Raw genomic sequence first — 69125 nt, forward strand, 5'->3', positions numbered from 1 at the left:
CGTCAGGGCAGTGCTCAGTGAGAAGAGAGCAAGAAGTACCAGAGCCCTACTTCCTTCCTTAGCTAGGTCACTGCAGTGCAGACCGCACAACCATACACGCCCGTCCTACCAGCTATGGGGAGACAAGCCCCCCTAATGTCAGGCCCAGCCTGAGAGATCCCCTCTGGTCACTGCACTTGGAGCAGATGTCCTGCCCTTCACCCCTCCAGGGCCTTTGTCAGATAGGGCTCTCTGCGAAGCAGCGTTGGTTCAGTGTGAATTACCTCCTCCCGGAGGAAGGTCTGGGCCTGGCCCTTGCTGTTGGGCTTGATGCAGCGAATGTAGTGGGGCGTGGTGCTGTGCAGAACCTGCAGAAGTTGCTCCAGGGAGGCCTGCAGAGGGGAGAGAGCAGGTCAGGCAGAGGTTGGAGCTGCCTGGGGGCATCAGCTGGGCCCTGGTTAGAGACTGCATCAGACACCTCCAGCCCCAAGACCAGGATCTTCATGTGCCCTGGGATGGCTATTGGAGGCTCTTACTGTGTCCAAGCACACCCATCCCTTGACGTCCCACTGCTCCTCCAGGGACCTTTCTTGAACTGTGACCCTCCAACTGGTTGGTCTCTGCATCTGGTCTCAGGGTTCCCCACTCCCCACAATCTTCCTAGAAGAGAGCAATCTCAGAACCCCCAGCCATTCATTCAGGAAATAGCTGTTATTAAACCAAAGCCTGTCCTGTGTGCAGGAAACTGAAGGGCTATGACCGGGGCAGTCTACTGCTGTCCCAGAGCCGGGTCTAACGAGCCACACAGACACTGGACGGGCATCCTCAGTAGTGTCTGAGGCTGGACAGGAAAGTGCTCTTCAAACCTGGGCTTCCCAAGGAGGTGGTGATAATGCAGAACTTTGAAGGATGAGAAGGAATAAACTAAAAAGAGACGTGGAGGGTGGAGCTGGGGGGGCCCGGGTGAGGAGCAGAGTGTGCTGAGAGACAGTAGAAAGTGTAAGATACGGGAGGAGTCAAACCTGCTCTGGCCAAGGACAAAGTCTGAGCAGGAAGCTGGAGAACTGGGAATGGGCCAGGTCACGGGTGCATGTAACTATTGTTCTTCCACAGTCCCCCATAAGCAGTGGGTGACAGACCCCTGTGCCACCCACAGGCCCCTAGGCTTCCCATCATGGCAGTTATGCAAAGTCTATGTGTCTGTTTCCTGTCTCTGTCTTTCACACAGGACTGTCAACTCGGTGTGAACCTAGACCATGTCTTGACTCATCAATGCTCTCCAGTAAATAGCACCAATCCTGAAAAGTGCTCGGTAAACATTTGAGACTGAGGAGTGACCCAAACATGTCACGTCAGCACTACCAGACCCACCTTGAACCTGGACACCACGGTCAACACTGGGGTCCTGCTCTTGCCAGAAGGCTCCTCCTGGGACTTCTCTTCTGGGTCAGTAGGAAATAACACCTTGAGCAGGGGGTCCTGGGATTGCTGCAGGAGCCTGGTCAGCTCAGGGGGCACAGGGTCCTATTGGGAGAAGACGAGAGCAGTGGGTGAGGGCAGGTGGTGTGCTACTCAGGGCTGTCCACAGGCCTGCCAGCCTGCTCACCCAGGCCCCAGAGGAGGGAGTTCCAGGGTAGGACAGGCACTGATTCCGGGAGACAAGCTGGTCGCCTATGAACCAGCAACCCAGTGTGACATGGGTCATTTCTGGGCAGGTCATGCCTGATTAGTAGACCTCAGGCAGATGGCCCAAGAGGTGACCCTGGGTTCTGGGAAGATATTCAGGAGGGAGATGCACCATAGGCAGCTGTGTGTATGGGCAGCAATGACTCAGCGTGCCGTTTTACCCCGGTCCCCAGGGGCCATGGCCCAGCCTCACCTTGTTCTTCTCCACCAGGCCTGCGGTGTGGTACCGCACAGGCCCCGCATAATGCACCACAATGAAGCTGGGCTCCCGGCTGAGCTTGTCATGGCCTAGGCAGGGGCTGCCTGCCAGGGCACTTTCAATGCGTGTCTGGAGCTGGGCTGCACTGCTTGGCCGATTAAGGCGGCATTCCTATGTGGGGCGGGATAGACAGTCGGCCACAAAAGTGAGAGGGCTCCCCACACCCTCACAGTCTCCATCCCATCGCCCCCACGGTAGCAGAGTTGTCACATAGACAGTACAGTGACCCTGAGTGAAGGAGTATGGGAATTAGGAAACCCATTGGGCAGATGGGGAGACAGAGGCACAGAAAGGCATTGACGAGGCTTCAAGGCCCCAGAAAAGCCCAAAGCCCACCTTTGGTGCTCAGCACCCTACTGACGCTCCCACCTCGTTTAAGAGGGAGCAGATGCTGATGGGGCTCCCCTCGATGAGGTCCAAACAGGTCTGGTTGTCCTGGTAGTTGACAAATGACCACTCCAGGCCCTCCAGTGCGTACTCCTCCTAGAGGGCAAGGTGAGGGGGCAGGAGGCAGCTAAGGGCTGAGGCCCAGAAGGCCATCCTATGGCTGGCCTCAGCAACACCAGCTATTCCAGAATGGCTTCAAGGAAGGAACTAAAGGCTAGGTCCTGGGGGCCAGGAAGAGATAGAGGATCCAGAAGGACGGCCCCACCCTGCCACACGCTCACCTGCTGAGACCTTAGGTAGTGAGCCACAAAGTGCTGTTGCAGCTTCTCATTGGCATAGTTGATGCACAGCTGTTCCAGACTGTTGTCAGGAAATGACTCAAAGCCGTACACATCCAGCAGGCCTGGGGGGGCGGGGAGGGCGCGGGTGAGAGGAGAACTCACGGGCCACTGCAGAGGCAGGGGGACTGTAGGGGCCCAGGGTGAAGCTTCATCCTTGGCAGCCTGGGGATGAGGCTGAGTGAGCATGACACCCACAGTGGGCAGAGCACCGTACCCCACCCCAGGGTGCCTCTCTACCTCATGCCCCGTCAGAATTCACAGCAGGAAGAAAGACTGAATGTGTGTGAGGGGCAACCCGGGGCACCAGGTCCCAGGGAACATTTTCTGCATCCAGCCCAGTTTGGAGGGCCTGGGTCTCACCAGCCCTGTTGGTGTCTAGAATTCCACATTCTGTGAACAGACTCACTGGTGCCTCTGAGATTTACTGCCTCCCCTACCTGACATTCTCTACCCAGGTTCCAACAAGGTTATCTTTCACTCATCCCCACTACGCTCACAGACAAGTGCCATCTGAGTCTGCCTGGTGAGCTTTGGACGAGTCAGATGTGAGCACCCGGGAGTACAGAGATGTCCTTGCCCAAACACTGGTGGACAGACGAGGAGAGGGGGATGCAGGGGAGGAAAAGGAGCTGCCCTGGTCTTTTTTAGAAGGGGTGTTCCCGGCGGGGGCCCCTGCTACCGATGAAAGTGGTCCAGGAGTCGGGGGCTGCATAGATGCTGCTGTTGATCACCGATACCAGCCAGTCGAACAGCCTATTGGGGTTGGGGAAGAGGAGACTCTGGTGAGAGAGGGTCAAGCTGAGTTTGAGGGGTGGCAGAGCTGCTGCTCCAGCCAGGGTGCCACACCCAGGAGGGCCCAAGTTCCCCTAAGCACATGCACACGTACATACACGTGTTCCGGCCCCTAATTTCAAAGGTGCCACTTGACACCCTTACATGGCATCATGAAGGTTCTCAGAACCCAGGGTGAGAAAGCACCCATAACCACATGGCCAGAGGGTGGACATGCCCATATAACCCACTAGGAAAGGCCAGGACCTCACCCTACCCTGTTCTGGGCTCCCACTTGCTGCTTGCTGGGTTGCCCTGCACTTTGGTCTGAGGTTCTGGCCCTACCACCATCTATCACATTCCCCAGGTGCCTAACAAAGAGCTGAAGCACAAGGACACATGGGTCTGCACCTGGAACTCTGAGGACCCCAGATCACCGTGGCGGCCTGCATTGCCAGCGGAGAGCTAGGCAGGCTCTCCTCACCAATCACCAAGGCCAACCCATGAGCTGAATATAGGCCAGGCTGTGCCAATTTCCCCATGCAGAGTACCCAGGGCCTTGCTTGGGGAAATCCCAGGAGCTACTCCCTGCTGTCGCCAAGGATCTGGGGAGCGGGGAGGGAAACCATCTGCTGTGTCTGGCAGCCCTCACCCTGGGCCTGGGCCTATTGCATGGCAGTGTCTGGTTCAACTCCAAAGAGGGGAGAACTTGGAGGCAGCAGGGGCCCAGAGTACTCACCGTGCATAGATCAGTTTGGCCAGACAGTCTCTGCGGGTGTCGCACTCGGCTAGGGAGCAGGGCTTCCGGAACACCTGCTGCTGCCTGCCCGCCCTGATGGTCCTGATCCTCAGTGTCTCCAGCAGTGGGTCCTCTGGGAGCCAGAGCAGCGAGGCCGATGTTCTGACAAAGCCTGGGAGGGACAAACCTTCCATCCAAACAGCCCCCTTCACAAGGCAGTGAAGTCATTGTCGTGGAACCATCACCCACCCAAATGAACGGAGGAAACCTTGCTGGTAGGCGAAGGACCTGCCGAAGGCAGAGGCAGGACATGAACCCAGGACTTCTGTGTCCCAGTCCACATTGCCACGTGAGGGACAAATTATAAACCCTCTGACTCTTGTTTGACTCATCTGTAAAATGGGGACAATGCTGCCTGCTTCAGAGATGGGGTAAGGAGTAACTTATCCAGGGCAGGACGCTACAGCTGATGTTTAATCAAGGGCATCGATTCCAAATTTCACCCTCTGGCCTCCTACCCAATCCCACCGATGCTGGCTCTTTTCTGGGCAGGACCAGCCCTGCTCCCTGGGTCTGTGACCAAAGCCTGAGGCCCAGCCCCCTGCCACCCTTGCTCTCACCCTTGGCATCGTCCATCAGCTGGCAGGGCTGGGCTTCATCCTCACAGTCAGCAAACCGGACGTTCCCGAGGTGCAGCAGTCCAGCCAGGACCTGAGGGGCAGGAGAAAGGAGACACGCAGTGGGCACCTTGTAAGGGCTGGAGTCCAGCTTGGAAGGCTTCTCTTCCGCTAAATATAATCACAACAGAAGAATAGCAGCTCCCAGCTACTGCCCATTTGCTGCAGGACTCTATGAGACACGATTCCATGCACGTTACATGCATCATCTTGGTTAATCTTTTTTTAAAAAATATACTTTTATTGATTTCAGAGAGGAAGGTAAAGGGAGAGATAGAAACTTCAATGATAAGAGAGAATCACTGATTGGCTCCTGCACGCCCCCTACTGGGGATCGAGCCCACAACCCTGGGCATGTGCCTTTGACTGGACTCGAACCTGGAACCCTTTGGTCCGCAGGCCAACACTCTGTCCACTGAGCCAAACCAGCTAGGGCTTGGGTAATCTTTTCAACATCAGTGAGGCGAGTGCTGCAATGATGTCCATGACACAGATGAGAAGGGGACAGGTTAAATGAGACCCGGGCAGTCTGACTACAGAAGCCTCCCAGGGTAGCCGGTGGGCCCCCAGGTCACCGTGGTCTGTCCCTCTGCCTTCCCCTCTGGAGCAGACGGTAGGACACGGCTCCTGTTCCTCGTGAGCAGGCTTACTCCTGTGGAGCTGGGCTTGGACCTCCTTTGGCTCTTTCTCAGCCCAGTTGGGCTCTGTTGGCCCAGCCTAGGGGAGGATCTGTGACCTCCTGTCTGGACACCCTACTGTTGTCCACTCCCGCTGTCCCTCTGGCCAAGCGCTTGCCTGGCAGTGCCCACACTGGCTGTGATCCCCTCCCTGCCTGAGGAGCCCCACCTGGAGATGGAGGTCACTTTCCACTGCACTGCCACCTCCCTGCAGTGGCTCCCGTCTCTGCTGCCAGCCTATCCTATCTACTCCCTCCCGTTGCTCTGGTGGGTGAGGAGGTGGGGGAGCAGGAGGTAGTCAGTCGGCAAAGACAGATGGGAGGAGAGAGGCCACTAATGGGGATGAGAGGAGCCCAGGTCACCCGGGTCAGCATGTCCGGAGAGGAGGGGAAAGAAGGTGGGAATTGGATTTACTCCACCTGGTGCAAGTCTATCTGTATCAGTGGTGTCTGACCTTGGGCAGGTCACTTTACCTCTCTAGTCTTCTCAAGCATAAAGAAGGAATAACTCCCTACACACAGGCCTGTTGAAAAACCCAGTGAGCTAAAGGGTGTAAACATGATTTTAAAATTCCTGCACACCAGAGCCCATTAGCTGCCCTGGGCAAACGTGGCAGCGTTATTTCCCTCCTCTGACTACTGCAGCAAAAGCTGACCCAGGCTCCTGGCCCTCTGAGCCCTGGCGCTCACAGTGCTGTTTTATATACAGAACTATGTGCTCCGCGCCCCTCGCACCGACACCGGGCCCGGGTTCAGTGGCACAGAGGAGCGGTCCACTTCTTGGAGACTGCAAGGCGGGGCCCAAAGTCTCAGATTCTCAGGAAGACTCCGGTTCAGAGGAGGGGCTTCCTGAGACCTCAGTCAAATGTAAGTGCCATGGCTTTCCTTCTGACCTTAAAGATGTTGTTCTGGGTTGGGGTGTCGATGCCAAGATGAAGCATGGCCTCTCTGGTCACCTCAAAACAATCCTCTGAAAAGAAATCCAAGTCACAGCCCAGTGTCAGGACCAGAGGTCAGCGGGGCAGTGAGGGGTGAGGGAGGCAGGCTGTGAGCAGAGGGGGTGGGTGCTGGGTAAGGCTCCCCCTACCTTCCAAGGTCCTCTCTGGGTTGGGCAGCCAGGAGAAGGCGGCTCCCTCGGGGAGGTGCCACCGGAGCCTCTCGTCTGCACTGGCTCCTTTGCAGATCTGTGGGAGGGGGACAGGTTGCTGAGCTGGGGGTGCGAGGGAAGCCCAGGCTTGTGTAGGCCTGCGGTCGAGATAAAAGGACTGAGAAATGGCAGTGACATCACAAGTCTGTAGAGCACCCAGGATAGGCACGGGGCAAAAGCAGCAGCAACCAGTCCTCATGTCTGCAACCCGGTGCCAAACACCATCTGAGGCCTGTGTCTGAGGAAAGCACAACTCCTCTCTGGGGAGGCCCCAGGCCCAACCTGAGAGCCGGGGTCACACTATCCATGCTTTGGGGGACCACCCGTCTGATGAAAGAGGCAAAGCTCTGGGGAAGTCCTCGTTCTGTTTGGAGGAAACAGTTGCCATTCTAAGGAGAGCCTCAGCACCGTCTGGTTTGACAGAGGAGGTAATACACATCCCCATGCCAAACCATCCCAGAAGCCTAGGTCCAGTGTGAGGCAGTGCTGCATAAAGCTTGCTGGAATAAGTGGTGGCACCACTGGAAGCCAATTAAAGAGGCAGGCATGGGGCAGAAGGAGGGGTTGAGTCACAGGCTATCTCCACCCTGCATCTGGGCAGCTGTGGGCCCCACCTGGCACAGACCTGGTAGAAGATGTGGAAGTTCCTCTCACTGGAGGCCTGGCAGGCCACGCGAGTTTTCTCTAGGAGGTAGGTCTGGACTGCAGCTCCAGTCATCTGATGGGCCCTGGCACAAGCAGGCCAGAGCCCATTAGTTACCCATTCATTCCACAGGTATTTACTGTGTGCCAGACTGCAACCCCCACATCCCCACCAGGCTCTTCCACTTAGCCAACGGGGGTCATGAAGACGAGGGACTACTCAGCAGGCCCTGGAGTGGTACCGGACATTCCCCTGCAACCAGCTCAGGTGGGCGGAGCCAAGGCCTCTGTAAGTCATTATGCACCATCCCAAGGCAGGAGCAGAAGCCCTGCCAGGTTCAAGCTCTGGGTTGTGGCTCATGTGACAAGCATGCTGCCCAGGTTCCCCAAGGCTGGAGCAGCTATAGTTCTCTAGATTCAAAGATCACCCTCAGGGTTCACTGATCCTAATAAATCCCATAAACATGCATGCCAGGAGGAGCAGGGTTCTGCCCACAGGGGTGGCCCAGGCTAGAGACTACTCCAGCCACTTGCAGACTCCCTGCCCCCGTCCTCCCATCAGCCAGGCCAGTGGCGGCAGCAGCAATTACCTGTTCATTTGGAGCTGGATGAACTTCCCAAAGCGACTGCTGTTGTTATTCCTCAGCGTGCACGCATTCCCTACAGATCACACCTCTGTTTATACCGCTCCCCTATGTTTACAGAGTCCTCATGGGCCATGTGGCTGCAGGTCTGCAGAGGCTATGTCTCTATAAAGTCACCTAAAAGCCCCTTTTTGGTTTCTATGTCACAGGGGACAGGACTAAGGAAAGAACACTTGGGCTTCATCAAGTGTGGCTGAGGAGTTAGAAGAACTTCCTGGCAATGAACTGAAATGAGCAAGCCTAGGCAGCCAGGGACTGTCTTCTTTGAAGGGAAAGAATAAAAAACAACAAGCTGTCACTATTGAGTTAGACAGTAGGCACAACATCTAGAGTCCCACCATGGACACTAACTGTTGTACATCCTTAGACAAGTTCCCCTCTCCTCTGAACCATCAGGGTTTAGACCAGAGAAGCCACAAGATCCTCTCCAGCACCACTGTTACATCTGCGTAGGCTAGAGGGAGGAGATGGCTGGATGACAGCATCTCTACTGGAAAGAGGCTCAGGGTACCTGGAGGAGATTGGGAGCCCAAGGCAGTGGATGATACACTCATCCTCCAACCCCTAAAGAGAGGGTTTTACTCTCCTCTCTCTGGAAGGTGGCAAATCCCAGAGGACATGGGACAGAGGACACCGAGCTTACCAAAAGCTTCCATGACAGGGTTGGAGTTCAAGATGCGCTGCTCGATCCTCTCTGCAATCTTGTGGCTCTCCCAGGATGTAGGTGAGGCAGCCACCACAGCGTAGAACTTCATCAGGCAACGGGACGTCCATGTCTGCGGCAGAAACAGCCCTGCGGGAGCCCTGCCCAAGCTCCCTCTCACCTCTGAGCCTGCCTGAGGGAACGGTGCCCACTAGCACAATCTCCACCAAGCGAGGTGCTAACCAAATGGGTGAATGCTGAATTCAACTGTGTCCTTGGGCAAAGAAAGCACTCGCCCACCCCCCTACCCCCCCACCCCCGCCCCCGCTCTGTGAAATGGGGAGTGCTTACTTCTAGCTCCAGAGGATGCATTTAAGAAAAAGAAAGAAGGGGGCCTGGGGCAGAGATGGGACAACACACCCTGATCTGAGCAGGCTACTGTGTCTTAAGTATGAACAGATATTTGAGGATCAATAACTATTCGGTAAACTTCCTTTACATGAATGACAAATATAAAAACAAATGGAGGAAAAGGAACTAGAAGGAAACAGTCAATGCAAGGAGCAAAATACAAGTAAAATTATGAGATATTCTCAACAATAGGAAAAGATATTGAATCTATGAAATAAGACCAAGATACTAGGGGAAAATAATAGAGAACAAGAAAGTGTTCTTAGACTTAAAATTTTGAACAAAAATTAAAAATTAAAAAGAATTGAAAGTTATTAAAAAAAGAGAAAAACATTTTTTTTTGAAAGATAAAGTAGGAAATATCTTTCAGAAGACAGAACAAAATGTTAAGAGATGGAAGACTAGGTGAAAAAAAAAAAAAAAGACTATTAAACAATTAATCAAACTTACTAATAGGAGCTCCAGAAAGAGAAAATGGAGGGGAGTGAATTATTAAATATACACAAAAATATTTCCCTAAACAAAAAACATGAGTTTCCAAGTTAAAAAGACCCACACAAAGTATCCAGCATAGAAAGTAAACAAAAAAAAACAAACAAAAAAAGACCATGAGTTTTAATACCTACGGCTTTTGGAAAGTAAAATCACAATTTATGGACTAGGACTTTCAAAAGCAACACTCAAAAGAATATATAAGAAAAAACTTCTATCCCTAACCGGTTTGGCTCAATGGATAGAGCGTCGGCATGCAGACTGAAAGGTCCCAGGTTCGATTCTGGTCAAGGGCATGTACCTTGGTTGCAGGCACATCCCCAGTGGGAGGTGTGCAGGAGGCAGCTGATCGATGTTTCTCTCTCATCGATGTTTCTAACTCTCTATCCCTCTCCCTTCCTCTCTGTAAAAAATCAATAAAATATATTTTTTAAAAAAAGAAAAAAACTTCTAAATTTGGAAAGAAAATTATTTCTAACCTGAAATTATAAAACCCAGCCAACATATCCAATTTAACCCTTTGCACTCGCTTGCTTTTTTCTCGATTCCTTTATTCTACTCGGGATTTAATTTTTTAAATACCCCAGATTTTACAAAGCGCGGCAGTAGAATAAAAAACTGGAGTTTCTTTTCATACAAACTTATTTATTTGGATTTTTTTATATTTCAAATTATTGAGACATTCAATAACCGTCACACTCGACATCCGAGTGCAAAAGGTTAAGGCAGAATAAACATTTTCAGAGGCGCAACTCAAAAATTTGCCCTTCATTTACTACCTTTTCCAGGAAGCTACTAAGAACGTGCTTCATAAATACAAAGCAGTAGGGGAAGAAGGGAACCATGGATTCCAGCAAGGGGGGTTTATCATGGACACAGCAATCTGACCCCAGAGTGAGGCAGAGAGCTCCCAGGTAACAGCTGCATGGCAGTAGCCCCAGGCAGCCTCCAGGCCAGATGGGAGCAGATCTAAGAGCTCTGGGAAGGGCACCTCGAAGAAAAAAAAAGAACCAGATGTACTTGCCACAGGTGAACAAGCTGGAAAAGTTTTGGTGATAAGTTTGGTAATAATTTAATAGGCATGTAGAAACTAAACAAGTAGAAAACTGGGGTAATTAATTATATGAGGGCAAGTAAAAACTAGACAAGGAAATATAATCATAGATTACATGGTTATAATATAAATACTGCCTATTAACTTAATTAGAAATCATGATAAAGTTACATATATGTTTGGGGGCAGGGAAATAAGACTAAATCCTTATCAAAGTAGGAAATGAAAAGATTAGGTCCAAAACTGAAAAAAATCAGTCACAATATCATGCTGGTTAGAAACATGATAAAAACACCCAAATACACTGCTATAAGATGTGAAAGTAGCCAGGGGGTTGAGAAATATGGGGCAGGGTTGTTGTTTTTCTTTGTAAGCCTTGCAGTATTGCCTGATTTTTGAACTATGCAACTATGGTATTTAAAAATAAATCTACCAGGCCCAGCCCATGACCACAGCAGCTGCTCAGTAATGGGTTACTGAGCTCTGGTTGCATGAGTCTCCAGCCAGGTCCAGCTGCAGCTCCAGAGGGACAGTGGGCTTTGTTCAGGAGCTGGACAACTGTCATTGCACTGGCCACCTTGATATAACTTTCAAAGATCTCCTCCCCACCCAAGTCCAAGTCCTCATCCCTGCAGCTTACTGCCTTCATCTGTTTCCTTGTCTATCTTTCCCAGTGGACTAAGAGCCCCCTGAAAGCCAGTTGTATCTCTGTTCCTCCCCCTGCCACTCCTCAGTGGCGAGCCCAGGGCCTAGAATCTGGCAGGTACTCAATACTCAGCGATTCCCTCATATGTGAGTGTAGACAGAGGGGTTTTATGGTCCAAAGAATCCCTTGAGAAGGTAAGTTTGGTGGAAAGGGAGGGGTGGTTGCATGAGGCTTGCCAGGAGGGTGAGGCCTGGACCAGTAGCCTCCTCTGACCAGCTATGCAACTCCTCTCCCATTCTTGTGCAACATTTGGTCTCACCTAGTGTGGTTCTGCTCCCGAGAGCCACATGACTCACCAGGAGCTTCTGGCCCAAGGAACTGCCCTTGCCATCATGGACAACCCAGAGGATGCAAGTGAGCTACTTCAATAACCCCTTTCCCATAAGTAACCCCAGCTACCTTCAGTGTCGATTGCACTGGTTCATTTAACTCTCACAGAAGTCCCATAAGTGAGGTGTCGGTCCTCCTTTCCTTGCTATTTTATAGGTGAAAGAACAGGTTTGCAGAATTGAAATATCTTTCTGATGTGCTCTGAACCACTATGCTGGAATCCCCAGTAGCTATCTTTTGTTTCCATCGGTGTCAGAGCTGGGAGAGACTTATGATGGGGAAATGAAGGCCTAGGAGGAAAGTATCTCACCTAGAGTTACATCAGAGCTAGTGGAAGAGCCTAGACTAGAATCCTGTCTCTTGATTTCCTTTCCTGCCCAGCACTACACACTGACTCCCTGCTAAAGCCAGCCTGTCCGGGAATGACTAGGTAGCAAACGGCTCCACGAGGAATGTCCCCCTCCCTCTCTGCCCACCCAGCCAGTCATGAAGTGGACAGGATGGGAAAGAGGCCCTCCTACCTTTCCAGCACCACTCTCTCCACTGACAACGATGGACTGGTTGACTGGCTCAATCAGGCTCTTGACATTCCTGTAGGTCTGTTCACCCACAGTGAAGATGTGGGGTTTCAGTTTCTGAAACATCCAGGGGTGAAAGGTCATGTGAGGGAATGCACGTCTTCAAGGAATGCTGATCCAGTGATGGCTGAGATGAGGAGCCTGCCAACAGCAGTGCCAGGAGGCTTCCTCTAGAAAAATGTCCTGGAGGTAACAGTGTTAGGCCCAACTGTGGGCCCCCTGGGGGCTTTGCCACTCATCTCTCAGTCTGGAAGCAGAGCTAGCCTTGAATACTTCATCCTCCCATTTTATCTTAATAGTCTTATTCTGCTCTGTATTATTTTGTTATTGTACTTTGCAGTTTGCAAAGAATTTTCTCTTTCAAGTTACTGCCTAAGACGTCTGTATTAGATGGATAGCTAATCCCATTTTATAGATGAGAAATCTGAGGTTCGGAGGGGTTAAATAACCTTCCCAAGGCCACTCAGCAAGTAAGTGAAACCGTCCGACTTGCACTCCAAGGCCACTGTTCTCCTTTCCATCACCAAATAGAAATTGTCCTCCATGTGCTAGGTATCAAGGTGGGCACTGGGAAAGCAGAGGGGGTCATGACATGACTTTTGCCCTTGAGGAGGCAGATGGTCAGTGAGATATGGGCTCTCAGGACAGACTTCACATGATTCCACCCAATGATTGCTTACCCACGGCTTCCTGAAGGAGAAGGCACAGTTCTGGATGGTGTCAGAGCTGCCCCTCTCTCCATCAGCTTCTGCCACAGTCACTTCTCACCTGGACTATTACAAAGTCTTCAACTGTTCTCCCGCCTCCTGTCTCACCTTCCTCAGCGCAACTCCCCCAGCTTCCAGGGTAATTCTCCCCCCAGTGAGCTCCATTCAGTCCACCTCCACTCCTGGAAGCAGCTCTGTGGACTCTCTGCCTGCTGTGATGACTCAGACCCTTCCTATTTACCTCAGCCTCTCTTCCTACCTCATCTACTGCCTCTCTCCCCAAGAGCCCCTTCCTGCCAGCAAGTCTGCTCTTGCCTTTCCCTGAACACATGATGCACTTTAACACCAGCGAGTCTATTCCCTGCCTGCATGCCCCCATCCCCATAAGAATTTATTCCTCTCATTAGAGATGAGCATGCGCTGAGTTTTCTAGGGTAATCCTTAGCGCATTAATTTTATCTTTTCCCCAAACGGTGGTTTGTTAAATACACAAACATATCTTTGTAAATCCTTTCCTATTAAACTCATAAATAAGAAAAAAATACTTTGCCCTATGTCCCTATTTTATGATCCAAACTCAGTTAAACAAATATTTACCTCTCACTTTGCACCACTGTCGTGTGCCCAAAATTCCTCGAGCTCCTGATGGACAGGGCTGTGGCACCAGCATGGCCGATGCATAGATGGATAAGGACAGGGACGCTGCGAGGAGGCCTAAGGGGAGGTAGGGGAGTCCTGAGGCCCAGGAAGTAGCTGAGTCTTACCTGGGGCTGAGGAGCAGCATGGTACTCTTTCATCAGATCTGGCGAGTAGAGCTGAGGGACAGGCTTGAAGGGGTTCAGAGCCACCAGGGTGCAGCCAGCATTGGTGTAGAATGTGTCTGCCATGTACCGGGCCTGCAAACACCTCAGGACTGAGGCAAAGGTCCTTTTAGCAAACTCTGGCTTAAATGTAGACATGAGCACACACAAACATCTGCCTAACAGCACTTGCTCTGCAATCAGCCAAGAGCCATTAGATTCCAGCAGCTCCCTGATGAATAGGTACAAGATCTAATTAAGATGAATGCCAAATCTGGAGCAAAGTCGGGGTTGGGGAGCCCAGATGCAATTGCCAGGCAGGTCTGACGCAGTGTATCTGGCTCCAGGTCAGGAGTCCTGCCTGCCTTGGTCTGGTCAGGGGAAGCTGTGCTGAATACCGACACCAAAGTGCTACCCTCTTGGAGAGGACACTCTTGAGGAGAGGGAGGCCCATACCTGTCTCCAGCGTCACAGGATTCACCTTGGTGAGGTCATCCAGCAGGTGCAACGGGGCCTCCTGGCCTAGGAATTCCTGCAGGTCTTCTCTGAGGGCTTTCCCACCATGGGCATCAGGGCCTGAACTATGGCCATTCACCTGGGAGGGTATAACAGGGCCAGGAGAGCTGGGACTCAGACCAGCTGGCAGCTGTGTAGGGGTGGAGGCCTGTGCAGTGGAGAGAGACTTGGCTTCCAGTATCATAGTCTGGTTGGGTTCAAATTTCAGTTCTGCCCCTTATTAAGCATGTAAGCCTGGGAAAGTGACTTAACCTCTCTGAGACACAGTTTTTTTTTTGTAAATAAAAGAAAATAAAGCCTGTTCACAGGGCTATTGGGAAGAAAAACAAGAAGCAATATAAAAAGCATAGTCCTTGGCACATAGTGAATACTGGATAAATCAATAAATGCTATCACATCTCCTATGCCATGAGCTCCGGCTTCCAGGCTGGCCAGCTACTAGCCTTCCTGGGCCTGGCAGGGTTGGGGGCCATGGTGGGGGGCTGCTATAGGAGTACACAAAGGAAAAGAACCATGCTTTGGGCCTTTTTTTTTTTTTTAAAGAAACCATTCAATTTGAGATGAAAAATCAGCTGTGAGGTAGCTCCATGCCTTCATCACCTGCCTCTTGGGGCTTAATTAATCTGGTTCATTACACAACTAGTTTCCTCTGCCCTGGGTCTACTTAAGAGGCTCAGAAGTCAAGAGAACAGGCCTTTCACCTTCTCCCTTTCCCATGCGTGATGCCAACACTTTCCACGTTTCTTCTCCCCATTTCTCCTCTTTTCTCTCTGGGGGTTGTAGGGAAGATGGGATGGGGAGTAGAAGACAGTAACCTGGATGAAACTGCTTTTGGAGGAAAGGGTCTAGGATATGACCTGTGTGGGTTTCCATGAGACTAGTGGACTCTACAAATTCAAATCCCTCAAGCCCAGGTGGCGGGTGTCATTTGAGAGGCCCAATGACAAGTTTCTTTTTTTTAAAGATACTTTTTATTGATTTCAGAGAGGAAGGGAGAGGGAGAGAGAGATAGAAACATCAGTGATGAGAGGTTATTGATCGGCTGCCTCCTACACGCCCGCCCCACACTGGGGATGGAGCCTGCAACCCTTGACTGGAATTGAACCCAGGACCCTTCAGTCCACAGGCTGACGCTCTATTCTCTGAGCCAAACCTGCTAGGGCAACAAAGATGTTGCCTCTTCTCTGAACTTGGGCCCACCATGATGCACAAAGCGGAGTCTTGGCCTACAGAATAAGTGCTGAGATCAGAGCATGGCTAGATCCCTGGAAATCCCTCTGCTTTGGGGGCCATAGTAGCCTTTCCCGAGTGGCAGAGATCCAATAGCAACCCCCCCCCCCCATATACCCTGTGATCCATTCATCAGGATCCTTCTCTATTTTCACATGGGTCATCTTCTCCCACACTTTTGCGCAGACTGACCTCTTTGTCTGGACTGCTTACTTTCCTTCTCTACTTGGCTGATTCTTACTTATTCTTTCAGAGAGGAAGGGAGAGGGAGAGAGAGCTAGAAACATCAATGATGAGAATCATTGATCAGCTGCCTCCAGCACACACCACACTAGAGATTGAGCCCGCATCCTGAGCGTGTGCCCTGACCAGGAATTGAACTGTGACTTCCTGGTTCATAGGTCAATGCTCAACCACTTAGCCACACTCGCCAGGCCCTACTTATTCTTTAAGGCCCAGCTTCAAGGAGACATCTTCAGGGACATCTCTCAGCTTCACCATCTTTTGGAAGCCCCAGGCTTCCACTGTGCTTCAACAATTCCGGCAGGCAGTGACATCTCTCAGGAATTCCTCACTGGTTCAGGCTTAAAGGTCACCAAAGTGCCCTCAGGATTCCCTTAACCACCCCAGGAAAAGAGCTATCAACTACAACAGGAGAGATTCAAATTAGGTGTCAGGAAGAACTTAACAACAGGTGAAAGGCACGGGATAACTACCTGAAGTGAGAAAAGAAGACCTTTAAGGGGCCGTTTTCTTCCTTCCCGGACAGGGTAGTGAAACCACATTCAGACAAGTCAAAGATGCAAAGGTGCTTCAGGTGCTTTGGGAGCTGGGTTATCTGAGGGTGAGGTTTTACCTGCTGGAGCATCCTGCTTCAGTGTGGTCAGCCAGAGTTCTGGGTTGCAGGCACAAGGAGTGCAATCCACCTAGTCATGAGGACACATGCTCGGGCATGGGTCCAGCCAAGAGCTCAGTTCTGGAAGAATCTGAGATGAGTCATTCCAGAGCCTATGGCACGAGAGAGAAGACAAGGGCCACACACATGTGAAGGCTTCTTTAGGGTGACTCACTCCTGCGCCCCGCACTGAGCAGAGGAACCGAAATGAGAACCAGAGCGAGCCTGGGCAGAAAGGAAGTCTCTTCTGTCCCTGCCAAGTAGGGAACAGGGGACACTTTTACAAGAGCTTCTGGAGGCTCCCTGGGCTCCTCTGGGGCCAGTTTTACTACAGGGTTAGGGGTGGGGCTGCAAATCTGGGTCAGTGTGATGTGGAGGGTGAAGACACTTGGAGACAGAGACAGAGACGTCTCCTGCTCTACCCTCTCCACTAGACAGAAATATCCTGTTTTAGCATAGCCAGTAGTTGGTGGGGTGGGAGGCTAAAGTCAACCAGATACTCCAGGGAAGAGAAATCAGAGCTCAGTCATTGACTGGTAAGTCACAGCACCTTCCTGGTCCACTTTGATTCCTCATCTTGCAAATGGAGATAGTAAAATCTACCTCACAAGGAGTGGCTGTGAAGGTCAATGAGGTCATGGATTGAAAGCACCCCACAAAACACAAATCTGAATATGCACTCTGAGGGGAAATATTGTTAGTACAATTAACAATATTTGGGGGCACTAGTCAGGTGGAATACTCCAGTGTCAACTTTAAAATGAGAATTTCAGAGGAAGGGAATCCACCCAAGAGAGGGTTGTTGTGAGATTGGGCTTAGGCCAATTTCTGTAAAACTGTAAGTGACCCTCAGACTCAGAATTTCCCAGGCCACACACTGCCCCAGCAAAGCGCGGCAGTGGATGAGGGGTGCCTGAAATGGATTAACCTTGGTGGAGACTTTCTTTTTTAAAGAAAAAGAAAAAAAAATTGATTTCAGAGGGGAAGGGAGAGGGAGAGAGCGATAGAAACATCAATGAGAGAACTATTGATTGGCTGCCTCCTGCATGTGCCACAATGGGGATGGAGCCCACAACCCAACCCGGGCATGTGCCCTGACCAGGAATTGAACCGTGACCTCTTGGTTCATAGGTTGATGCTCAACTACTGAGGCATGCCGGCCAGGAGGGGGAGACTTTTTTCTTTCTTGTTTGCTTGTTTTTTTAATTGGGTGGAGACTTTCTTAAGGTTCTGAATACATCTGGCCTTTGAAAGAACAGGAATAGGAACTTCCCTGGGAACTGGAAAATGAACAATTCAGGCAGAGAAGAGCATCAGGCCTGTTAGACACATTCCACATTCACCTGGACACTGACTGTATCCCATCCGAAGGACAGCTCTGCAGAGGGCTCCAGAAACTCAAGAACAAAACTCCCTCAATTGGAAGTTCATCTTAGAGGACCAGAGGTGGAGCACAGGAGGTTGTGGGGTTAGAACCCAAAGCCCCTCAGATGCATATCACTAGAGCTCTCTGAGCTTTATTTCCTCCACAGCCACTCCTTGTGAGGTAGATTTTACTATCTCCATTTGCAAGATGAGGAATCAAAGCGGACCAGGAAGGTGCTGTGACTTACCAGTCAATGACTGAGCTGATTTATCTTCCTGGAGTATCTGGTTGACTTTAGCCTCCCACCCCACCAACTACTGGGCTAGGCTAAAACAGGATATTTCTGTCTAGTGGAGAGGGTAGAGCAGGAGTGTCTTCACCCTCCACATCACAGTGACCCAGATTTGCAGCCCCACCCCTAACCCCTGTCGTTTGCAAAAAGGAATACTAACACCCAGACCTCACAGTGTGGAGTTCAGGATCAGATGGGCTAGTGGAATCCGGGAGAGCTCTTTGCAAATGTTGGTTAGTATGTGCAGTGTCAGCTCTCAGCCAGAGTTAAGTCAGGTTAGAGCGGTTTTCTCCAGTCCTCCCCGCTCTTGCTCCCACTCGGCTTCGTGGTTACCAGCCAAGTAGTTCTGGAAAGGGTGTGACCACTGTGGGCAGGAGGGAGCCGGTAATGAATAGATGAAACACCAAGTCAAGGCAAGGCAAGCGGCGACCTGATCACCAGCTCCCCCTCCTCCCCAGCCTCAGGTTCTCCTCGGCTCGGAGGACAGAATAGAAAAGCCGGGTGAGGGTCCCGGTCGCCTAGCCAGCCCCGCCCTGAGGTTCCCGGTGCGAACCGGGGACTCCCGATCCTGGCAAAGGGCCTGCCGGGCCCAGGGCTGGGATGCCGCTCCTTAAGCACCTGGCACGGGGAGAGCATGTCCTTCCCGGGAAGGTGGACGTGACCCCAGCCAAGGGCGCGGCTGCCCTGACGCCTCCCGGGGCCAGCGCCCCCTCCCAGGTCCCTCTGGAGAGGAGCAGGGGCGGGGACCCACCCTGCCAACCGGGACCTCCCCCCCCCCCCCCGCCCTTATTGAGGGTCGCCCGCTGCTGGCAAGGTGGAAGGTGACCATGAAAGGTCCTGGTTCGTAAAAGTTCCTGCTAAGGGCCAGGATCCAGGCTACCTTCCCTTGGGATACGAGAGGGTCAAAAGGAAAAGGGAAAGGCAGGGAAAAGGCGCCTAGGGAAAGGGGAGATGTCCACTTCTTCCTCAGCGCTCCGGGGGCAAACCGGCCTCCCCGCCCCTTAGGGGTCACGGAAGGGCTTCAGACCGGGGCTGGGGTGGCACTCACCGATCCCACGGCCTGAGCGTGCGGCCCCGCCGGCCCGGCTGGAAAAGCGGGCGGGCCGGGTGGGGCGGCGGGAAGAGCCCGAGGAGCGGAGGGAAGAGGAGGGGCGGGGGCGAACCGGAGAGAAAGGCGAGACCGGCTCGCACCCGCCGCAGCCGCTCCGCTCAGTGGCTGGCCGGCCGGCTGGCTCCGCCCCCGGGGCGGGGCGCGCACACGCGGCGCGGGGCGCACGTGGCCTGCTCGCGATGCGGGGACCCGGAGTTGGGGGCTCCACCGGGGACGGGACGTTTTGAGAGTCTGGGGTAAGGCGGGAGTGAAAGGGAGGCTCGGGTCCTGGCGGGAGCGGCGCGGGAGGCAGGGCGTCCTGGCCTCGGGGCCCTCGCAGGGCTGGGAGGGGACGCCACGGCCTAAAGTTCGCCGGGGCCTCCGGCCCATCAACCCTGACCGGCCTCGCCGGGTCTGAGCGGTGGTGCGGCGCCTGGAGCGCCTTTTCCGCTCCGGCTCCTCCGACGGGCCGGCTACGGCCACGACCTGGGCGCCCCTGGGCCGGGCACCCCATGCTGCAGCTGGCGAGGAGACCAGCACCACCCAGGGCCGGATGCGCGCGGAATTCGCCGGACCGGAAGCGCAGACCTCCCCCGCACACCGTCGGCCGGAAGCGCGCCTCGGGAGGCGGAAGCTGCCTGCTCCGCCGCGCAGCCCCGCGGGGCCGGCGGAAGCGGGCGGCCTGGCCCACGTAGACAGCCTCCGTCCGGGGAGCGCCGAGACCAACCGGAGCACGGAGCACGGGAGGTATACGGGCCCGACGCGGTGGTGGAAAAGGACTTTTATTTTCAAGCCAGCCGATCGGTTTGTTACCGGCTTAGGCCATCATGAATTCATTTATTCTCCATCGTTCTTGTGTGACCAACAAAGGTGTTCGTATGTGCCACTTTTCAGACATTGCTCTGTGGCCGAGAGGCGTTTTATAAAACAACCCTGGCATGTGCTATACACCCCTCCCCCCATTAGCATCCATTCTACCTAAGCTATACCTAACGTGAAACTTGGCACTCTGTAAATGTAGGGAGCAGTCTGGGGCTCAGGAGGCCGCTGCAGGACTCAGAGGTGTCCTGGAGGCAATACTTTCAGAGAGGCTCTGAACAAAAACCAAGGCCCCAACTCCCAAGTGTACTTGAATGCCTTCTCTGCCCCCGTCCTTCCACTCCGTCTGATCTAACTTATAGCCATTGGTGATGTGTATTCAGTTTTCATTACATAATCTTCATGACATGTTTTGTAATAGGAATTTCCATCCGACTGTGAGTTCTTTTTTTTTATCCCAAATGTACTTTTTTGTGAGTCTGCCTTATACTGAAAATAGCTAAAGCTTTTTAACCAATAATTTCATGCTATTAGTGTAACATTCGTATCCTAATGTATTAGTGTTAGGCTTCTTCCCACAATCCTTGGGAGAGGAGGTCACAAGACCTAGGTTCTACTCTGGAATTTAAGATAAGAGCAAGTCAGGTACATATATATGCCAATTCCACAAGAACACTGCTTTCCACAAATGCATTCCTTTGCTCTTTGTGAAAACAGGAAGAAGAAAAAATGTCTCAAAAGCAGATGAAGGAAGCTTTTGTTAGTAACCACAATGGAACCAGCGTGCTGGAAGTTACCCAGGGCTTGTGCTTGCCTGTGCTCTGCATCCTGTGCAGAGGACTCCTGATCATTCTCTCACAGCACTTGTGGTCTTCACATTCCTGGAGAACTCGATTCTTCATTGACTTTGTTTTCCTAATAGTTCCCGTGGTGACCACTTTGACCATTTTGTCTTCCTTTGTATACCTTGAGCACCTCACTGTAATTCTCTTTGGGGCAGGGCTCTTCTATCAAATATACTGCCGGAGAACTTGCTATGCCAAAATGCCCGGCCAGAAAATCCTTGAAAAATTCTTAAAAATTAGTCTAGAATCAGAATACATTCCAGCCATCTCCTGTTTCCGTGTAATTAACAGTGCATTTACTGCTGTTGCCATTTTGGCTGTGGACTTCCCACTTTTCCCCAGAAGATTTGCCAAAACTGAGCTCTATGGGACAGGAGCAATGGATTTTGGAGTAGGAGGCTTTGTTTTTGGAACTGCAATGGTTTGTCCAGAGATTAGGAGAAAATGTATGGAAGGGTCCAGATTTGATCGTTTTACAAAGTCATTGTACTCTGTTTGGCCATTAGTCCTTCTAGGAGTAGGACGATTAATCATTATAAAATCCATAGGCTATCAGGAACATGTAACTGAGTATGGAGTTCACTGGAACTTTTTCTTTACCTTAATAGTTGTGAAATTGATAACATCACTGCTTTTGATGTTTTTTCCCCCCAATAAGTCCTGGATTGTGGCCATTGCCATTACTGTATTATACCAGCTAGCCCTTGACTTGACCCCATTGAAAAGGTTAATTTTGTATGGCACTGATGGCAGTGGCACAAGGGTTGGTTTATTAAATGCCAACCGAGAAGGAATAATGTCTACCTTGGGGTATGTGGCAATACATATGGCTGGTGTGCAAACAGGGTCATATGTGCTTAAAAAAAGGTCACATATCAAAGACTGGATAAAAGTAGCATATTGTATTCTACTGTTAGCTATTAGCCTCTTTGTATCTCTTTACATAGTCCAGGTAAATGTAGAAGCAGCATCTAGAAGAATGGCCAATTTAGCCTTTTGTATTTGGATAGTTGCTTCTAGCTTGATCCTCCTTAGTAGCTTATTACTGGGTGATATAATTTTGAGTTTTGCAAAATTTCTAATTCAAGGGGCTCTAGTACCATGTTCTTGGAAACTTATCCAGTCTCCTGCTACAAGTAAAAAGCGTTCAGAATCTCTAGTCTCTGAAGCTGAAAGAAAGAAACCCAGTCTTTGTTTAATCACAGCTATAAACAGAAACCAGTTGATTTTTTTCTTGCTGTCAAATATAACAACTGGCCTAATCAACCTGTTGGTAGATACATTGCACAGCAGTACCCTGTGGGCCTTCTTTGTGCTCAATCTTTATATGATTACCAACTGTTTAATTATATATATACTACACTTGCAAGATAAGACTATAAAATTTTGGTGATCAATAGGGGTTGGATGTGTGTGTTTGATGAGGAATTAATGAGGAATAAATAGTAAATGTGAAGAAAAAGCTTTTGGCAATCCAGTGTTAACTACATTTTATTATAAAATTAAGAGTTTCAGTCCTCTGTAAGAGTAGTGAGGCTTAATATTTTAATGTATTTCTACACTATGTAAAACAAACCAGTGGAGAAGAAATGAAACCTTATGACTCGTTAGAATATTAAATTTCAGTATTTTAAAGAAACTATTGTATTTATAGTTGTGACACTGGAAGATTGGAGGATGGGGAGGAAGGTTTTTACTTTAGCTTGTATCACCTTATATCATCTGTATTTTTTATTGTATGTATTTTGTAATCTTTACATTAAAACAGAGTTAACTGTGGAATTGTCAACACTTCTTTACTGCTCAATTTTAATCTATATATATAAAAGGCTAAGTGTCTGTCTGTTCGACTGGTAGCTATGATGTGACTGACTCCCAGGGGGCAGATGCTCCAACCAGTAAGTTAGCTTGCTGCTGGGGTCTGGCTGATTGGGACTGGGCAAGACGGTCCAGACACGCCCTGGAGCCAACCTCCCATGGTCCCTCCCTGGCCTCTAAAATATTTCTTCTAATTAATGTCTTTTCCATGTGCACAAATTTGTGCACTGGGCCTCTAGTTTAAAAATAAACAGCACCACGGACCAGGCGCTGACGAACCAACACTCGGCTTCCCCCAAGTGGGACACAGGCCTCGCCACCACCCCAGGAATGACACCCCACCAATCGCAGCCAACGCTTGCACCCATGGCACAAAATGCGGCCCACAGCCCAGCCCCAAAACAGTGGCTGTGAGTGCCAGGTAATGACATCACGTAGCAACACCTGGCTTCCTCTCCCTAGCGACTAGCATCCTTGTAGTTTCTTCAGCCCAGGAACCCGACTTGCTTTATAGCCAGGTGCAAACATTTTACAGTTGAACCAAATGTTTGTAAAGTGTTTTCCTGTGCCTCATCTTATTTGATCCTCACAGAAGTTCTGGAATAGGTAAATAGGAGACTTGATAGAATCCTATTTTCATTAGCAAGACGTGAATAGCGATATTAAAATATTTCTTTTAGCCCTGGCCGGTTTGGCTCGGTGGATGGAGCGTCGGCCTGCGGACTGAAGGGTCCCGGGTTCGATTCCGGTCAAGGGCATGTACCTGGGTTACGGGCACATCCCCAGTGGGGGGTGTGCAGGAGGCAGCTGATCGATGTTACTCCCTCATTGATGTTTCTAACTCTCTCCCTTCCTCTCTGTAAAAAAATCAATACAATATATTTTTAAAAATATATTTCTTTTAATTAATTTCCTTTCAATGTTCATGAATCCGTGCACCGGGACACTAGTTTTTTATAAAAGCCTAAATACGAGAAAGCAAGTGTTTAAAATCAAATACTGTACTAATCTATCTAATAAAAGGGTAATACGCAAATTAACCGTCACTCTATCACAAATATGGTGGCGCCCAGTCCTCGGCTTCACCGGAGTTCCCTCGTCCCAGGCATGGGAGGGAGGGAGCTGCTGAGAGCGGGCAGCGTGAGCAGCCTGGTGGAATGCTCGCTTTGTTGCCGCCGTGACAAGGCAAGCGTTCCACTCCAGCCACAGAGGGCCTCTGGGCAGCGGGCACGGAGCGGCCAGGGTGGGGGAGGAATGCTTGCGTCATCGCCCCGGTGATGAGGCAAGCATTCTGCACCCGGCCACAGATGGACCTCTGGGCCGCGGAGAGCCTCTGGGCAGTGGGCGTGGAGCAGCCAGGCCCTGCAGAGAGCTATTGGCGCATGGATTTGTGCGCAGGGATACTAGTAAATAATAGAAGTATAATATGCTAATTAGATCGGACATCCTTCTGGACAACCTTCCAGACAAAGCTGGGGCTGTGAGGGAAGCCTGGGTCCCGGGTGCCAGAGGGAAGCTGGGCCAGCAGCCAGGGGAAGACTTACTCTTGCATGAATTTTGTGTATCAGGCCTCTAGTCTATATATATAAAAGGCTAACATGCAAATTGTTCCCTCAGGAGTTTGACCGAGAGTTCGCTCACTCGCTATGATGTGTGCTGACCACCAGAGGGTGGTGTGTAACAAAGGAAGGCCCCAGCCAGCAGCTGGCAGCCAAGGAAGGAAGGCCGGGATTGGCTCTGATCACCGGCCAGGCCTAGGGACCCTACCCATGCACCGGGCCTCTAGTATACTATAAAGTCAGAAAGCAGTTAAATGCTCCTAAGAATAGACAGAATTGTTTGATGTAATTAGCACAGACTGCGGATGGAACCTGCAAATTGGGTATGTGCCCTGACCAGGAATTGAACCTTTGACCTTTCCATGCATGGGAGGACGTTCTAACCACTGCACCACACCAGCCAGGGTGAGAGCTTGTCTTTTAAAAACTCTAAGCAGACCTTTGAAGTTGCTGTTTGAAATCTAAGATTAAAAAAAATCACTTTCCAATTCTAAATTAGTTCAAAATTAATTTTGTTCCATGATTTGTTAGCTATGACTACTATACTAATTACTTTAGTATGTTACATTGATGATGGCTAATTTAGTATTTATGTGCCATTTTACATTTGCTAACTATAATACATTACATTTGGAAGTAATCTATTACTGAAAGGACTTTCCCCCTTAAATCAGTATGTTGGTTAAATAGTAATAAAAACAAAAATTAGATTTTATTTTCAAAGAAAAAGACTTGAAATTTAATATTATAAACTAAGCATGACTGGGAAAGGTGATTGGTTTTCCTGCTATGTCAGTCACAGGACTAATCCCCCACAATTTATATGTTGAAAGCCTTCAGAAGAGGGCTAAGAGGCCCTCCAAATTCTCTCATTTCAAAAAGGGTAATTTAATGCCTGGCTGGTGTGGCTCAGAGGTTGTCAGTTGACCCAGGAACCAAGAAGTTGCCTATTTGATTTCCAGGTTGGGCATAGTGGTGGGCTCGATCCTCAGTAGGGGGCGTGCAGGAGGCAGCTGATCTGGGATGTTTTTCTCTATTCCTTTCCCTTCTCTCTAAAAATAAATACACACACACAGAGTAATTTACGTTATTTGATGACTTAATGAGCATGTGGTCTAACTGGTCTGTTGCTGCTTGTAACTGCCCCTTCACTCTTTTCTAGGTCGTAAATAACTTTTAGTTTATGTCTCACAATTACAGATACGGAATCATAACTTAAAACTACAAAGTGTACCATGTGTGTTTTCCACCTCCAATTATGATATTCATGTAAGAGAAAACTAATGAAATAGCATTCATAACAAGATTTAGTAAAAAATGACCATTCTGACTTTACAGAAGAGAGAGCAAAAGACCGTTCAACAAAGATTTTATTGAGCTCCAAAGTAACAGGTACAGGTAAGTGCCAGGAAAGAACAGAAAATAAGACAAAGTCCCTGCCTTCAAGGGTTTTACATTTTAACTTGTGGACATTTTTCCTTTAAAAAAACATAAGTGGGGAAAATAGTATGTCTCTTACTTTTGATAGACAACAGAATTTACCAGTTAGCTCATTAAAAAGAAAACCCAGCCGAAACCGGTTTGGCTCAGTGGATAGAGCGTTGGCCTGCGGACTCAAGGGTCCCAGGTTCGACTCCGGTCAAGGGCATGTACCTTGGTTGCGGGCACATCCCCAGTGGGGGGTGTGCAAGAGGCAGCTGATCGATGTTTCTCTCTCATCGATGTTTCTAACTCTCTATCCCTCTCCCTTCCTCTCTGTAAAAAATCAATAAAATATATTTAAAAAAAAAAGAAAACCCAATTTACAGATTTGGACAACCATGGTAATTTAAATAATAACATTCTGCTATTGATTTTACCACATAAAACAACATGTTTAATATAGTGACAATTATGATTAACTCAATTTTCTTTTCAACTATCAATATTTGAGGCCAGAGAAGGAAGAGGGAAAGAAAAAAAGCATAAAATCTGGTCTAAGATTTCAGAAAGTGAGTCATTCCCATGACTTTAATTTTACACAATTATAAAGAGGATATATATCATATATGTATCAGTAGCTTTGTGTTTAGATGACACCGTTTTATTTTTATTAAACATCAATGTTGTACATGTATACATCATACAAAAAATACTTTGTTCTTTAGTTTATGAAGGTAAATAATAAGGAATAAATCTGTAGTCTTTTAAACCCAGATAGCTTGGAGAATAGTCATATCTCATTTATGCCCGATTTTTATAACTGGCTCTCACACATTAGGGACCTAAGAAGAAAAATGGCATTTTGCTGATAATTTATCACATCTCTTTCATTCTAAGTGTTCTTTATTAGGTACCAGCAATAATTGTTGATTGCTTTCTCCTTCTTGGTATTTCAAATCCTTCGACCTTGCCCTTCACAATGCCAATATTGAAATTTAAAAGTAGGCAATGATAGGTTTTTTAATATAGTAATCACTGATTTTGCCAATTAGAGATAAGCTCTGTAAAGGCAGATATTTAGTCATGAAATATTTGCTGAAGATAGACTAACTGAAAAATAAAAATGAGTGCCTACTCTAAAACTAAGAAGATACATAGTTAAAACTTCTAGAAGTTGTTCTGCAATGAAATAACTTTCTAAACATTTTCCTTCAATATGATTTTATAATATGATTTTGATATTTGTAGCATCCAGGCTATCTCCTTACTTCTTTAAGAAAGCAACTTAGGTAGCAAATTATCCACCTTTTTAGCCTTATAAGTATTGAGTACCTATAGTATGTGAAACATTGTCCAAAGGTAGTAAGCATGTGTTGAGTAGATCTACATGACAATCAAAAGACAAATCCAAACCAGGTAATCTCAGATGGAAAGAGATTGTTGTGGTTTCCTTATGTTTTATATTTGGATTTTAAATCCTTTTCTTATATTTAAATCCCCATTTAAATTCTCTGTTCTTTATTAGTTACCAGTGTGTACTCAGTTACAAAAGTTATTAAAATTAGCACCTATTATCTTGAGCTTGTTATTTTCAATGTTCTTTACTAACCATAATTCAAAGAAAGATTAAAAGGTATACAGTTCTTATATGAATTGATAGTCTTTATAGGAGCAGCTTTAGATCTTAAAAGCCACGGTATTCTTTTTTCCTTAGGATTGTTTTGACATAAAACAGAAGATTCTCTAAAAATGCCCTAATTTTGGCTATTGGTCTAACCTATCAGAAGCTGCATGCATATCCTAGTTACCTACTGGATTTAGCTAGCCACCACACTGTTTTGCTCTCCTGACGGCCAAAAGACATAAATAATTAATGGAAAAACACACTTTTGGGACTGAACAATGGTTCTTCCGGTTTATTATGTCACCTGCACTAACAGTGACCACACAATGTCATTAGTCAACATGGCTAAGGATGCACTATGGGGTTTTGTTGTGAATCTCTAAGACTGCATGTAATGACCAAAATATTTTTTAAAGGTCAGTATCACAGCTCTAGCCTATTCTCCCAGGAAATACAGATGTTATCAGGATTAGTTGTTAAGAGCAGCAACTAGATTTAACCTTAAAATCGGCAAGACTTTCCCTAGGCAAAATACTTCCCAGCAATTATTTTGGCTTTGTAAGAGGCCTTCAAAGCCCTCGGGGTGGGCAGTGACTACCCGGTGGCACCATGAGTGTAGATGCACTGTCCTTCCGGCAGCTCCGCTCCTCCGGAGAGGGCGAGAAGGGAGCGCCTTTGGCCAGGACCAGTACTTTGCCCAAGGGGACCGGTGTCCTGTCTGCGTCCCTGAGTTAATATTAACCCAACCCTAGAAGTTCCTCTGGCCCGGACACAAGCCACTCTCACAGAGTCGTCTATTTGCCTCTTAAGTGGAACAACGACAACGAAAAACTCAGCGCTTAAGAACCGGCGGCCGGCTCGGCGGGATCTCGGCGCAGTCTTTGGGGAGCAGTGAGGCGGCTGGCTCCTGGTCAATCGGGGTGTCTGGGAGAGCGACGTCAAGTACCTGGGAGCCCAGCCCAGCGTGTGTGTCTCTCAGCCCGCAGACGCTCGTCTCTCCGGCCCTTATTCCCGCCTTTCGGGTTTCGGAAGCCTCGGCTCCTCCCCACGTACCCAGGTCCTCACGGGGCCCGACCCTCGGTGGGCCCTGAGTCGGCTCCGCTCGGCTCCCTCCGCCCCTCGGTCCTCGGGAGAGCGGCTCCCAGCCGGCGCGGCAGGGGCCAGAGGCTGAGGCCCATCCACTCACTCACCCCTGGCAGTCCCGTTTCGGATTTATTTGAGTAGCTAGACGAGGGGGAGGGCGCCGGCCACCCGGCCCCAGACTGCCTGGGGGGCACCCCAACCCCGCCACTGGGGTTTTGAAATTGCAGAGCCGGCAGCGCCGTGTCCAGTCTCGCGAGAGGAGGAGGAGCCCCGCCCGGCGTTCTCCGCCCCTCCTGGCCCCACCCTCCTCCAGTCCCCCGCCCTCCCTCCCCCACTCCCCGTGGCGCGAGCGGCGGATACCGGAGGGGAAACGGCATTCGGCGCCGCACTCCCCGCCCAGGCTGGTCCTGACGCGGGCCTCGTCAGCCGGTAACGGGGAGCAAAGGTGGGGGTCAGGGAGGCGACCACGGAAACGGTGAAGGTCAGAGCCCAGAGGCCTTTTCCGAGAACGGTGAGGAAAGGGTCTGAACCTTCCTCCTCGGACTCCGCAGAGCCGAGGCGGGGTCTACCCCTCCCAGGGGCGGGGTCGCACTGGGCAACTGCAGCCCAGGGGACTGGCTGGGCGGGGCGCGCCAAGAGAGGGGGAGAACGGGGTCAGCTATGGGCTCCCCGGCGGCGGGGAGCGGGCATGGGGTGATGGTCCTGGAGCCGGGGCCCCGGTGACGGGCCGGGGAGGCCCCGAGGCCGCGGAGTCCCTTCCGCCTCTCCTTTGGACCCTGACTGGAGGCCGGCCGCGGTGGGGGGGCTGGGAGGGCCCGCGGCGCGAGGGGGCGGGTCCCGTCCGCGCTCGGCGCTGATTGGATGAGCGTGTGTGGAATCGGGTGATGGGAAACGCAGCTTGACTCTCCAGTCCCCTCCGGCTTTTCTCCCTGCCCCCCGTGGCGAATGTGCTGCGCGGCGGCGGGTGCTGAAGCTCGCGGCATTTGGCTGTTGCAGGCAGGAGCTGGGAGGAGGCGGCGGCGGCAGCAGGAGCAGCAGCGGCGGCAGCTGGGAGGAGGTGGTGACGGTGGCAACGGCAGCGTCAGGGACGATGGCGCGACTGGTGGCTGTGTGCAGGGACGGGGAAGAGGAGTTCCCCTTCGAGAGGAGGCAGATTCCCCTCTACATAGACGACACCCTCACGGTGAGCGGGCCGGGTCGGGCTCTCCGCTCTCTGGCAGCTGTTTCCCTCCTCCCCCTCCCCCAGGCCGAGCGCTGCGCACTGGAGAAAGAGTGTGTTGCAACTCCTAGGCGAGGCCTTTTCTCCGGCAGGCCCCACCAACTAGCCTTTGCAGTGGGTCCCCCGGTAACCTCTGCAGGCCCCTAGCGCTCTGTACCCACTTTGAGCCCCTTTCCCCAGGCTTTCCTTCCTTTTTGAACCGTTTTCCTCTACCCTATCTTTTTCGGAGACGCTGCTTTTGCCAAAGCACGCGCCTCGGAGAGGGGTTGAAGGATCTTGGGCGTTTAGGGCCTATGCCTTACAGAAAACCACCTACCCTCGGGGAGGCTTAATTATCTGGAAATGTCACAGCCACACGGGTACCTCTATATTGTCCATCTTAATACTACAACTCTCACTGCATAAGTATAATTACTGAGGACACAGTGACATGCTCTTGCACAGTAAAAATTCCACTTAAGTGATCTGATTTCGATGTAAATAGTATTGTATTGTCTTCTACATTAAAACTCTTAGTAATGATTTTACTGCTAGGCCATGACTCTTCAAAATGGGCTTTTTGGCATTAGTCTTTGGTGTGCTTTTTTTAAGGAAGCAAAATTATCGAAGGTGTAAAAGCACAATAAAAAACTGATTGTTCATCTTGAATGTCAAAACCTAGTTCTGGGTAGTTTTCTTTTTTAGATTTGGTGGTAGTACAGTATTACAGACCCTCTGCCCTGTGTTGCTGTAGTATTTCCTTTAAAAGGAAATGGCAGAAATTTGAATTGAACCTGAACAGGAAATGAGTGCAGTTGCTTGCCACTATTTCCTAAGAAATGAAATGAATCTATTCACAATATCTTCTGAAATCTATTTTGGTTATGCTGAAGCCTATTTGCCTATTTTTATAAGGTGTAACTAGTCTCTTCATTTTCTCCTTGGGCTTTTTTTTTTCTTCAAAGTCAGTTGATCTGTTTTGTTCCTGAATTTTTTCTTTTAATGTTTATTTTTTCCAAATTTTACATAAAGTGCAAGTCATTGTAGAGATGCCACTCTATGCCTTTCTGTTGGCCAGTCTCAATTAAGACTTGAATGAGCTGCAGTATTTTAAAAAGGATTAGAAGAGCTATTGAATGACTTAATTTGTTAGAACTTTAAAAAAAATTAAATGTATTGGGGTGACATTGGTTAATAGGATCATATAGGTTTCAAGTTGTTAGAACTTTTTAAGTGAAAGCATCTATAATTACCTGAGATAAATTTTGTTTTCTTGGGAAAAGGTAGAATGATTTGGCCTGCTATGATTTAAATAGAACTTGTGTTGATGCATTAGAAAATACTTGAATGCCTTGGTTATGATTTTTGCACTTTTTGCATTAAAAGGATATTGGACTTGTATTATAAGCAGTTTAAAAAATTAGCACCCTGATTATATTAAAGGGTGCATATCTCAATTTGAAAACATCTACTAAGAGTTCATTTGTCAATAATTTTCTTCTTTACTCCCCCTCCAACACTTTTCTGGAGCACATAGTTTAGTATCAACCTTTTATGTTTATCCCAGAATGCCTTTGAAGTTTAAAAAATATCCTTTGGGTTTGGACATAGATTACTATTGAGTGTATAATATCATAGTGTAGAGGAAATCAATGTAAATTTGAGTATTTACAGAAAAAGGAGAGAGACTGATTTCTCTCCTTATGACCACATAACCACTGTTAATGCAGCATTGATATATCTGATATATAGCACAGTAAAATAGACAACTTTCGGAGTGTTTTTATACTCTCTGTACAGTGGTACTAATTTCCATAGAAAAACCTTGCACTATGATGTATTATTGTACTTATTTCTCCAGAGAAGTTGTATTCGACTGAACCTGAATTTTGCTTTTATTGCATTGTGAGCTTCTGACCAAGGCAACTACAGCTTAGGTTTACTTAATTTAAATATCTCAAAATAGCATTTTATTTAGGAAAAGGTGCAATTTTTCTTTGTTTTGGAAGGGTTTTTTATCACTAGGGAATAAGTGGGAATATTGATTGCTTTTGTCTTGAACTTCTGCACAGACATTGAATGCCGGTTAGTGAAAATTCTTGTCAACGCATTATATTTAGGGCAACAAATTTCTTTCAGAACTATTCTACCAATACTACTTAAAGCAAACACCTGTTGGGAAAGAGGGAAGGTAGAGCAGAGGTTGATGCTCTGCACACTGGTCCATTGATAGTTTGACAGCAGTGTATCCCTGAAGTTAACATTTGGTTTGGTATTTGTTTCTAGGATCCATAGGTAAGGCAGGAGAAAACATTGTGTTATTACATTTCTAGTAGTTTTAGAATCTTGTTAGCTCCTAGATGTTAAATCCAGGTACAGTCAGTTACAAATGTGTTTATCATTTTAACAGATGCTGCAATCTCTAGCCTTAGTTAAACTGGCTATTTTAAATTGTATTTGTAAAATGAAACTAGGTTTGTATGTGAGGAAGTAGCCTCCTCTTTTATGTGATACTAGAGTCCCGATCCATGAAATTTGTGCAAGAGTAGGCCTTCCTTTCCTCGAGTTGCCGGCACCCAGGACCTGGCCTTCCCTCTGTGGGGTGATCATGGGGTGCTGGCTTGGCCCCCAACCAATCGCATTGTACCTGCCTTGGCTGGCCTCGTGCCAGTGGGTATCATAGCATCGGTCCACTGTTCGGCCGATTTGCATATTGCGCTTTTATTATGCACTAGTGGCCCAGTGCACGAAATTCGTGCACGGGGGCGGGGGTGTGGTCCCTCAGCCCGGCCTGCACCCTCTCCAATCTGGGACCCCTTGGGGGATGACTGGCTACCACAGGGATCGGGCCTAAACCGGCAGCCGGACATCACTCTCACAATCCGGGACCGCTGGCTTCTAACCCCTCACCTGCCTGCCTGTCTGCCAGATCGCTCCTAACCACTCTGCCTGCTGACCTGCTTGCCCCCAACTGCCCGCCCCCCCCCCCCGCCTTCTCACCCTCAACTTCCCCCCCTTGCTGGCCTGATTGCCCCCAGGTGTACCCCCCTCCCCCCGCCAGTTTGCTCTCCCCCAACTGCCCCACCCCCCGCTGGCCTGCTCGCCCCCACTGCCTGGCCTGCTCGCCCCCACTGCCCAGCCTGCTCGCCCCCACTGCCCAGCCTGCTCGCCCGCAAGTGCTTCCCCTGCTGGCCTGATCGCCCCCAACTGCCCTTCCCTCCTGGCCTGGTCGCCCCTAACCGCCTCTGCCTCGGCCCCACCACCATGGCTTTGTCCAGAAGGATGTCCGGAAGGTCTCTTGGAAGGTCTCCAGGTCTGATTAGCATATTACCCTTTTATTAGTATAGATGTTGTATCCACATATAAAAGACTCAAGTGGAAGCTCAGCCAGTGTTGCCTAGTGGTTGAGCATCGATCTTTGTACTAGGAGGTCATTGTTCAATTCTGGTTCGGGGCACATGCCTGGGTTTCAGGCATGTTTCTATCCCTCGCCCCCTCTCCCTTCCTCTCTGAAATCAGTAAAACACACACACATATATTAAAAGATTTGTGGGTTTGAAAACTTGAGTACTGTGCTGATGTAGGTGTATTTATTTGGGAAAATCCCAAGTAAGTAAGCTGTTGGAATATTTGGGAAAGTGGCATGCTATGTGGCCAAAATGCTGTTCAGTGTTACTAGAATTATAAAATAGCAGATGGATAGAAGATAGATATTATTTTATAGCAATCTTTGAAAAATTACAACTCTAAGTGAGTAGTTCTTTTAAAAATGAATAGAGTGAAAATATATACTTTTTACACGATAATCTTGAAAAATAACCACAAAACAAATTATTTTTAAGGATATAGCAACATTTGATGTAATTCCAGTTATAGACACACAGAGATATGAGATGTTTTCTGAACATTTCACATCTTGCTGTTTTTCAGATAGACACACATAGAGATACAGAGTTGAGCTGTAGTCTCAACATTTTATATCTTGCTTTTTTTCACTAAATGTAATATTGAGAACATTTTCTCGTTATTCTTAAACAACTTTAATGGCCATGTAATACTTTGTTGTGAGATTCCATAATTTAATCATTCTTTATTGGACATAGAGGTGGTTCTAGTTTTTGCTGTAACTAATACTATAAGAATATAAATAATGCATAAACCTTTGCATTAAATTTGTTCTCTCAGGCTTTTAAAAGTACAATTATTGGATCAAAGGATAAGGACCTTTTATAAAGTTACTGATACATACTATCATGTTGCTACAGCATTTCTGGAACGAGATTTACCCTCCTAATTCAAACCAATCTAAGTGGATTAGAAACTCTGATAAGGGTTATTTTTTTTTTTTAATATTAATTAGTGACAATTTTTAAAATATATTTTATTGATTTTTTACAGAGAGGAAGAGAGAGGGATAGAGAGTTAGAAACATCGATGAGAGAGAAACATCGATCAGCTGCCTCTTGCACACCTCCTACTGGGGATGTGCCCTCAACCAAGGTACATGCCCTTGACCGGAATCGAACCTGGGACCCTTGAGTCCGCAGGCCGACGCTCTATCCACTGAGCCAAACCGGTTTCGGCTGATAAGGGTTTTTAATAGGACTTTAAAAAGATAATAAATGTTAGGCACTTGGAAATTAGGTGTTTAGCATTTGTTAAAAGTTTATTAATGTTTTCTTTCAACTCTTAATTAAATAATTTTACTAAATATTACTAAAGGTAATGTTACAAATAGTTGTGAGGATGAAATAAAAAAAACTGAGGTGACAATGATTTTTATTTTATTTTTTTAAACCTCACTGAAGACATGCTTAGAGAGAGGAAGGTGGGGTAGGGGAGACAGAGAGAGAGAAACATTAATGTGAGAGGAACATCAATCAGTTGCATCTGTATGTTTCCCATCTGGATATCAAACCCACAACCCAAATATGTGCCAGGAATGAAACTGACAACCTTTCAGTGCATGGGATGACACTCAACCAACTGAGCCACTCTGGCTGGGCAACAATGATCTTCTATCTATATATATAAAAGGCTGATATGCAAAATGTCCCCTTGGGAGTTCGACTGGTACCGGGACTTCATTAGCTCCCTATGACATGCGCTGACCACTAGGGGGCGGCGTGGAACTAAGGAAGGCCCCAGCCGCCAGCTGGCAGCTGGGGGAGAGAGAAAGGAAGGAAGGAAAGAAGGAGGGAAGAAGGAAGGAAGGAAGGAAGGCAGGCAGGCCGGCCGGCCTAGGGACCCTACCCATGTGCACCGGGCCTCTAGTTTTTAATAAATACAAACAATATTGTTGATGAGAATTTATGAGAATGCTCTAAAAACCAGATTTGTGGTCAGGTGGAAACCAGGACAGATACTTAAGAGTGAAAGTGCGTAATGGTTTCAATAAACTTTATAAAGCAATAATTTCAGGACCATGACTTGTTCTATTTTTGGCTAGGCAGGGATAGGCAGCCTCATGGTGAAGCAAAACACTAATGATTCCTCTTTGAAACCATGCTTAAAATACTTTGCATGACTGTCTTCCTTTAGGTAAGCTAGCATCTGAAGATTAAGTGAATCTGAAGTGGTTTTAAAGAATGGGGGGAAAATAGTGCATCTATCCTCTTTGTCCCTTTCCCCCTTTTTCTTATTATCATCTCTCAATGTTAAGCATATAGTGATTGGCCAGAAAACTGCAAGGTAAAATATCCATTCTCCTAAATGTTTGTAAAGCAAGGACAGGGTATGTATTGTGAATGCAGAGTAAGTACAAGAGAAAATTTAGTAATATACATGCCAATGAAACCTAGAAAATACATGGTAATCAGGTCTATTTGCCCTGCCTGAGTTTCTCAGTTGGTTGAGCATTGTTCGGTGCACTGAAAGGTTGCCAGTTCAATTCCTGGTCAGGGCACTTTGAATATTTCTTAAATTGATAGCTTTGATCTTAAAATAGTGTAGGTAATTTCCTTTTTTTCTTCCTCCCTCCCTCCTTCCTTCCCTTCCCCCTTTCCCCCTCCCTCCACTTCCCTCCCTCCCTCTCTCTTTTTGATTAATACTCACCTGAGGATATTTTTCTTCTTTTTTAAAAAATTTTAATTTAATATAATTTTTTTATTGTTTAAAGTTTTACATAATGTCTCCTTTTTCCCCGATTGACCCCTCAACCCCCAGCCATTCCCACCCCGGGCAGGCCCCCATCGCCCCAGTGTCTGTGTCCATTGGTTATACTAATACGCATGCATACAAGTCCTTTGGTTGCTCTCTACCCCCCCCACCCCCGCCATTTGTCTCTGGATCTATTTTTGTTCATCAAATTATGTTCATCATTATATCCCACATATGAATGAGATCATGTGATACTTATCTTTCTCCAACTGGCTTATTTTGCTTAGCATAATACTCTCCAGTTCCATTCATGCTGTTGCAAATGGTAAAGTTCCTTCTTTTTTATAGCGGCATAGTATTCCATTGTGTAGATGTACCACAGTTTTTTAATTCACTCATCTGCTGATGGGCACTTAGGTTGTTTCCAAATCTTAGCTGTTGTAAATTTGTACAGCTATGAACATAGGGGTGCATATATCCTTTCTGATTGGTGTTTCTGGTTTCTTGGGATATAGCCCTAGGATATTTTTCCATTGAATTTTAGAAAGAGTGGAAGGGAGAGGGAGAGACAGAAAAACATCGATGTGAGAGAGACACACCGATTGATTGCCTCATGCACACAACCCGAGCAGGGCTGGGGAACCTGAAACCGAGGTACATGCCCTGACCGGAATTGAACCCAGGACCTTCAGTCCACGGGCCGACGCTCTACCCATTGAGCCAAACTGGCTAGGACTGTAGGTCATTTTTTAAAAATATTTTTGTATGGTAGCAATTATTATGTGGTGAAATGGTATACATTTGTATCAAGCAAAGAGAAAATGCAAACCAAGGTGTTAGTTGCTTAAATGGTAGATTTGGAGTGATTGGCAGTGTTTGGTTAAGTGGCTTTAAAAGTTTATCTTATACTTCTTTTGTGTTTGACAGTTAAATTTATTTGTGTTTTGCCCAACTAGTGTGGTTCAGTGGTTCTGCCTTGACCTATGAACCAGGAGGTCATGGTTTGATTCCCAGTGAGAGCACATACCTGGGTTGCGGGCTTGATCCCCAGTGTGGGGTGTTCAGGAGGCAGCTGATCAATGATTCTCTCTCATCATTGATGTTTCACTCACTCTCCTATCCCTTCTTCTCTGAGATCAACAAAAATATATTTAAAAAGAAAAAAACATCTTACATACTGTTTAGACTTGTTTTAGTTGTTCACTTCTTAGTTTATTGTTAGAACAAGCATCTTTTAAGGCTCTCATTTCTAATATGGGGGGAAAAGAATGGTTACCTCCATTAAAGAAGCAGGTCTTTGTGTTGCTGGTTGAAGGGAGGAATCTTTTTAAGATCACATTCAACTGGGTGGGGTTTTTTAGTGTTTTGTTTTTGCCTCAAATGGGTCTCTTTTAAACCTGACTTCACTCTTTGGGTGTGTAGGAGTTTGTGCCCTTGTCATCTGGAAATAGAAGTTTGTTCTAGCACAGTATGTTTAATACCTTTTACAATGTTTTAATTAAGATATAAATGTGTTACTTTATTTCATTGTCTTGAAGGCAAACTTTTTTCCATATTTTTAACATCTCTGAAATTGGGTTGCTTCTTTCATTTGGTGATATCCTAGTTATAATAGCTCCTAACTACGGTACTTCTTAATATCAGTGCTATTACAGATCATTGAAATGTGTTAATTACTAATTCCCCATTATCTGATATCCTGAAATATCCTTAAACTTTTTTATATTTCTATTCCTCTGGTAATGAATTTTGGTAATTGAATAAATACCTCAGTGTATCCTTTTTGTTCATAATTAGAGCAAACATTTACTATGTGCCAAGTACTGATCTGAGTCCTCATTCATATGTAATATATGTATCATATATATGATCATTTCATTATGAGATTTACTGAATTCCATAGTTAAGAGGAATAACTAAAAATGTCAAGGTATTTAATGTAAAATATAAGGTTAAATGCTGTCATAGGCCACCGCAACAAACACTTTAAGATATAATTTAATCCTCACAACTCACTATGTGAAAGATATTAAAATTTATTGTGTAATCTCATTTTACAAATGAGGAAGCTGAAAATCAGACAGGTTAAGTAACTTGCCCAGAGTTATGACATAGATTGTAAGCAACAGAACTGGGGTTTGAACTCATATCCGCCTGACTTCAGTGTTTTTGTTCCTAATGGCTATAACTCTTTCTGGCTTTAGAAACTTGTATAACTTGGATTTTTAAAAACAAACAAACAAAAAACACCTTTTTTTGGCAGAGGGCAGGATGGAAGGTGGGGGAATCTGGCTTGGGGTGTGTGTGTCTATTTCTGTCCTAAGAGTTTGTAAAATAGTCTATAAAGTGTTCAAAGAAGAGAAAATAATTGATTTTTATTCTTTTGCATATTAAGATGGTGATGGAATTTCCTGACAATGTTTTAAATCTTGATGGCCATCAAAATAATGGTGCACAACTAAAGCAGTTCATTCAGGTAATAGTTTTAAAACCCAATCTTTTAAAGTGTGTGTGTGTGTGTGTGTGTTTTAAAGAGTCATTGAAAATTTTAGCCGTAAGTATTAATTTTGTTTTACCTAGGGCTCTTTAGGTCTTAAGATTACATTGAAGTTGCTTTCTTTTATTATTGCTACTGTGAATATATTTATGTACTTTTCATGTGAAAGAGATTAGATTTTGGTGTGTTAAAACTTTACATGTCTATAAGGCTTTAATTTCACCAGGTCGTTTTTCCTGGTTTTTAAAGATAAGGTATACAACTTTTCATTGAGAACTTGTTGATTTTCTTTTATAGTAATTTTCATTCAAGTAAAAAAGTTAATCCTGTGTTGTGAGCTTTTTGAATATTTAATTCTTATGCAGTATGATACTTTATAATATACTATATATAATTAAGATAATGGAGGATAAATTGTTACTTTATTTCAGAATTCTGTTTCTACTTTTGGAGTAAACTTTGAATGAATGGTTAATAGTAGATGTGAGAAAAATTCATTTTAGGTATAAACTTTTTCATCTGGTTTTAGTAAAGCTGGAAGCATTACTTATAGTGTAACTATAACTCCATCCAGGTAGAAGTTATTTACTAGAATTTTGCCCGTTTCTCTACAGCTGTGGTTCTCAGTCATTTTTCAACCTTGTCATAGCTAACATAACATTCATATGCACCAGCATATTAGTTACTCATTGCAGGCTCCTACATAGGTACGATAGGCATTGTTCTCGCCCACTAATCCATAACACACCTGTCCATACCTCCAGGTTAAGAATTGCTGTTCTACATGATCACCATCCTAACTTGACTCCTATAGCTAAACATAGTGTGTTTTTAAAAGTTGAGAAGACATTGTAAAGCTGCATTGTCTTTCTTTTTTTTCTTTTTTTCAATTTAAAGCAAGAGTACTAAACTTAATACTTGAATAAACACTAACTTTCCAAATGCAGGGCTTCCTTTTGCTATGCTGGGGCACATCCTAAGCAGAGCTTTTTATAACCTAGTTTCTAGAAAGGGGAGTTTATGCAGCAAACTCAGTATCATATGGACAAGGCTGACCACCTTGCCTTTTTAAAAAATATGCTTTGATTGATTTTAGGAAGGAGAGAGGGACAGAAGCATCAGTGATGAGGGAGAATTATTGATCGGCTGCATCCTGCATGTACCCTACTGGGGATTGAGCCCGAAACCTAGACATGTGCCCTGACCCGAAATTAAACTGCGACCTCCTAATGGGTGGATGCTCAACCATGGAGCCACACTGGCCAGGCTACTTTGCTTTTTTTGACTCAGTTGCAGATAGAGATGGCAAGCCTTGCCCAAGTTGTACTTAATGCACAAGGATAGGAACCAGAAGTAGTAGTGAAAGAGTAATTTTATGTGTTTCTTAAGGATTCTTCATTTTTCTTTCTCTCAGCGACATAGTATGCTTAAACAACAAGATCTAAGCATTGCCATGGTGGTGACATCACGTGAAGTCTTGAGTGCACTTTCTCAGCTTGTCCCATGTGTTGGTTGTCGTCGCAGTGTGGAGCGCCTCTTTTCCCAGCTTGTAGAGTCTGGAAATCCTGCCCTTGAACCCCTGACAATAGGGCCCAAGGGAGTCTTATCTGTAACTCGAAGCTGTATGACTGATGCAAAGAAACTTTATACATTATTTTATGTACATGGGTAAGTATAATCAATTAGGAAAATAATGAGTTTGTTAAATTTTTAAACTTGGTGACAGTGGTAGCTTTTATTCTAAATTTGGTTGGAGCAAAGCTTGATTCCAAATCAGTAATTTTATTGAGTAACTTATATGTGCCAGTGATAATAAAATTTCTGTTTTCATGTGGGGAGAGGCAGGCCATAAACAAATACATATTTGTCAGGTATGATATTGCAGAGAAAAATCAGTAAGGAAGATAGAGAATGAGTGGGTAGAATTAATAGGGAGGATGGTTAGGGAAGGCCTCTTATAACATTGAATATAGACTTGAATGAGGTGAGTGAACCATGTAGATATCTGGGGGAAGAGAAGGAGCTGCAAGTGTAAAGGTTCAGAAGTTGGAGGTTTCCTGACATGTTTGAACAGCAAGGAAGCCATTGAACAGCTGGAGCCAGATGAATGAAGGGAATAGTAATAAAAGATGAGGTCAGAGGAGTAATAAAGGCCCAATTATGTAGTGCCATCTTGAGGCCTTTTTTTACTCTGAGTGAGATGGGAAGATTTGGGAGGGTTTTGATTTGAAGTTTGTGTTACTTAGACTTCTGTGTTGAGAATAAATGGAAAGATGGAGAAAAGGCAGAGAAACGGGCTGTTTAATAATTCATGTGATAGATAACAGGTAATAAAATGGTTGAATCCTGGTTTTATTTTTGAGGAATGAACCACCATGATTTTTGGATAGATTGGATGTGGAGGAAGGTATCAGGGATGATTCTCAGAACAAATAGTTTCCATTTTCTGATTTTCTGAGATGGATAAGAGTGGAAGGAGAAGCCGAAACCGGTTTGGCTCAGTGGATAGAGTGTCGGCCTGCAGACTGAAAGGTCCCAGGTTCGATTCCGGTCAAGGGCATGTACCTTGGTTGCGGGCACATCCCCAGTGGGGGGTGTGCAGGAGGCAGCTTGTCGATGTTTCTCATCGATGTTTCTAGCTCTCTATCCCTCTCCCTTTCTCTCTGTAAGAAATCAATAAAATATATTAAAAAAATAAAAGAGTGGAAGGAGCAATTTTGCAGAGCTCACTTTTGGACATGTTAAATTTGATGAAAGTTTTACATGATAAGGGAGCCTTCATAAGGAAATAAGGTCCCAAAGAAGTGGTTAGGCATGAGCATTTAAAAAAAATTATTGATTTGAGAGAGAGAGAGAAACATTGATTTGTTGTTCCACTTATTTGTGCATTCGTTCGTTGATTCTGGTATGTGCTCTGACTGGGATTGAACCCACAACGTTGGCATCAGGACGATGCTCTAACCCAGTGGTCGGCAAACCACGGCTCACGAGCCACATGCGGCTCTTTGGCCTCTTGAGTGTTCTAATGCCACTTCTTCAAAATAGACTCGCCCAGGCCGAAAACCGACTTCTGCGCATGGGCCATGAAGTTTCAATCGCACTGTACGTGCGCACCCGCACATGGTATATTGTGGAAGAGCCACACTCAAGGGGCCAAAGAGCCGCATGTGGCTCGCGAGCCGCGGTTTGCCGACCACTGCTCTAACCGAAGCTACGTGGCCAGGGCTGGCTGTGTTAAGTTTGAGATACCAACTTGGCATCCAAGTTGAGTTCAGAGAGTTCTGACTGAAAGATGTAAATTTGTGTAATATACATATATATATATATACACACATGCATATATGTGCATATGTGTTTAAAATATATTTAAATATATAGTATATAAATATATGGTATATTAGACACAGACACATGCATATAAAATTTAAGACAATGAATGATATGAGATTTGATCATCAAAGAGTGTATAAATAGGAAAAGAGAAGAGGTCTGAAGACCAAATCCTGGGGCTTTCTTATTTAGAGGTGGTGGTAGAGACTTTGGATTTTTATTCTGTCTGAGAAAAGAAGCTTTGGATGGTTTTTGAATAGAGAATAACATAATGTGATTGTTGTTTTGAAAAGATCATTCCAGCTGCTAAGTGTGAAGCCTTGGAATGTAAAGGCAAAAAGACCATTTGGGAAGCCAGCTGTTGCCATTGTCTAAGCTAGAGAAGAGAAGTTGGGCCAGGATGGTGGTGGTGATGGAGGTGATGAGAAGTGATTTGATTCTGGATATAAAGTTAAGAGTTTACAGGCTTTCTTGATTAGTTGGATGTAAGGTGTGGATGTTAGCTATAGATATTCTGTATTTGCATAAAATTTCTGTTGATGGCTTCTCATAAAGGATAGTTAGTATATATTTAGATAATGTTTGGACAAGGGAAGGTGACTGAGAGGTAGCAATCAAAATATTTCAGGTACACTGCTAGATAAAGTGCAGGTGCAGGGGATGAATGAGACAGATGCAATCTGGGAGAAAGAGTATATTGAATAGAGCAGGTCTCTTAACATTTTGACATAATAGAATGGGAAGGCTAGTGTACAGACTCTTTTTGATTAGAATTTGTTTGATAAGAAATTTTCTAAGTAAATGATGTGTCTATAATACTTTAAATATAGTAAAAGGTGGTAAATAGATATTTGGAAATTTTAAAGAAAAATAAATATATTTAAACAATTTTTTATTTTATTTTAGAAAGAGAGAAGGGGGAGAGAGAGAGGAACATGGATTTGTTGTTTCACTTATTTATGCATTTATTGGTTGATTCTTGTATGTGCCCTGACTAGGGATCAAACCCACAACCTAGGAGTATTGGGACGATGCTCTAACTAACTGAGCTACCTGGCCAGGGCAAGAAAAATAAATATTAATCAAACCTTTAATGGTTTATTTTTAATTAGGTCCAAACTAAATGACATGATAGATGCTATTCCAAAAAGTAAAAAGAACAAGAGATGTCAGTTGCACTCCTTAGATACGCACAAACCAAAACCTTTGGGGTAAGTAGAATTGAATATCAAGATACTTTGTCATTGTTAAGATTGTAAATGTTGATTACGTTTAATAAAAAGAAAACACTGAGTTTTATTTCTTTAATCGGTTATACATAACGAAAGTCAAAATATGTCTCCTATTTATGTAGGCCTTTTTGATACTATATAGGTTCTCAATGTAGATTTGATTTTTTAAAAAAGTTTGCTTATGTAAATGTTTCAGAAGAAAGAGGTGGGGATGTTTGTGAAAATTTATGTAGCCAATATTAAGTTTTTCAAAGTAGTGTTATTCTGTGATGTATTTAATATTCATGATATATATATATATATATTTTTGTCTTATCCGAATAGTTTATAAGGATTAAAAAAAAAGGCTTGAATCAGTTATAACAATATTTATGTAACTAATTTGCAGTTTTCTTCTTGGTTAGGTGATATAATGCCCAAGGCTGCTTCTGCCTTCATCTCCTAACACAATATCACAGTTGCCCCCTACAAAGTTGCTTGGGGTTGTAGGTGGTAAGGAGAAGCCATGGATTTTGAAGAGAGTTTGTAAGATGTAACTTTAGTTTTTGAAAGAATTGGATAATGTAAAAACTATACTTCTGAATTTAAAAAATTAGCTTTGAATATTTCCTCAGTAGTATTGACATCCCTGTTGTATAGACATTTTCCTCCCTTGATAAAAAGACTTTTTCTGTAATCAAAAACAAACATTTTTTTAAAATGTTATGAAAACTGTCAAACACATAGAAAAATAGACTACAAGGATTCCCTTCCCCCAAAATACCTTTACCCAGATTCAGTAGTAGTTATCAATATTTGCCACATCTGTTTTTCTTATCTATCTTTTTCTTTGCTGAAGCACTTAAAAACAGCCAGGTATCATGTTGTTTTACTCCTGCACATTTCCACATGTATCTCTAAATATCAGAATATTTTCTTTCATAATGATAGTGCCATTATAACAGCTAACAAAATGAACTGTAATAATCCAATACCCAGTTTATAGTCAGATATTTTACATCTGTCTCAAAAACTGTCTTTTTACTTTGATTTGCTAGCATCAGATTCCAAACAAAAATCATACATTACATGTCTAAATGTGAGAGTACTGTGAATCCAGTAAATAACCTAAAGTGGTTATCTAAGGATAACTGTTATTTCACATACCTGATTTAACAATATCTTAGAGAATGCCTGACTTTGTGAATGCAGAATTCAGTCTGATTTTCTCATTAGACAGTAACCTTTACTGACCTTTTGGCTAAGCTACAGAATAGAATTATATAATAAAAAGCCCACCTTCTGTTTTGTTGTGCATATTCATTAAGGTACTAAAAAGCAACAGGTACCCCAACATCTTTTATATCTGTGTTCATTGCCACCTTCCTTCAAACACCAGTTCTTCAACTTTTGCTCTGGATTCCATCTCTCTTGTTTTCAGTGACTGTGTATTATTAGTTACCTACTTTTATTAAGTTGACATACAGCTCTGTTTTTCTATCCTTTAGCTTAAGACAAAACAAACTTCCACAGAGTTTATATCCCCCTTCATCTACAGCCCCACCACATGGAATGCCAAGTGTTTTTTAGAAGATTGTTTGCTGAGTTATGGAATAGTATGAATGGAGTTAGTTGATCTTAATCAGTGTTTCCTAAGATAGCTTCAGTTATTCCCACATGACATATGGAAAGCAGACCAGGGAGTACAGTCTGCTTAGCCAAGACTCCCTCTCTTCCACTTTGGATGGTCACTGTCATTGTATGCCACTATAGGCCCGGTGCACGAAATTTGTGCATGGGTCGGTCCCTAGGCCTGACCTGCGATCAGGGCCAATCGGGGCCAGGCCAATCAGGGCCAGGCCAATCGGGGCCAGGCTGGAGAGGAGGTTACGGTTGCCAGGCGGGCGTGGAAGGAACTGACATCGGACACTGCCATTGTTGTCTCTGTGCAATTCCCTGCCTCCTCTCCCTCTGCCCCCTTCCCTTACTGCCGCGGGCAGGTGGCAGGCCGATTGGGGCCTGCCGGTTGTGGGGAGGGACAGAGCACAGGCGGTTTGCCACCAGCCCCAAGGAGGGAGCTGGCCCTTGGCACCCCTGGGAAAAGGACCACATCCCCCGCCACCCACCCCCAGTTCCCCATCCCAGCCCGGGGGCCGGCCCCCCCGATTGGGGCCTGCTGGCTGCGGGGAGGGACCATGGGAGGTTGGTCAGCAGGGGGAGGTTGGCTGTGGGAGCACACTGACCACCAGGGGGCAGCTCCTGCATTGAGCATCTGCCCCTGGTGGTCAGTGTATGTCATAGTGACTGGTCATTCCAGCGGTTCCTGTCGCTTAGGCTTTTATATATATAGAAGGCTTTTATATATATATATATATATATATATATATATATATATATATATATATGATTCTCCATTTATATATTTCCATTGTTCCCCCCTTTTCTGTTTAGACTTTATCCAGGGAAAGTATAATCCACTCTATTAGGTTTCAGCCTAACCAATTGCAACAATCCAGTTTAGTCTTCCTGAGAGTTTTCTCATAACCATGCAAGTAAACCCACGTTTTTTTTTTTTGTCTGGGAGTAAGTTTGAGATTTGAAAGAAAGGTCTAGGCTAGAGTTATAGGCCTACAGCTGATGATCAGAGGTTACCTTAGAGAATGAGATAAAATCACCAAGAGGAAGAGTAGACTAAGACAAAAGAATGCTGAGGATTCAATATAGTAGTAGAAAAGAAGTCAGTAAGGAAACTTGAGAAAGGATGGCCAGAGGTAAGCTGACGACATTGGTGATCTTGATGAGCAGCTCTGAGATTGAGGGGAAGCAGAATCCAGATTGGAATGGGTAGAAAAGTGAATGCATTGTAAGGTTGTAATGGATTAAGCTGTGAATGGAAAGTATGGGAGTAGAACAAGGAAGTGGAAAGACTTTCAAAAAGTTTCATCTTGCAAGGAAGGATTGATATAAAAACATTTGGTCTAGAGAGGTTATGGATAAAATCTTTATTTGAGCTGTAGAATCTTTTTAATAAGTTTTTTAAAGAATAATGCTTTTACATCTTTGTAGAATAGTCATTCTGCAGCACTGATTTCATGAACGTTTTCCTCAATTATGAGAACTTGAGTTTAAGAGTTATTTAGTTTTAGGAGATTATGGATCACTCAAGCATAATTATAAAAAGGAAATATGGGAGTTGAGAGTAGAAGGATGTCTCATGGGAGGCAGAGCAGGAGTTGAGGTTATGTTTAAAAAATAAGGAGCACTGAACCTTGACCTCTGAGCCCTTATGAGAGGGAATAGGGAGCTGAATTATACATATGGCCTTACATGACTGGCAGGTGGTTGAAAAATACCTACTAGAGCTATATAGAGTAGGTTAAGTAAAGATTCTGAGGTTTTTTTCATCTCAAACACCCAAAGAAAGGACTGTAGTGAGACCTGCAGAAGAACAGGGAGCCAGTGATTCAGAATTATGAAAAATTAAGAAGACTACCATTGAATGGAATATACATGTACATTTCTTTTGGAATGCACAATGCAGTTAAGCAAAATGCATGACAGCACCACATTGAAACCCGTGGAGGAGAGTCTAAGTTTTAAAAAAATTATTTGTATAGTACTTATTACTAATTTAGGCTGTGTAAAGTATCTTAGTATGCGATTTTTATTTTAGTAACTGTAAGAATTTATTTACTGTAATTAGATTAATCTGTGACTTTCCCAGCTTAAATGTGAAGGTAGATAAACATTTTGTTGCATGGACTAGCTACAAAATTACATTGAGTAGATCAAAACTTGTTATAATTTTCAATTTGTGGAATATTGATCTATGTTTATAGGTGAAAATATAAATTTTTTCAGCCCATTTCACTTTAAAACATTCCAAGTACGTTTACTCATAAAATGCTTAGTATATTAACCAGTTGCTACCTTGATAAATATAAATGTTAAATTGTATCAGGTAAACTTAATAGTTGAGCAGGAGTTTTTATATAAAGATATAAGCACATGTTTAAATAACATTTTAATTTGGTTAAAAGGAATATACAATTATATATACAAATTTTCAAACTCATTTAATATTTTAATGTATTAAAAATTTCATGATTTTAATATAGACTATAGAAATTATTCCTTCAGATAATCTCAGTGTCACTAAGCTTTGTACTATACTGTACTACAGTGAAGGGAGCAGTAGCAGTGTCAGTTCAGAGAAGTTAAGTACAGATAAGAGAAGTAGTGAAGACCACAGGAAGGACAGCAAGTGTAGGATCATTTTGCATTATGGACCTTTCCAGGGAACAGCCAGGTAAAATCAAGCAATACTTTACTCTGCTTTTTTTTCACTCTTATATTATTTCTCCTTCTTACTAATATTTTTTTCTGTCTGCAGAGGTTGTTGGATGGACGTATGGGAACTAATGTCCCAAGAATGCAGAGATGAAGTAGTTTTAATTGACTCTAGTTGTCTTTTAGAAACACTAGAAACATATCTTCGAAAACACAGGTAAGTGTCAAGGTCATCACCGTATAGTTGGAAGGTGCCTTAGCTATCTGTCATCCAGAGTAACCTGTCACTGACCTCCATATAATAGTACTCCAGGCTTTCCATTAATACCTGGCCCCAGGCAGAGCTTAACGTTAAGGTAGACAATTTCTTTATGGTATGAATCTGTGTTAGCTTTCGTGTTTAGCCACCATCTCCTTTTTTGGGGGTAATTTTTATCTTAGTTCCATGTCAGCCTTTCAAGAAACAAAATGAATTGAATAAAGTATACTTAATTTAGAAACTCTACTCTTTCTTTTTATGACAGAAGCATTTCATGATAACATTTTCAAAATTAAAGTTAAATTAGCAGCTTTCATTTAGTAATACTTTCAACTTTTTCTATATTTTCTTCTATATAGTAATATTCTATAAGTTTTTTGTCAAAACAAAAATAGAGTTGGAATTTCTGTGCTTCATGTACTATAAAAGTACAGATTTTTTAGAATGCTACTTAAGTGTCATTAACATTTGAAAATTCGTAGGGAGAGTGCAGTAGGAAAGGATACTGGTGAGGGAGTTATTTAGAGATGGTGTTCTTGTGGGGAGTTGATGTTGTCTATATATATAAAAAGCCAGGGACCTTAACGCTGTAATGACTGGTCGCTATGATACCCACTGCGGCCATCAAACCAGCCGGGGGTGGGGCCAGTGGCCAACCTCCTGTGGCCCCTGATCAGCCTCTCCCACCCTGATTGAGGGCGGGGCAGCCAGCCAACCGCCTGAAGCCCCTCCCACCCGCCCGGCCCCGCCCCTGATGGACCCCCACCATCCTGACCGGCCCTCAGCCCCTCCCCACAGCCAGCTCCGCCCCCGATCAACGACCCCCCCACACACACACCAATCAGGTGAGGCCGGCCGGCCAACCACCCATGGCCACTCCCCCAGGCTGCTGGCCCCCCCATCGGCCCCCTTCATTCAGGGGCGGGGCCTGCCAGCCCACCGCCCACAGCCCCTCCCCACGGCCAGCCCCACCCCTGATCAGCCCCCACCACCCCGATCGGCCTGTGCCCTTCCCCCATCCGGCCTGGCCCTTACTGGGCCCAATTGGGGTGGGGTGGCGGACCAACCTCCCGCCATCTCCTCCCTACGGGCCCGGCCCCAATCCGCCAATGATAGAATTCATGCACTGGGCCTCTAGTATCTAAAATTATCACCTATTCTAGTGTCTGATATTTTTCTCTCCTTTGTTTTCTTCTAGGAGTTTTATAGTTTCAGGTCTTAATGTTTAGGTCTGTAACCCATTTTGAGTTTTACTTGTCAACATTATTACCTCTGTTTACCAAGTGGGCTTAGAGCTTCTATTTTAACCTGTATTCATTTCAGGAAACACAGTTATTTACTATTGGGCCAGAAAGATGTGTGTATCAAACTAATGCATGGCAGCATAAGGGTAAATACTATAGTAAGAAGTGTAAATCAAATCAGAGGAACACAGAGGAAGTTTGAATTCTAGTTACGGGAATTGCAGAAGGCTTTTTTTTACACATACACACACATATATAATTGATGATTTTTAAAGAGGAAGGGAGAGCAAGAGAGAAAAATTGATAGCGGAATGTTGCACGCTCCCCACCGGATCAAGCCCGTAACCTAGGCATATGCCCTGACCTGTAATCAAACCAGCAACCTTTCGGTGCATGGGATGACTCTCAACCAACTGAGCCACACTCACCAGGGCACAAAAGCCTTCTTTAAGGATGGACTTGATTTAGGAAAATGGAGCTCTAGCTATACCTCATGTAATATCTAAACTTGTATTTACCTTACATGTATGTGTTGTCCATTGTGTAAGGAGGCTTTTTAAAAAATGCTGTGCAGCCCTTGCCTGTTTTGCTCAGTGATTAGAGCATCAGCCTGAGGACGGAAGGATCAAAGGTTCAATTCCAGTCAAGGGCATGTACCTCGGTTGCAGGCTCAATCTCTGGCCCTGGTTGAGGTGCCATCCAATTGATGAATATCTTTCACATCGATGTTTCTCTCTCTCTGTCTCTCTCCCTCCCTTCCACTCTAAAAATCAGTGGGGAAAAAATTCTCAGGTGAGGATTAATTACAAAAAAAATACTGTTAGGGCTGTGTCATTGTCTAGTACACTGTTAAATCCCTCATGAAATAATTACACAGCCAGTTCTTAATTGATGTTTTTTTCCTCTTCAACAGGTTTTGCACTGATTGCAAAAATAAAGTCCTCCGAGCATACAATATCCTTATTGGTGAACTTGATTGCAGCAAAGAGAAGGGCTACTGTGCTGCACTTTATGAAGGTTTGCGGTGCTGTCCACATGAACGACACATTCATGTTTGCTGTGAAACAGACTTCATTGCACATCTTTTGGGTCGTGCTGAGCCAGAGTTCGCAGGAGGGTATGAGTATGTAATTTGCTAGAATGGGCTATCTAGCGCTTTGCTTCATTTTATTACTGAAAGTTTATTTTCATCACCTTTTGCATCAGTACATATAATATGTATAAATTAAAGTGTGCCTGTAAAGTTTTGCTTTCTTTAAAATATGCATTTCTTAATTGACTAAGTAAAAATAGGGAGAACGTGTTCTGTGGTGTTTGGTTCAGTCCTCTGCTCCTTGTTGCTTCAAGTAGGCAGACTTTTTTTTGGCTTTCATTATTATAGATGATCATTTTCATTTGAAAATGATTAGAAGGGATAGTTTTCCTCCTTCATCCATGCATTTTCATATTTAAATGTTGTTTATAATGATGGTTTCTGCATAGGAAGTCAGGCCTTTGCAGTAGGGGGTTATGAAGTACTTTATTAATGTAATTCATGAACTGTGTATATTACTATTAAGTTACATAGGAGCCTAAAATTTTATCTGTGGCTTTGTTGTGAAAATAATATCAGGAAAAGTTGTTTATAGAATAAATGGAACCCATTTCCCTTTGTGTTTTGTGTAGCAACTTTCATTTGAGTGTCTAGGTTCTGTTAGGCATTTAGAATACAAATACTCTTTTATCACTGAAGTTCTGTGAACACTTCTGAAGACTGGCTTAGAGGGCTTTTACCCATGATTGAGTCACTTTGGCATTGCCTTTCTCCATTCACCCTCAAAAAAGGAACAAAATCCAAATAGACATTGACTGTAATTGGAAGGTTAGAGGAACTGTCATGCCTACCATGAGCTGGACACTTGTATGTGACTTCCCTTTGCCCCAAAACCATCTATTTAGGGCCAGTTCCTAAATTACCTTATTTTTAGTAATATTAGGACTGAGCTTTACCTGCATGTATATTTCTCATTTTTTATATACATGTGTGCTTCTGTGTTTATGCATTAAATGAATTTGAATGTATAACTGTCTTGTTATTAGGTTAATAGGAAGATTGTGTTTAAAATCTGAACTTGCAGGTGTGTTATTCACCTTTTACTGTTCCAATTAAAGGAGTTATGTATAATTTGCTCTCCTTTATAGGCGAAGAGAAAGGCATGCTAAGACAATAGATATAGCTCAAGAAGAAGTTCTGACTTGCTTGGGAATTCATCTTTATGAAAGACTGCATCGGATCTGGCAAAAACTACGAGCAGAAGAGCAGACGTGGCAGATGCTTTTCTATCTTGGTGTTGATGCTCTACGTAAAAGTTTTGAGGTAAGAACAATGGGCTGCTTCAGTGTCCAAGATTGCTTAATCAAGTATTGGACTGACTCTTAGTGTAAGCCACCAGGCTCACCTTGCCTCAGAGGGCTGCAATCCATTGATAAAGGGTTTTGTCTTTTGGGGGGGGGTTAGGGAAGAAGTTTCCTGGGGAAGTGGAATTTAGAAGAAGTTTGTGGGTTTTTCTTTGTTTTGTCTACCTTGGCTTTGTAGACTTCCTTAGAGTAGAAAACTGAAGTTGGTTATCATTTAACAAGATGCTGCCATGAAGCATAACTAATGAAAAGTTAAAAGCAGCTCAAAAATAAGCAACAAATTTAGAAACCTTTAATGAGTCCCAGTATGCTTGCTGATGTCCAATAATATGAAGTAAATGCTGTCAAAATGCCATGATGTAAGAACTGCTTCTTAGAAGTACACTGGAAGCTCTTTATAATGTTGGTATTGGGTTCAGTGCTTGTGTTCTTTTCAGTTAAACACTATAGAACATAAATTTTTGGCTAGTGAATATTTTGTTATAGTGTAGGACATGGTTATAATCCTTTATTTGGTTCACCAATCCCTTCTGAAAATGGTATGAAAGCTACAAACCCTTTTTTCAGAAGCCTATCATGCATGACCTTTAAGCACTGTTCTAGGCAGTCTGAGGAGATTTGTACTAGTTCTTGCTGAACAGATTTCTTACCCTTTTTCTCCCTGTATGTTCGTGTCTTCAACAACTAGATCATTTAATGGGGTTAAATAGTCTTTTCATTATGTGACGAAATGAATGCTTACTTTGCTGTGTTAAAATTCTGAAATTAGGGGGAAAAATTCTGAAATTAGAATATGCTGGTGTATATAAGTCTGCCTTTCCCATAGGGATTAGTTGTATATTCACTTCCTGTGTAGATTTTACGACTGTCATCACTTAAGGTATTAATATTTGAAATTCTTTGTGGGGATTATCTGACAGAATTGCAGCATGAAATAATCAGTTTCTGTGTTTGTGGTATCATTTAAAGTTAACAAATGAGAATGTTCATGGAAAATAAAGGAAGTTTTGACCACAATTATTCTTTTTCAACTTCTGTTTTTGTAATAGATGACTGTGGAGAAAGTACAAGGGATTAGCCGATTGGAACAACTTTGTGAAGAATTTTCAGAGGAGGAACGAGTAAGAGAACTCAAGCAAGAAAAGAAACGCCAAAAACGGAAGAATAGACGAAAAAATAAATGTGTATGTGACATTCCTACTCCCCTCCAAACAGCAGAGGAGAAGGAAGTAAGCCAAGAGAAGGTAGTATTCCTTAATATTGACTCATGAATACATAACATTGCTTTTTGCTAGATTTCAGTATTTTCACTATCCTTTTTCCAGAATGTGAGCTCCTGCCTTTTTTCCTATTATAATCTGTATAAGCCAAATTTTTTAGTCATGTGTTTGTTTTATAAAGATGGTTATCTTTTTTTTTAATCCTCATCTGAGAATATTTTTCCATTGATTTTTAGAGAGAGTGGAAGAGAGAGGGAAAGACAGAGAAATATCGATATGAGAGAAACACATCTATTGGTTGCCTCCTGCATGAGGCCTGACCAGGACCCGGGCTGGGAGCAGCCTGCAATCGAGGTACATGCCTATGACTGGAATCAAACCTGGGACCCTTTGGTCCGCAGGCCGAGGCTCTGTCAACTGAGTCAAACTGGCTAGGCTATCTTTCCCCTGACCTTGGTATACTGTTAGATCAAAGTGAACTCCAGGAGGTCATGGTTCGATTCCCAGTCAGGGCATATGCCCGGATTGCAGGCACAATCCCCATTTTGGGGTGTGTGGAGGCAGCTGATCAATGATTCTTTCTCATCATTGATGTTTCTATATCTTTCTTCCTCTCTGAAATCAATAAAAATATATTTTAAAAAAAGTTAACTCCAAACATGACCTAGAGCAGTTCTCAACTTTTTGGTCTTAGGACCTGTTTGCATTCTTAAAAATTAAGGTGCCCATAATCTTTTGTTTATGTAAATTATATCTGTCAATATTCCTGTATTAGAAATTGAAAAATTTTAAATTATTGGTTCTTTTAAAAATAATTTCACTATGTGTTAACATAATAACATCTTTTTTTTTTTTTTTTTTATACTCACCCAAGGATGTATTTATTGATTTTAGAAGGAGAGGAGGGGATGGGAGAGAGAAGAAACATCTATTGGTTGCCTCCCATATGCTCCCTGACTTGGGATCAAACCCACAACCTAGGTGTGTGCCCTGACTGGGAATTGAACCTGTTACCCTTTGGTGTATAGGTCGACACTTCAATCAGCTGAGCCACTTGGCCAGGGCTGAATAACATTTTTTGAAATTTAACTATTTTCAAAAGAAAAAGTGAGAAGGGTGGCATTATTTTATATTTTTGCAAATCTCTTAATATTTGGCTTAAAGGAACCAATCAGATGGATTCTCATATCTGCTTCTGCATTCAGTCTGTTTTTCTCTGTTGCTGGTTGAAACATATGAAGAAAGTCTTGCACTTTGAATAGATCTTTTACTCATGCATGATTTTGCAACAGAATGCAAGCAAGGTTATTTGAAAGATACTGGTTCAACCCAGCCAGTGTGGCTCAGTGGTTAAGCTTCAACTTACGCATCAGGAGGTAATGGTTCCATTCCCACTCTGCACATGCCTGGATTTTGGGCTCCATTCCCAGTAGGGGGCATTCAGGAGGCAGCTGATGAATGATTCTCATCATTGATATTTCTCTCTATCTCTGAAATCAATAAAAAATATATTTTTTAAAAAGAAAGATAGATACTGGTTCACTGAGTATCTTCCCAGGTATTGACATTTCATTATATAATACCAGATAATCAGTCACATTAAAACCACTACTAATCTCATCAGAAAGGTATTTAAGTATTGGGAAGCTTCAAGCTCATTGTGCTTGTATATGCATGTTTCAGAATTCTGGTTGAGTTTGAAAGTTTGGTGAATTTTATCATTGACAACAAATACTGTTCATTGTTTTCCTTGAAGTGATGGGCTGACTTCATTTTTGTTTGTTTTTTAAATTCATTCATTTTTGAGAAAATGTCTTTTAATATCCAAGGTTTGAGTAACCATAGTTTGTCTTCATTCTTTCTTTCAAGTAAATTGATGATCCAGGAAAAATAACAACTAATTTAGCTTGCAATTGAAACAGTTGCACAAGTACTTTCCTTGAGATAGTGATTGCATTTTGGTGTACAGCAAAAGTTCTTCAAGCGTACTTCCCATTTGTCACACAGGCTCTTAAAAAGACATTTAATGATGGGTTTATATTTAATAAAATTAATATTTTTATTGCTTCAAAGACATTTAGAAGTGAAATATCTGTCTCCTGAGAGTGCTTGACAAGTGAAGAATATAGTGACTAGTAGTACACTTTGGTTGCCACTGCCTTGATTTGTGTTGCTGAAGCCCGGGGAATTTTTCCCATTGTTGCGTTTGTATCATCAGTGTAAGTGTCAATACAGTGAAAGAGCAGATTACATCTTAGTATTATGATGAAAATAGTTTTGACCTAAGGAACCATTAACTCCACTTGCTTTTAGTTGGTTCAATGTCTTGAAGTGAATTAATATTTTTTTGTGAGAGTAGTTTTTTTATTGTTAACCTCATAACTTATCTAATTAGTTAATGTAAGTGTAGCCATTATGGAGGTAAAGCTTTTTAAAACTGTCTCTTAATGCTGATCCTTAAAGGAAACAGACTTCATAGAAAACAGCTGTAAAGCCTGTGGCAGCACTGAAGATGGTAATAGTTGTGTAGAAGTAATTGTTACCAACGAAAATACATCATGTACCTGTCCTAGCAGTGGCAATCTTTTGGGGTCCCCTAAAATAAAGAAAGGTAAGTAAATACAGTTTCTTTTTAAATTAACTCAAGTTGATTTTTGAGTATCCTTTGGTCAGACACTTAATATTTCTTTTTTATTTATGGTGTTTGATTTGTTAGTATTTGATAAAAACAAAAAATTGTAAATCCCTAGTCATGTTTTCATTACTTAATTTACTTTCTACTTTTAGTAAACCATTAATTTTGAAATTTTTCTATGGTCTTTAGATAGTTCACATTTTGTCTTTACATATTTATTGGTATGTTAATTGTAACTGTCACCTAATTAATTCTCAGGCTTATCTCCACACTGTAATGGTAGTGATTGTGGATATTCATCTAGCATGGAAGGGAGTGAAACAGGTTCCCGGGAGGGTTCAGATGTTGCTTGCACTGAAGGCATTTGTAATCATGACGAACACGGTAGGTTCAGATTAAGCTTCCCTATTATTTCTGCTACATGGCTGATTTAAGCACATAAATAAGAGATTATTGATTTCTGCAGGTGATGACTCCTGTGTTCATCACTGTGAAGACAAAGAGGATGATGGTGATAGTTGTGTTGAATGTTGGGCAAATTCCGAAGAGAACAACACCAAAGGAAAAAATAAAAAGAAGAAAAAGAAAAGCAAGATGTTGAAATGTGATGAACATGTAAGTGTCATAACTTGCAATTCTGAAGCCTTTGCGGTTGATGGGAGAACAACCTCTTTTCCTTGGAGTGGCAAGTGTGCAGCTTAGCTGCTAGGATTTATTATTGCTTTTTTAAGAATGAGTATTTTATGTAGTTCTATTGGTTGCTTATCTTGTGATTTGGGTGTGTATCTGTTGTGGTCCAACAATCCATGAGAGTCATAAATCCAATTCATTCTTTTCATATTATTTTGAAAATTTGCTTGATCATACTTTTCCCAGCTGTAAAATGGAGAAAAAGGTCCCTCTCAGATTAAGTTATCTTCTATAATAATAAAATCATAGTATGTTAATTAGACTGGACAGCCGAACGACCTTCTGGATGACCTTCCGGACAAAGCCGGGGCTGCGAGGACCGAGCCCCTTGCACAAATTTCGTGCATCGGGCTTCTAGTGTGAAGATAAAATGAGATTATATTGATGGGTTAGCATAGTGCCTGGTATGCAGTGTTTAATAAATTTCAGCTGCTGCTTTTATTCAGTATTCTTTTTAAAAATTTAATACACTATCGGGGCTTTTTTCTTTTTTTCTTTAAAGAATAATTGCTATTAATCACTGCCTTCTTACCTGGGAAATCCTTTGTTATGGTTTCAGATCCAAAAGCTTGGAAGCTGTATTACAGATCCAGGAAATTCAGAGACCTCAGGAAATACCGTGCACACAGTGTTCCACCGTGACAAGACCAAAGATGCACATCCTGAAAGCTGTTGTAGCTCTGAGAAGGGTGGACAGCCACTGCCTTGGTTTGAGCATAGAAAAAATGTACCACAGTTTGCAGAACCTACAGAAATTTCATTTGGTCCTGATTCTGGAAAAGGTGCCAAGAGCTTAGTTGAACTCCTTGTAAGTAAACCATGATGTCTTATTGATGTCTTATTGTGGATAACTGATTGCCCATGGCTAGATGTGGGAGTGGACAGAATTTTTGAGGGTTTAAAGTTGGAAGTGGGGGAAATTAAGAGCATTATTTCATTATTTTTTTGGTGACTTCATTTCTGTTCTTCTACTCGTGGTTTATACAGCTACTCAGAAGTACATTTCCCTGTTCTCCTTTCTCTCAAAGGTAGAAGAGACTAGTTGGGAGATGAGGGTAGAGTTAGCATTATGTCTAGGAATCTGCCTCCTTCAAGAGGAGGGTTATGTAAGCAAATCGCCTTTTTTTTTTTTTTTTTTAATAGATTTTTTTTTAAATAGATTTTTTTTTATTGATATCAGAGAGGAGGGGAGAGGGAGAGAGAGAGAGATAGAAACATCAATGATGAGAGAATCATGGATCGGCTGCCTCCTGTACGCCCCCTACTGGGGATCGAGCCTGCAACCCGGGCATGTGCCCTTGACCGGGAATCGAACCTGGGACCCTTCAGTCCAAAGGCCGACGCTCTATCCACCGAGCCAAACCGGCCAGGGCCAAATCGCCTTTCTGAGTGGCAATTTTATATAGTAGCCACTCTTCCAGATTAGAATCTGAACTACAGCCCAAGTTTTTAGGTTACTTCCTTTAGGTGTCATGTATGATAAAAGCATAACTGAACATGGAAAACCTTTTATAATTGATTCTAGTTCTTAATACTTGAGATGAAGTATACATACCTGATTCCAAGTGATCTAGTGCATAGCTTGTGTGGGGCTTAGAGGAGGGGGAAGGAAGGAGAAGGGTGGTGTCTTTTCTATAGTAATTGGGATCTTAATGGAACCAAATCCTCTATAGAATACTAGTTCTTTCTTTTTTATAAAGTCATAACGTTAGATGGTGTTGCTGTGTAACTTACAAGTTAATAAAGGTTATATTTTACTTAATTTGTAGAGATAAAAGTTTCAGTTTAGGATCAACTGGAGATAAGTCTGGTTATTTAAAATTTGGTAACTAGTTGTAACCATCTCTAATTAGTCATTTTTTTTAAGGCAGAAAGAAGATATGTTGGTATTAGCTAGGCTTATTATAGGCTTCTAGGAAAAATGATAGATCCAGAGTTTCAAACCAAATCAAATTGAGTTGAATTTTGTACTCATTTAGTACTTTCTAAGACAGAATAACATTATGCTTATTCTGTAAACATTCCAATTAAAGGCTTTATTTCACTGAATTGAAACTAAAAAGCTAGACTGCTTTAATATTTAGTTGTCCTCCATCAGCATAACATTTTGCATTCTTTAATTTAAATAATAGTCTTAATTATTCCTTTAATTTGCAGGATGAGTCTGAATGTACTTCAGATGAGGAAATCTTTATCTCACAAGATGAAATACAGTCATTTATGGCTAATAACCAGTCTTTCTACAGCAATAGAGAACAATACCGACAGCATCTGAAGGAGAAATTTAATAAATACTGCCGCTTAAATGATCACAAGAGGCCCATTTGTAGTGGCTGGTTGACAACGGCTGGAGCAAATTAAATAAATAAAATAGCTCTGTCTTTCAATGAAACACTCAAGATGACTACTGCGCCTTCTCTTTCAAAAAACCTCTTAATTTAGTGACTTACAGCAAAATTTTATCTTAAATCAATGTGATTCTTGTTTTGGGAGATGGTGGAGGTAACCTCATTAGTTTGTTCTTTCTTTAGGCTTGTGTCTTTAGTGGCTGCACAGGCCTGCCATATGATTTAAGCCATCTCTTTCATTAAATGTTTCTCTTCCTGTGAGACTTACTAAAGCAACTTAGTGGCAAAAAGTAATGTTGTACTTATACTTCTGTACAGAAATGACAATGAGCTGAATATATGGTTTTACAAAGTAGACATCCACTTGAGAAATGTTTGGATGTACTGTTAAAGCGCAATGTGCAAAATTTAAATAAAGAATATTTATTAATACGCACAGTAAAATTTGGTGTACATGTTTCTGCTTAATGTGTGGCACTATTTTAATATTTGCCACTTGTGGACTTGGTACTTGGCCAGCGTTGATGTTAGAGAGGATGAAGAGCAAATGAGGATGGAGACAGATTGTTGAAGAGAAAATTCTTACTTTAGAATTGATAGCCGAGAAAAGCAGTTTCCAGTCTTTAGTTTTTATATATTTACCTTTTAACACTGGCCAGCATCTAACTTTCTCATAAGACTTAATTGCCATTATTGAAAGTTCCCTTATACATAACACAAAGCACCTTAAATTCAGAGGTTCATATTGAACTAGAAGAATGAAAACAAAATTTGGCAGAATTTCAAGCATGGATTGCCTGATTAAGTAATTATTCAGTGGGTAGAATTGGGTCAGAAGGCTGCACTGAGAGCTAACATTGTGGTCTTTGTAAGTGCATGTTCTTACATGGTTTTCAACAATGAAGTTACTATGGCATTTTAGTTTACTGCTTTCACAAGCTGTCTGAATATTGAAGGAGAGATTCCCCTAGGAGTAGCATTTGGCTGCCATTTAAAAAGTTGAGTCAATAGTTCAATAAACACATATGCTTAGAGCTTTGTTGTCTGCATGTTGATAGTACTTGGTGGGCAGCAGACAGGTGGTGGGACTGTCAATACCTCTGTGCAATGGGGAGGGAGTGAATTTTATGGGCTTTCTACTGCTTAATCAGATTTCTAATCAGATTTCAGTGGGCAACATCAGAAGCCTAATGAGATTTAATTTTTGTAGTTGGTGGCATTTCTTTGATCCACCTCTTGAGCTGTCTTTTCAAATCTTAGTGTTGTATAGGGATTGGGGCAGAGGTAAAATGAGTCGTCATTCCTCTCTGACCCTGTTGCTTTTATCCTGGAATCCATAAAGATTGACCAAGGGCCTCCCACAGCCCTTGGCTTTGGTCCCAATCCCTTTACCACCTGTTGCAGTCAAGTTTCCTCTTGAGATCCCTAAAAGCAAGAGCTGGTTTTGTGTTAATCTTTGCCCTTCTGGCCAAATACATGAGTGCTTGTTGAATGAGTAAGCTAGCCACAATCACTGCTTATTCCATTGCTTGCATTAGAGGGATTCCAGTAGTTATATGGATATATCTTTTCTTTGGAAGGATGGCTATATTAAGGATGCAGAAGTGGCCCTAGCTGGTTTGGCTCAGTGAATAGAGAGTCAGCCTTCGGAGTCCAATCAAGGGCACATGCCTGGGTTGTGGGCTTGATCCCCAGTGGGGGGCGTGGAGGCAGCCAGTCAATGGTTCTCTCTCAGCATTGATGTTTCCCTTCCTCTCTGAAATCAATTAAAAAATATGTATATTTTTTAAAAGAATGCAGAAGCGAGGCAGCTTTCAGTGCTTTGATGAAATATATCCTAAGTAGCAAAACCAACAACCCAGGAAGAGACAAAAGGGAGAATGGAGTGAAGGCATTTTAGGAGCACATCCTCTGTGGTCCAAACCATGCTTTACCCCTTTCTGTCTTAACCAAGTTTAGTTATCTAAAAAATGAATTATTAGTAAGTACTCTTAGGGCTGTTCTGCATATTAATATATTTAAAATGCTTAAAAGGTCCTGTCACACCGTAAATGCCCAATAAATGTTAGCTATTGATTTCATCTTTTATGTATTTGCAGCAATGAGAGTGAGAAGGTCTAGGTCTAGGGCAGTTGGAAGCAGTCCATGGGGATAGAATCCCCCAATACATATGTACTTGGAGGTGTTTCCATTTTTAACCATCACTTTTTGGTTAGTAGGGTTGAGAGTCCCTCCGAAGGTCACCTAGTATTGATGACTGAGACTACCCAGTCTTCTCTGGGCTGAATTCTTCCCATCAGCCTCCGGCTGGTTTAGTAGGGCGTTGGAGTCACCTTAAGCGCCCTTAATTTCTCTTCCTGGCCTTGGGTCAGGAAAAGGAAGGGCTACTGAGCCTGCGGCGAGGGTACGTACGTGCATCCTCCGGCCTGGGGCAAACTGCTACACCGGTTTCCCCGCCCCAAGGGGAAGAGCTCACCTGGGAAGCCGGACCACAAGACCCCAAGCCAAGACCCTCCGGCGCAGGCCCTCACCGATAGGACAGTTCCCAGCGCCGGGGGCGAGGCGGGACCGGAAGGGGCGGGGCCGTGTCCGCGCGGCGGCGCGGGGGGCGGGAAGGCCGGGCTGCTACGCCCTCTGGCGGGATGTGGCCGACAGTCGAGGAGAGGAGGGTGGAGTCCCGGCCGCAGGCCGGCCAGGTTGGAGGCGGTTCCAGGCGCGGCCCCGAGGCGGGCCGGGCGGCGGCGCCTGCCGTGGCGGTAGGGGAACGGTCGAGCCCCTGCGACCTGGGGCAGAGTTCCGCCGTCCAGTTGCCCAGCTCGCGCAGTGAGGTGGCCCGGGGCAGCATGGAGCGGTGGCGCGACCGGCTCGCACTCGTGACGGGCGCCTCGGGGGGCATCGGCGCGGCCGTGGCCCGGGCCCTAGTCCAGCAGGGAGTGAAGGTGGTGGGTTGTGCCCGCACCGTGGGCAACATAGAGGTAAGGCCTGGCTGGGGAGCGGGGTGCCCTGGGAGGCGTCGTTTTCGCCGGTTCGGGTCCTGGTGGGGGAGGGGGAGTGGCCGGGGTCGGGCTGTGACGCTATCCTCACTCGCCTGCCACCCCCGGGCCTTTTGCCCCGGGTTTAGGGACAGGTTGATGCCTAGTAGGGCAGGCCTCTGAAATGCCCTCTTTCAAGGAGCCTTTTAAGGAACAGTCCCTACCCCATGTACCAAATCTCTGGCATCTTTCTCCCTCTCCCCTGCCTGCCTGCTCAGGTAGGCTGAGGAAAGGGGAACCAGAGATCCCCGGCTTAGCGAGGCAGCCAGGGAGAAGGAAAGAAAGCTTTCTGGACTCACTGGCTACGTTGGCTACTGGATTGCTTTCTCTGGTCCCCAGACTTAGCCCACAAAGCCAAGGAAAGTGGCTCCCTACCCAATGGGCATAAAGGAATGACAGTGGGGTATTCATAGATAGACCCTTCTCCCATTTGACTGTCCTAGGCGGGACTGAGGAGGTGAAATAGGCATTGAACATGGGAGCCCTGAGCGGGACAAAGCACTGGAAATGGAACTCTGGCTTCCTCTTAAAGTGGGGTTGGGAGCAGAGCTGTGAGCAGCAGGAGCTCAGAGACGAATGAAACGAAGTTGGCCATGTTGGAGCATGGGGGAAGAAGAGGAGAAATTTCCATCATGTTCACTGGATTTGCCCAGCAAGATCACTCTCAGGGGTCACGCTAGTGCTTAGCTGCAGGGCATTATCTCCACCATTGCTCAGTGTCCCTGGGCAGGGAAAGGGTAAGGAAGCCTTGGGTGGGGGCAGAGGGAGAAGGTGTACAGGAAGGAGGGCTGTCCCCTCCCCTGCTGCTGCCCAAAGGTATATTTTATAGCCTCCTAGATAGTTTCAAGGTCACCTGGTTACAGCATTGGCCCACTCTGCCCCTCCCTTTCTCCTGGAGCTCAGGAGCCATGGAACCTAGAGGGTTAGGCCAGCGATAAGACCAGTGGATTCCCTAAGTCTAAAGCCACTCTTGCCTTCTCTTCCTACTGCCCTGCCCCAAACTAACCAGGAAAGGGAGTCCCTGAGCCCCAAGGGAATCTCCAAGCGGCTCACTTAGCCCCCTGAGGACTGGTGGGACAATGAGAGGGCAGGGACAGGGAGAAATGTATTCTCAGTCCCTCTATTCCGGCTTTCCTGTGAGGGCTTTGAGTCTGGAGGAGGAAGCGAAAAGTTGCCTGCCAGGTGGGGAGAATTCTAGGTTATCTTGCCCACAGTCTGCTTTTATTGATGGCTTGGTTGATAGTACAACAGAGCTTGAGTTCTGGCCTCCTACAGAGAGAAACCCTGTTTGCTGAGGTGGTTGTGAGTAGGTAAAATGGGGTGAAGGGCTTCTGAGTCCCGGACGACTCTACCTTTTAAACTTGGAAAGTTAAAGCAGAAAAGAATTTCCTAGGTCACTTGATCCAGCCATTTATTCCCAGCTTGGTTTGGGGGGGGGGGGGGAGGCTGCAGGCCAAGGCAGTTGGCTAAGCTGGCTTTCCTCTAGGGCACCCGTACCCCCTAGTCTTCTCCCTCCCTCACATGGACTGGTACATAGTCACCTTCACGAGACTCAGGTGCCGTCACGCCTCCAAGGCACATGGCTTGTTTCTCCCAGTTTCGGAATGCCAGCTTTCCTCACAGGGATCTCAGTGGCTCTGCTTTCTCGGGTCTTTCCCTCGCTCAGGGCTCTTCAGCGTGTCGAGGGTCCTGGCAGGACACAGGGGGTGCCAGTGTCACCTGTCACCTGACTTGCCTCGTAGTTTCCAGAGAAAACTATGCACCGTGGGACAGAGAAAGAATTTGTCCTAACTTCCTGACCCTTCCTGTATGTAGGGTGAAGGGAGATTGGCAAATGGGCTCGATGGAAAAAATACGTGTGAGAACTCTGAGCCACTGGCTGCAATTTGTGGAGGGAGGGTGATCGTTCAGATATAAGTCCTTCTGGATGAGGTGATGGGAGAGCAGAGAGCAAAGCCCTGGCACAACCAGCTCAGTGGCTCTTGGAACCGGTGGAAGTACGGGGTGGGGTGAGAGGTGCATCTTACGTAGGAGCAGAGAAGGTGTTCTATTGAGGGAGAGGAAGAAAAGAAAAATCACTCCATTCCCAGTCCCTGGCCCCTTTCTTAGAATTGAAGACTCCAGTTTATCCGTGAGGTTACTCCATTGGTAATCTCAACTTTCCCCTCCCTCACTCAGGGAGCACTCTCATCCCCTGGACTTTGACCAAAGAAGACAAGCTTAGGGGATGGGCAGTCCCAGTATCAGTGTGACCAAAAGGTGGCCACCAGAGGAGAGAGTCTGTAAGCGGTGACAGCAGAGGGAGGTTGTCTCTGGCAGGGGAGGTGTGGGAGTGAGCAGCTCACCCCAGTTAGATCCCTGTTGGGTTTCATAGGAGCTGGCTGCCGAATGTAAGAGTGCAGGCTACCCCGGGACTTTGATCCCCTACAGATGTGACCTGTCAAATGAAGAGGACATCCTGTCTATGTTCTCGGCTATACGCTCTCAGCACAGCGGTGTGGACATCTGCATCAACAATGCTGGCTTGGCCCGGCCTGACACCCTGCTCTCAGGCAGCACCAGCGGTTGGAAGGACATGTTCAATGTAAGGGCTGCAGACCTGGAGTGGGGGGCTGGGAGGACGGTGGGGAGCCCAGAGTTGGTGAGCCAGAGCACTGCTCGGGATGGGACAATAGCATGAGGGAGCTTTGGGTTCCTTCCTGGGGCATCTTGACTATCCCCTCTCTTCTTTCCCTACCAGAGGGATAGTGAGTGGATGAATGGCCATGTCTTTTCCTTTGAGGCCCTGGGCATAGTTCTTAAAGTCTAGGCTGATTCCTTCTATTGGAAGAAAGCTGGGTAGGGGAGAGAGCTGCTGTTTACTGAATGTCCCCATATGTCAGCACTGGGGGTGCTTGGGAACATGGTCTTATGGGAAGTAAGGAGCAAAGAGACAGGAGACAATGTTCTTAACCAGCCCTGCCAGCAACTATGTGGCTTCAGGCAGGTAATTACCCTTTCTGAGCTTCAGTCTTGTCACCTTTAATTGGGATGAACACACTTATACCATCAATATCTGGGGTCACTAACTCTAATGTCCCCTGTGGCCAGGTAGGTAATAAGGGAGTGAGGCAGGTCAGGTGGGGTGTGCAGTAAGTGAGAAAGCACACGGCCATGTACAGGGGCAACCACTCTAAAGTCCAGTGTCACTGCTGTAGGGCAGTGTGGCCCAGTGTGGCCAAATCTTATGATTTCTTTGAGAGGAGAGGGGAGCCTGGGTTTTTATGTGACACTCCGTCCCTCCCATTCACTGAAACCTCACTTCCACGAGGGCAAGGATTTTTGTGTGTTTTATTCTCTTACAGCCTCAGCTTGGAAACAATCAATAGATATTTTTTGAATGAATGAAACCTTCTAATACATGTTGGAAATGAATTTAAAATGCTTTTAAAACTAAGTGTGGTCCAAACATAGCCACGGGTTTTCAACTTCTGGACTGTATTATGGGGCAATATTGGGTATGAAATTATTCTGAGAAGTTGAAAGCAGTGTGTAAATGCACTGTGTCTTTCCCCTCACAATTTTTTTTTTAAAAAATATATTTTTTATTGATTTCAGAGAGAGGAAGGGAGGAGAGAGAGATAGAAACATCAATGATGAGAGAGAATCATTGACTGGCTGCTTCCTGCATGCTCCCCGCTGGGGATCGAGCCCACAACCTAGGCATGTGCCCTGACCACGAATCGAACTGTGACCTTTTGGTTCATGGGTCGATATTCAACCACTGAGCCACACCGGCCAGGCCCCCCACAATTCTTTTCATATCTGCTCACAGTAGCTTTAGCACCTAACAGGTGTTTGGGCCAGGAAATGAGCAATGACTATTGAAACAATGAACAGTGAAAGTGAAGCACTCTCCTTGCCCTCACAGAGAGCCTTCTGGGAAATCTGAGTTGTGGCCCTCACCTGCACAGGTGGGTCTCTCAACTTGGATCTCAACTTGCCCGTCTATAAAGTGAGGGACTTACTTTAAGTCCCTAAGGCCCCTTCCAGCTTGAACATTATGTAATTCTATTAGGGTCATCCTATGAGGCATCTTCTCCACTCCCATCCCTAACCCCTGGACCTAGGACAGTGGTCGGCAAACTGCAGCTCGCGAGCCGCATGTGGCTCGTGAGCCGCGGTTTGCCGCTCTGTTGACTAATGAGTTTGCCGGCCACTGACCTAGGAGATTCACTTCCCTGACATCCAGGGATCTTTCTCCTACTCCTTCTGTCCTCAGGAGCTGAGTCCTCTGCCTCACAAACCCATACTGCTAAGAGGACCAGAAACAGGGCTGAGAGCCTCCTGTGTCCTTCTGCTGTGAATGCTGAGGCAGGTTCACGCTCAGGGTGTTCTGTCCTGATGCCTGGCTCTGACACCTGATAAGGACAAACATCTAATTTCCCGGCTGGTCCCGTCTCTTCTGGAGAGGCGAGACATGAGGACCTGCTGAAAGCTTTATCTCTGCTTGTCCTCCTGGGTAAAGCTAGGGGTGGGGCTGGGCAGGAGCTTTAGAGCAGAGACATTTCTTCAGGCCTCTGTTCCTTGAGGGGTGGGGATTTGGTGTCACCTCTGCCACAGCGAGTAGGAGAGGGCAGAAAGGGGCCAAGGGAGGCAGGAAGCCCCTTGGGAGGTCCCCTGCCTTCCATGACAAGTTACCCCACCCTCTTAAGAGTCTCTGTGCCTAGTTCTGTAGATGGAACAGAGGTTAAAGGAAGGAGGATCAGACCTTTTCTACTAGAAGTCTCAAGGGAGGGGACAGGAAAGGAGCAGAGAATAGCTGGGTAAGGTGGGGAGAGGCTAAGGGGTGTTTGAGGAGAGAGATTTTTAAAGCCATTTTAGGAAGGATTTGAGGCTGTTTAGGAGAGAGCAGGATCAGGGGCACTGTCCCAGAGAAGAGGGTATTTGGAGAAGAAAAGGAAATGGTTCCCTGAGGCAGAGATTCTACTGTTTGGAGAGGAGACAGCCAAGATACAGAGGGTTCCTGGGTTGTGTGTGGGGTTTGGGGAGTTTATATTCCTGTTCGCAGGAACTTGGGGTCACCCAGGGAGAGAAGCTGCCTCTGCTGTCAGCTGGGGGTGGCAGCTTTAGGGGGGCGGGGGCACCTCTAAGGCACAGTGCCCTGGGTCTGTTGTTGGTCTCTGGTAGGACCGAGGTACTGTTTTGGAATGCTTCCCAGGGGTTCTCTGTGGCTCCATCACCTGCTCAGATGGGCCCAAGCTAGAGACACCCCATTGCCCTCCCTGGCCTGCAGGTGAATGTGTTGGCCCTCAGCATCTGCACGCGGGAAGCCTACCAGTCCATGAAGGAGCGGAATGTGGATGATGGGCACATCATTAACATCAACAGGTGAGACAGGTGGCCGAGGGCTAGAGCGCAGATCACCACTCACCCTCCAAGCTGGTGATCTGCAGCAGCTCATTTGATCTCTTTGGAATTGTTTCTTTGGTAAAGTAGGGATTTAATACTCCGTTAACACCCAGTGGCATGATTATGGTGAGGGGAAGAATAGTGTATGTCAAGTGCCAGCCCCTCGTTGGCTGGAATGGGTGGCTCAGCCCTTGTCTTTGCAGTGGAAGCCTAGGGGCTCTCCTGGCACTGAGGTTCTCCATTCCTCAGGCCCTGGAATGAACCCCACCTTGTGGTACAAAGAAAGACTACACAGTATCATTGGGGAGCCCCCACTCTGAGCGGGGAGACATGGCCTCTGCCCTCAGAGATCTCTCAATAGAACCATATCAGTGAATGCGCAGATGAAATTAAGAGATTTTTGACAGCCTGCATGACCAAGAGAGGGGATTCTGTGGTCAGTGTAGGGAAGACGTCTAGAAGAGTAGGGTTTTCAGGAGCTGCTTGAATGACAGCTAGATTAGTGGGCTGCAAGGATGGCCTCCAGAGGTCCCCTTTAGAAGGCTTCCCTGCAGCATCGAGGTGGTGGGGTTGACTGGTACAGCAGGGGGCACTGCTGGTCTCTCGGGAGCGTCACTGTCTTCTTTCCCCTTCCCTCCCTCTACCCAGCATGTCTGGCCACCGAGTGGTACCCCAGTCTGTGGCCCATTTCTATAGTGCTACCAAGTATGCCGTCACTGCACTGACAGAGGGACTGAGGCAAGAGCTTCGGGAGGCCCAGACCCACATCCGAGCCACGGTGAGGGTGTGGCCTGGCCCTGGTGGGGATGGGATAGGCACAGGCCCTCTCCACCCCACACATGCTGCCCAGGGAGCCCATGTCCAGGGTGTGCTGCTTTAGAACCCCTGCGAGCATATTGGGCTCTGCTGCTACTTGCATGGCCCTGCTCAATACTTGAGTGTCCCGTTTCACTGACTTTGAGGTAGGAGGGGATTGGCCTGACTGGAACATGGCGGGGTGAGACTGAGGGAAAGCAAGGGATTGTGGGAAACCAGGTGCACAGCGGCAGGAAACCAGGACTCTGGGCTCTTCCCTTGAATGACCCTGGGCAACTTACTCAACCTCTCCAAGCCTCAGTCTTTGCATTTTTAAAACAGAGATGATAATCTATCAGGTTATGAGGTTTTTAGAGAGAACATTTTGTCAAACATTTACCTGGCTTTTAGTAAGGGCTCTCTCTGTAAATGGTAGATATCATTGTGACCATCACCAGTGGCAGCCTTGGAGCCAGGAGGCAGCTGCTGGACATGGGACAGCCATCCCTGTGGCGTCTGTCCTTTCTCTCCAACCTACTCAAAGCCTGGCCTCTGACTGGGGTTGGGGTTGGGCAAAGCTCAGGTCCTGAGCAGGCCCTCTCTGTCGGCCCAGTGCATCTCTCCAGGATTGGTGGAGACACAGTTCGCCTTCAAACTTCATGACAAGGACCCCGAGAAGGCAGCTGCCACCTATGAACACATAAAGGTGGGGCCTCCCTCTGGGCTTGGCAAAGCCACTCATTCTCAGTGAAGGCAGAGGGAAGGGAACCTGTCCTTCTAGCCAGGCTGTTACCCCTCCTAGAGGGTTGGGGTGGGATGTGGATGCTGGAGAGGACCTCAGTGGTGGGAGGGAACTTGGATCCATTCTGTCCTCATCTTAATCCCTTTTTTCCCTGGTGCTCAGTGTCTGAAACCTGAAGATGTGGCCCAGGCTGTCATCTATGTCCTCAGCACCCCCCCACATGTCCAGGTAAGTCTGGCATTAGCTGTCCACCCCATGGAGAAGCGCAACCATCCCCAGAGGAGAGCAGAGAGGCCTTAAAGGGGGTGGGCAGAGTGTCCTGACTGCCTCAAGCCTTTGTTCCTTCTGCAGATCGGAGACATCCAGATGAGGCCCACGGAGCAGATGACCTAGTTTCCTGTGGGGAGCTCCTCCTCCTCTCTGAATCTTCACGGCTTGGTGCTGGCCTTTGGGTTGTAGGTGTTAATCTCTGGACTCCTGGACTTCACTTCCTCTCTCTACCCCTCCCAGGGGTTTGAAAAATGTTTGAGGTCTTTTTTATCTAGTCAAATTGTTTCCACCACAAATGTGAAAAGTGGGCTGGGGAGAGGAGGTGGTGTCCCTAATTCTTTTACCTGTTAACTCACTCTTGGTCCCCTTCTTGGGCTCCTTGGCCTTTGTTTGCTGTCCTTGGTCTCTTCCCTTTGACTTGGGGCAGGACCTTGGCCAGAAGGGTGGCTTCCCCCTATCTTCTTACACTCCACCCTCTGTTGCTCAGGGATAAGGTGGCAGGGGGAACTCCTCACCTTTTATCTGAGTGGTTATGGAGGGCTCCAGCTTCCTCCTCTTCCTGCCCCAATGCCCTCACCATCCCTTCCCTCCTCTCCCCTCCCCCACCTAGTTCTCCAGTCCAGTGGGAAACATCGCTCTACTCTGACTGGCAGCACAATACCAGGGCCTTCCTCCCAAGTGTGATAATTAAAAAAGAAAAATTTCAACAACCGACCTTGGTTTGTGGGTGTCTTTCGGTTCTTCCCCTTTCTTTGTGGTTAGGGGTGGTTGTTTCTCAGAATTTCTTCCAGGTGAGTGGAAAGTGGGTGAATTTAGAGCCTCACTTCTGGAGTGTGGATTACCTTAGGTAGCAGATGTGCTTTTGGGTTGGGTCTTGAAAATTGGTAGAATTTGCCAGCCAGAAAAAAAAGACAAGATGTGCAAGGCTCAGAGGCCAGAAAGAGCATGCAGTGCTGTGGGAACAGCACAGAACTTAGGGACGGCATGAGATGGGGCTGAAAAGCCTGGATCCCTGGAGCTCTGAGTGCTGAGCAAGGAGTCTGGCCATTACCTGTGGGCCAAGGGCATCAGTTGGCTTGTCAGCAGGTGCGGGACAGGCACTGAGCCGTGGCTTAGAGAATCACCGCCACACGGTAGGAAGTTACTGCTGAGTCCTGCTAACTGGTGCTGAGGGTTTGAAAAGGCAGTAGAAATGCAGGGAGGGGCTGGATGCAGGAGAAGCTTGAGGAAAATCACCAGTATCTAATGG

General features: G+C 45.5%; 5 protein-coding genes and 1 long non-coding RNA gene across 14 annotated transcripts in view; 5 read left to right on the plus strand and 1 right to left on the minus strand.

Moving 5' to 3' along the window:
* MYO19 (myosin XIX) overlaps window positions 1-19170 on the minus strand; it is a 24988-nt gene extending 5818 nt beyond the window's left edge. Inside the window, 18 exon segments of the mRNA XM_079798290.1 lie at window positions 264-371; window positions 1351-1503; window positions 1859-2035; window positions 2294-2407; window positions 2593-2714; window positions 3332-3405; window positions 4163-4334; window positions 4783-4873; window positions 6409-6485; window positions 6603-6699; window positions 7288-7390; window positions 7895-7964; window positions 8592-8724; window positions 12106-12219; window positions 13634-13782; window positions 14126-14264; window positions 16272-16423; window positions 19017-19170. Of these exon segments, the coding sequence (XP_079654416.1) occupies window positions 264-371; window positions 1351-1503; window positions 1859-2035; window positions 2294-2407; window positions 2593-2714; window positions 3332-3405; window positions 4163-4334; window positions 4783-4873; window positions 6409-6485; window positions 6603-6699; window positions 7288-7390; window positions 7895-7964; window positions 8592-8724; window positions 12106-12219; window positions 13634-13782; window positions 14126-14264; window positions 16272-16283 (1905 nt within the window). The 5' untranslated portion in view covers window positions 16284-16423; window positions 19017-19170.
* LOC307115205 lies at window positions 382-7882 on the plus strand. The gene is made up of 3 exons (XR_013815086.1): window positions 382-1425; window positions 6225-6382; window positions 7438-7882. It is a non-coding gene; the product is annotated as an uncharacterized lncRNA (long non-coding RNA).
* Window positions 19171-19221: 51 nt separating the features above from the next.
* PIGW (phosphatidylinositol glycan anchor biosynthesis class W) lies at window positions 19222-23378 on the plus strand. 4 transcript variants are annotated; one of them, XM_079798282.1, is made up of 2 exons: window positions 19222-19315; window positions 20595-23378. In XM_079798282.1, exon 2 carries the CDS (start codon window positions 20607-20609, stop codon window positions 22113-22115), a length of 1509 nt encoding a protein of 502 aa, XP_079654408.1. In that variant the 5' UTR covers window positions 19222-19315; window positions 20595-20606; the 3' UTR covers window positions 22116-23378. The 4 variants fall into 4 exon arrangements, with proteins under 4 accessions (XP_079654408.1, XP_079654410.1, XP_079654409.1 ...); XM_079798284.1 differs by lacking the exon at window positions 19222-19315 and adding an exon at window positions 19472-19862; XM_079798283.1 differs by lacking the exon at window positions 19222-19315 and adding an exon at window positions 19673-19805 and having other exon boundaries at window positions 20599-23378.
* A 5186-nt stretch (window positions 23379-28564) lies between these two features.
* Window positions 28565-58320, plus strand: GGNBP2 (gametogenetin binding protein 2). Of its 5 annotated transcripts, none has more exons than XM_079798275.1 (14): window positions 28565-28739; window positions 29225-29411; window positions 37921-38001; window positions 39437-39690; window positions 42465-42563; window positions 46957-47070; window positions 49270-49479; window positions 50538-50712; window positions 51803-51997; window positions 54437-54584; window positions 54867-54992; window positions 55075-55223; window positions 55858-56106; window positions 57456-58318. In XM_079798275.1, exons 2-14 carry the CDS (start codon window positions 29319-29321, stop codon window positions 57657-57659), a joined length of 2097 nt encoding a protein of 698 aa, XP_079654401.1. In that variant the 5' UTR covers window positions 28565-28739; window positions 29225-29318; the 3' UTR covers window positions 57660-58318. The 5 variants fall into 5 exon arrangements, with proteins under 5 accessions (XP_079654401.1, XP_079654404.1, XP_079654402.1 ...); XM_079798278.1 differs by having other exon boundaries at window positions 49270-49473; XM_079798276.1 differs by having other exon boundaries at window positions 28578-28673.
* Window positions 58321-60328: 2008 nt separating this feature from the next.
* DHRS11 (dehydrogenase/reductase 11) lies at window positions 60329-68590 on the plus strand. 2 transcript variants are annotated; one of them, XM_079798845.1, is made up of 7 exons: window positions 60329-60621; window positions 63053-63262; window positions 65954-66048; window positions 66718-66847; window positions 67478-67570; window positions 67769-67834; window positions 67958-68590. In XM_079798845.1, exons 1-7 carry the CDS (start codon window positions 60490-60492, stop codon window positions 67997-67999), a joined length of 768 nt encoding a protein of 255 aa, XP_079654971.1. In that variant the 5' UTR covers window positions 60329-60489; the 3' UTR covers window positions 68000-68590. The 2 variants fall into 2 exon arrangements, with proteins under 2 accessions (XP_079654971.1, XP_079654972.1); XM_079798846.1 differs by lacking the exon at window positions 67478-67570.
* Window positions 68591-68795: 205 nt separating this feature from the next.
* MRM1 (mitochondrial rRNA methyltransferase 1) overlaps window positions 68796-69125 on the plus strand; it is a 7979-nt gene continuing 7649 nt past the window's right edge. Inside the window, exon 1 of the mRNA XM_079798432.1 lies at window positions 68796-69125. This exon is cut by the window's right edge and continues 1057 nt beyond it. The gene's annotated coding sequence lies outside the window, so the exon portion shown is untranslated.

The sequence above is a fragment of the Cnephaeus nilssonii genome (assembly GCF_951640355.1).
Source record: "Cnephaeus nilssonii genome assembly, chromosome: 19".
NCBI lineage: Eukaryota > Metazoa > Chordata > Mammalia > Chiroptera > Vespertilionidae > Cnephaeus > Cnephaeus nilssonii.

What these genes read in the sequence shown, in the direction of transcription:
- PIGW (XM_079798282.1), top strand. Translation starts at nt 20,607, where the DNA reads ATGTCTCAAAAGCAGATGAAGGAAGCTTTTGTTAGTAACCACAATGGA.
- GGNBP2 (XM_079798279.1), top strand. Translation starts at nt 29,319, where the DNA reads ATGGCGCGACTGGTGGCTGTGTGCAGGGACGGGGAAGAGGAGTTCCCC. An exon ending in ACATATCTTCGAAAACACAG is followed by an intron (nt 47,071 to 49,269) that starts GTAAGTGTCAAG and finishes CCTCTTCAACAG; the next exon opens with GTTTTGCACTGATTGCAAAA. An exon ending in AGGAAGTAAGCCAAGAGAAG is followed by an intron (nt 51,998 to 54,436) that starts GTAGTATTCCTT and finishes TGATCCTTAAAG; the next exon opens with GAAACAGACTTCATAGAAAA.
- DHRS11 (XM_079798845.1), top strand. Translation starts at nt 60,490, where the DNA reads ATGGAGCGGTGGCGCGACCGGCTCGCACTCGTGACGGGCGCCTCGGGG. An exon ending in CCACCTATGAACACATAAAG is followed by an intron (nt 67,571 to 67,768) that starts GTGGGGCCTCCC and finishes CCTGGTGCTCAG; the next exon opens with TGTCTGAAACCTGAAGATGT. An exon ending in GCACCCCCCCACATGTCCAG is followed by an intron (nt 67,835 to 67,957) that starts GTAAGTCTGGCA and finishes TTCCTTCTGCAG; the next exon opens with ATCGGAGACATCCAGATGAG.